The sequence below is a fragment of the Gallinula chloropus genome, assembly GCF_964237585.1.
Source record: "Gallinula chloropus genome assembly, chromosome: 6".
NCBI lineage: Eukaryota > Metazoa > Chordata > Aves > Gruiformes > Rallidae > Gallinula > Gallinula chloropus.
Window position 1 is genome coordinate 27,098,981 of NC_140091.1, and position 72,089 is coordinate 27,171,069.

Consider the following 72,089-nt stretch of genomic DNA (forward strand, 5'->3'; position numbering starts at 1 on the left):
TGAACTGGCAAGAAACAAGAAGAATGAAATCTTATCTCTTTATTTGAGATAAGAAATCTCAAAGAAAAAGATAGATTTCTATCTTCCACTAGCATAGGTGATTAGTAATATGGCTCTTACATGCCTTTACATGCTACAACTTATAAGTGATTCAAAACCAGCAGATCGTTTTTCTCTCCTTGCTGTCCCCAGCGGCTCAGCCTGCCTTAATTAGTTACTGCTTTGAATGCAGCTCCCTCTCCTTTCCATGCACGCTGTCAAAAGACCTCAACTGAAAAAGAGATTGTATAAAATCATCTTCCTCTCTTCAGTGATTCATATCCTCATAACCTTATGTCTTACTCAGATGCTTGTCCTACGTCCCGCTCTGGGTTTTTTTGCATTTTAGTCAAATGCCTCAATCAAATACCCTTTAAGCTCCTGTGTGGCTCCATGCCAAAGATATAAATACATTTCCTCTCTATACCATCCAGCTTGTTTCCACTCCTACTTTTTTCTTATAATGTCTTGTCATCTTCCGTTCTTTGTACCCTGCTGAATTAGAGCTGGTCTACATAAAAAATCTCTCTGGTTTAGTACTAAAGCTCTTCTCTTCTATCCCTAGTGGCACTGGTTTGTGTAACCTCATAAGTCTCCTTGCAAGAGATTAGCTAGACACACCAAGGTTTACGATCTAGCCTCTACCTTTACCTTCTCTATGAAACAGAACTAAAATGAAAGAGCATGGCATATAACCCTCTGGGAGTCTATTCAGAGTTTTCAAACAGGACAGAAAACGAAGCTTTAGTGTAACATCTATACAACCCTGAACTGTTCTTCCTTCACCATGAGATCTGCGTTTACTTTAGAAACTCGTTTCTTCAAAACTTTCCAGACTGATTTTTAATTTCTTCAGTTAACTCTACTCCAGATTTTCCTTAAGGAAGAGAAGGGTCTGAAGGATTAAATTTTCAAGTGGACTCTACCCCTTGTGGGGAGCTCAGAATATGTTCTCCTACATCCTACGTGTACTTAGCCTACATTACTCAGGTGTGGACATGCTGGAGAAGTCAGAAGTACACTTCTAAAAGTCTTTTACAGAATAGAGGCCACCAAAAACATTGGTATATTGGGGTTCCCTGTCATTCAGTAGCTGGCACTGCTTGGCTTGGGATAGATGTCCCATATGGCACTGCTCAGGAGATGACCGGCATGAGGAATGATGGCTCAAGAGCTTTCTGAGGCATAACACCTAGCTTCCAGATATTCTTGTGTGGGTGCAATGTAGACCTGTCTCCAAGGACAAGATCAAAAATTGGTCCTATATGTCTGCGCTATATAGGCTTTGTGTGCAAATAGGACCTTTTGTGAAGTCTGCTGCTACATAAGTAACAGCATGGGCATCCAGGCCCTGACCTGGAATGCCAAATACTCTGCTAGTGAGCACTAAATGAGAGTCTTCAAAGTTCAACTGTTTCCAAATCAGTTCTAAGGCAGGTTTGTGTTTGTACAGTCCTTGGAAATCCTGTATATGAGGAGCCTAGAATATCATAAAAACTTTCAACAAATTGTTCCTGAAATCAAAACATTTTACCTGAAGGACACAGTTTGCTTGGGTGGAAAATAACAGCTCATTTTCTTATGCAAAATAACTCTGTGGCATACTGATGGCACACAGAGTTATTTATATGGAAAAAAAAATATGTATTTGTGAGTTGGCCATGCTGTGCAGTGCTATTGGAAGTCAGGCATTTACATAGTGCTGTGATTAAAATGTATTTGCATCCCACATGACACATGTTTCCATGTTACTAAGGATGCCAGCACTGCTCAGTTCACCTTGGCTTCTCCCAGCGAAAGAAATGCAGTCAGGTCTCTGTTTGCTTCAACTGCTTGGACCAGCAGAACATTAACTTTTTTCTGCCCAGGTTACACTATACAAAACAACACTATGGGAGGAAATCCAGGGATGGGATGGATTTAACAGGGGCCAAATGCTGAAGGGCAATAACGTATTGAACCTGATCCAGGGGAAACACCAGCACATCAAACTGCTCTCGGGGAGCGTGACGTTTTCTCACGTTGCACTCAGGTGAGTACAAGGCAACTCTCTTTAGGAACACACACAAATGAAAGTGATTTCTTAGGTTAATACACCGGTAATTCAAACACAAAGAGTTGTTTTATACTATCTGCTGAGAATAGTATCTCGCCGAGGTGTGGGTCAGAGGAACAAAAAATGACACGCCTTATTATCCACCTAAACAGCCAAGAGCTTTCATAAAGGAATGCAACTTGGTGAAACTAATGCCTAAAGCTGGCTGAAGAATAGAAGATGAGTATTGGTACAAAGTCAGCCAGTAAGCCTGAAGGTTCAGGAGGCAAAACATCTAATAAACCAGTAGTCCTTAGCAAGTAAGCAAGTAATATGTGTGAATGGGGAAGCATTAGATCCACATTCCCTCTCCTACAGCCCTAGCTCTCCTGGGGCCTGTCAAAACCAGGGCACTCAGACCACAAATTCATAGCAGACAGCAGTTACGGAAACATTAAACCAGAGGCCTCACTGATCAAGTTGTTAAAATATGCCGAAATTAGCTGAAGGAACAAGGGCCTGAGCTACTCTGCAAGTCCAGTCTGGGGTGTTAGTGAACTGAAGCTTCTGACACCAGCAGCATCACCTGAATACAAATTTTCACAAAGTTTAGAAATAATTCTATGTGTGATTTCCAGCCAGACTCTACTACATATTAATATTTCTTTTTGTTTCCTTGGTACTGTTAATGAACAGCCGATACATTTGCATGAGCAGCTGATGCATTTGTTTTAATACTAAGAATACTTTTCCTCCTTTTGTATTTTCAGTAAACTATTAGAGTTTCTTTCCAGAAATGTTTATGTTTCGGGAAGAGGAAGTATATGACAATACCACCAGCTATTTTTTATGGGAAGAGGTGACTGTGTTTAACTTTGGTTAGTGCACTTGCAATATTTGTACTGGGATAAGAAAAACAACCACTCTGTTACCTACCTGAAGTACAAACAGCTTACGTGGACTACACAGTCACTGAGCAGTGTGTTACACCATGAAAATCCCTCATCGCTTCTTTACGGTTTTGTGAGTGGTGATTGGTACTCCATAAAACAGAACCAGCAAATTGGATTACATCAATTTAGTTTCTCTACATGCTTGTCAGAACAGTCAGGGGTTTAGCATCCTTCTGTGGCTTCTAAGACTGACTTAAAAATATCTGTCAGCGGTGAAAATCTTCAAGACATGGTCACGTCTGTGTCATTCAGGCATCAGGCAATTAGACAGAATGCAAAATAATGCATCTGTTGCACTGTTTGGAGTTTTTTTTTTTAAACTTGCATTTTAGGTAATTATAAAATAGATATAGGCACAGATCCTGCACCCCTTCCTCTCAGAAAGAGTGTCACAGGAGCTAATGAGACTACTGTAAAACAAGAATTGTATTACCTCTTCCAAAACATAAACCCAGACAATTGATAATCACAGTTCTAGGGTGAGCGAATCATACAATCATTGGTACTAGGCATTGGGTAACCATTGAGAAAGAAATGGAATCATCCAAGAATGACACGGTGCTTATTTTGGTGTCATCTCCATCCTTATCACCACTCTGACTTTACTGCTCTTACACTAAGAAAGCTGGAGGAAACTTGCATCAGGCCCGTAGACTTTTATTACTTGGCTGAAAATTCAGCACCTGTTTTGAACTGCTCCTAAACCTTGGCCATTCTCAGTGACAATTTAGGGTATGTAAAGTCCCTTCCTAAATACACGAAGACATGGTAAAGTGTGTAAATGCCTGTACAGCTTTGCAGAACCTCCTGTTTGCTACCTAAAGAAGTGTAAGCCAGAATCACAAACCAGAACACTAGTACAAAAATGCTCTCTTTCAACAGGAATTGACAGAGACACTCAAAAATTCCAACTCTAGCTCTATACAGTCTGTCAGGCTAGAAACTCCACAAATAAATATTGTTTGGATTTTGTACTACAGTTATCCTCTTTTACCAGAGCTCAAACTGGGACTGAACCAGTCAATGCAGATGCTTTCTCTCCAGCTGTAAGATGCTGAAGTTAGTCTTACTAGCAGCAAGGCATGGAAGGCTTTTGGTCCTGTCTGGCACAGTCTTACAGTTTGCTGCATGCATTCTGCTGGAATAAGAGGAAATAACTGATTAAGAGAAACAAGTAGCACTGCAGACAATCAGGGTGATAATTCACATTTCTCTCCTCCTATTATGATTTTCAGAAGCATGTGGATGCAAAGGTAAGAAACTGCAGAAATGATACGTAATTTGCTGCCCGCAATGTTTTTTTTTAGCATTAACTTGGCCTGAAAGAGGTATCTTGGTTCATAATTTCTAGTTTTCCTATTATCAAAAGGCAACAATTTAAAATAATCTAATTCATAACTATACAAAGCTCTCAGTTGTTGAAGTACAGAGGAATAGAGAGAACAAAAATTCTACTGGGAGATTGCTAAAACCAACACCAAAGCCTCCTTCTGATTTCCATCCTAAATTTCTTCACTGGCTTTTGCAATACAGTCCTTATAATTCTTTTTTTTCTCTCTGGTTCCCCCTCCACATTCAGAGGACAATCACAGCTCCTCTTTGCTTTCATGTTACAGACAAATTGAGGTTTTGTCTTTTTCTCCTGCAAGAGTTTCATTCTCCCAATCATCCCAGTAACCCACCTCTGTATCTGTTCCCATCTGATTTCAACTTTCTGGAGCCCCATTGACCAGATTTGCTGATTTTTGTTCAGTATGAAGTTCAGCAAATAGCTTTGCATGAAACTTGTTTTAGAGTCACAAAAGGTGAGAGTGAGGAATGGCCCCTCACTGGCATGTGATGCTTGGCTTTTTCTTTCTTATCTTAGAAAAGAGACGTAGCTAAAATATGAAAGACTGTGTGTCCTCAGTCTGACAGAAGGCAGCTGTATGTGTGACTGTGCTATATAGGGAAATTAAACAGGGCCTAAACTCTTGAGACTGGTCTACTTGGTGCAAGATATTTCACTGAGAAGACCAAAATCCCTTATTCAGGCAGGTTAGATTCCAGTTCCTGAACCACAGGGAGTTTGTTTAGATCAAGTGGAAATACTGAGAACTGGGAAGCTGGGTAGGGTGAGCAGAGGCTTAGGCAGCAACACAAGATTTGGAGAGATGGAGGAAAGCAGTAAATCTGCTTGCACAGGACAGCAAGGGTCACCAAGCAACACACAGAGAAAGAAAAGATCTGGGGAGGAAAGAATGATGTGATTATCAAGAGCAAAAATTATCTGAAAACAAGGGGGAGAGAGCAATGCTCCTAGAAGATGGCACATAAGATGAAATACCAGTAAGAGTAGAAAAAAAAAAAATCACTGCATTGAAAGTATCAAATAATTCATGATCCTATTATTTGTAAAAGCATCTATGTGCAGGTGATGGCTGCCTCAACACTCTTCACTGCCATCGCAGTACATCTTGTATGAACAACCAAAGAGACAATGGCTCAGGGGCCTCAGGCCTTCAAGATGTATAAGGTGATGGATAAGCTTTGCAGATACAGTATGACAAGAAATAATGATATGGAAAAATTTTCTAGTTATGTGCACTGAACCCGGTTTCCTTTTTACTTCCCCACTGTCAGTAAACCAAATGACCAGTATTTCTCTGTTAAGATGTTGTTCAGAACATATATATGGAGAGATATTAGCATATAAATTGTGTTTAATTTAAATTACTTTTGGTAGATGAAGTTAGAATGGCCCCTGTTAAAAACTAAGCCATGGTTCTGAAAGAGAAATACTTCTAAAAGAAGTGAACAAGAGTTTGTCGATTTGCACTGTATTGTTTGGCTACTCACATGCTAATTTTATCATTCCTGCTGTCACATTACCTTCAGCTTGAAGATCAGTCAGAAACAGAAATACTGCCCTACCTGTGACAGTCAGAGAGTGGAACAAAAAATGCCAGTGAAGTGAGTTGCTCTACATGGCTATTTCAATTGTAGGAGATTTATGAGGTGGGATGCTCAACTTCTCACGATGTGGAAAACCTTTATTCTCCTCCCCCTTTACAGTGGATGTGATTTATTTTGATTCCTGTTGTCAGTTCCGCTTGCTAATGCCATTCAAGCAAAGTCCATGAGGTCAGTGAGATCATTCTCTGAGTGCTAAGTAAATATAAATCCTATAATATGGTCCCCGAGGAAGAGAAGCAGAATTAGGCTCATACTGGCTGTTTTATCTCGATCTTTCATTTTGCTTTTTTTGTTTGACAAGAAAACTAGTTAATATTTACCAAACAACCTGAAAATTTGTTATATAAGTCTATTACAGTTACTAAAACAAATTTGCTGCTTATTATTCTCTGAGCACACAGTATCCCACAAAGCACAAATTAATGCCACATTTAGTTTTCATTTGCCTTTTCAATACAGACTGACTATATTTGCATTTCAGTTTCCCTTATGCATGTGGGCATATATAAATATTAAAATATGCATAATTTAATTCTGTTTAAGTAGAATTTTGTGTACCCCGGACACAAGTAAACTGAGAGGGACCAAAAAAAAAAAAGCTTGCTTGGTAAAGACATCAATGCCACAGTCTATTGTCATAATTATAGCTGTAGTTATGTAATATGGTTACACTACCATCTAATCTTTTGATGAATTTACAATTAGGTAATGACATTACTGGTGATGCTGGCAGACAGCTGTGGAAAACGGCTCTCGGGGTAACCTGTATACTTCAGAATGGGGTTGGACAGTTGATCTCTCAGAGTCCCCTTAGAAATATAAATTAGTTTTTTTAAGAATTCTAGGGTGGGTTTTGTTGTAAATTAAAAAAAAAAAAAAACAACCAAAGCAAAACAGTAATATTTTATATGGAATGAAGTGTTTGGTCCATTTATCAGACTCCAGAGAACTTCAGCTCTGGATAAAATATATATATGATATATAAGAAATATAAGTATATATGTATTTGTGTTATAAAATATACCTATTTTATAAGTTAGCATATACAGTGGCAGGAAGTCAATAGTCAGCATAAATGTCTTTCTGTAGGTGAGATTTCAGCAACCTGCTGGTCAGTGAACTTGACATCAATGGTTACTTTGAAATGCTTTCCTGATGGATGGGCATCTGGTCAGCCTTGAGAATCCATGCACTTACACCACCAGCCTGACAGAACAGTGCAGGCAAGGTGCTGTGTTTTAGCAGAGCCTTTTCCACCCTGTTTTCCACGCACCCAAATTTTCCCACCCCTCGGTACGGTGGACTGTCTGTGTCTTGTGATTCCTTCCTGAGCCAAGGATGACCCACTCTACTTTTAGTTAGGATGAACTAATGTCTTGCCTAAGGGATATGAACATAAGACCTAGGCATGAGGTAGAAAAGAATTACACCCCATGAGTCTAGGTAACTGAAACCAAAAGGACTAACTTGAGAAAAGCCTTGCAGTACAGAACGACTGACCACCATGAAAATGAAATTGTGAGGCAAGGTCTAGTCAGAATGAAATTGTGAAACAAGGTCTAGCCAGAAAATAACATTTCTGTTTCTGTCAAAAATCCTGGAATTTGTTTTAATTTTGCATTGAAACAAACCAAAATCTTCCCAAATTTCGCAATTTCCCCTTTCCTAACACCAAGTGAGAGAGAAGATGCACACGAATCATTCCAGAGCTGCCAAGATGTCAAGTGGCTACTAAATTTGCATAGAATGTAAGTTCAGTTTCAGATCCTCCTGCCTACCCTACCAACTCTACAATACATAACCAGAGGATTAGGAAGTCGTTTTCCTCTCTGTGACTGGTTAATACATTTTTATTTATATAAAATGTAACGGTTTCAACAACAGCAATATAGAATCATAGAATGGTCTGGGTTGGAAGGGACTCCAAGGATCATAGAGCTCCAACCCCCTGCCACAGGCAGGGCCACCAACCTCCAGGCCTGGATCTACACAAGGTTGCCCAGGGCCCCATCCAACCTGGCCTTGAACACCCCCAGGGATGGAGCATCCACCACCTCTCTGGACAGCCCGTTCCAGCACCTCACCACTCTCTCTAGAAAGAACTTCCCCCAATATCCAATTTAAACCTTCCCTCCTTTAGCTTTAATCCATTCCCCCTTGTCCTGCCACTGTCTAACCTTTTAAAAAGTCAAATCCCCTCCTGTTTGTATGTTCCCTTCAGGTACTGAAACGCTGTAAAATGAGGTCCCCCCACAGCCTTCTCTTCTCCAGGCTGAACAAGCCCAGCTCCTTCAGCCTCTCTTCGTAGGGGAGCTGCTCCAGCCCTCTAGTCATCTTTGTGGCCTCCTCTGAACCCTCTCCAACAGTTCTACATTTTTCAGTCTTTCATGAGATACCAATCTATTTAATTATTACCTAAGTCTCCAGATATTCTCGCAGGTATGCTGGAGTTTTCTTGTCTCCTTATAAAAAAAAAAGTGTCTATCCAAATTGGGAAAAAAATAAGCCCTTTATCTGCTCCAGCCTTGCACTCTGAACTGTTGGTTTTATTTCAAGATTGCAAAATGCAAATATAATATTCTTCATTCCCTTTAAACTTTTGTGTTTTTAAAAAAACCAATAATCTTTAATTTTATTAAAATTTAAAATAAGTTGTGACAAATCATTCTACTGAGTCTGTCATGAGTAGATAACATGGTGTCAGCTCAACACTATTTTTCATCTTTTACTACATGTCTTGAGAGGTTACAAGAAGCAGCAATTAGCATTTGGAATTTCTAGGTCAAAAATTTTGACTGAGGACTTTTGTAAGACTAGAATGAAAAAAAAATCCTTAAAAAGCTATTTCAAAAAAATTTCAGTTACAAGCCACTGAACTGAGGTTTACTGAAGCAGTATGCTCCTTATTCTAAAACAAAATAGAAGCTAGATTACCTGCTTATTGCCAGATGAACTGTAAGATGCCTGAGGCTGCAAACTGACAGAGTGCCAAGAAACAGAAAATCAAACTGAAAAACTGGCATGCAGGAAAGCAGATAGGCACATCTTGACATCTCCATATATCTCTCTGATGTTTCTACAGAAGTTTCTGTTCCAAGAAATCACATTTTTCCAAGGTTTTATCACAAAAAGTGCAAGCAATAATAATAATAATGCTACAAAAGGAGGTTCTTCTTTGTTTCTACTGGATGCTCAAGTTAAAATGTCATACAATGGTAAAACGCAATTTTAATGAATAAAAGACAGGTTTCTTATTTATGTATTCCTGGGCTAAATTGAATATGACCATCTTTCCTCCACATGCTTAGTATGCAGTTCCCTTATCTGACATCTTTTTGCCTCTCAGATCATGCAGCTGACCTCTTGTTAGCCTGCACACTAAGCCTTGCTTCTGAACCAGTTTGCACATCTGCAAAGCACCCAGGCTTTGTAAGGTCAAAAGTCTGTTTTGCCCCATGTCTCATTTCTAACAGCAGCCTGCAGCAAGTTACAAAGGAAGAGAGAAAATGATGAATTTATTTATTTGGTTTTAGACCATGAAGAAGCTGAAGTGATGCCCATTTATCCTAGCAGGGTTAGCATGATAACATTTTTGATAATTCTACTCATTCCAAGCAAAATGTGTCATAGAAATTAACGATTAATCCATTTGAACTCAAGAAAAAGTCCAGTTCACGCTCTAGAATGTTAATATCCCTCCTACACTTGTGTTATAGTTCAACAAATTGCCATCGTCCCTGCTGCCTCCTGGATGAATAGCCAAGTTGCCAATGCCAAATAACACTGGACTACATGAGTCTAGATGTAGTTCTCTACACTCTTAAAAAAAGAAAAAAAGCACCACACTTTTTGTTGGCTTTCTCAGTGCACAGGGTAACACGACTGACTCACCCTGCTCCCTCCAGCAGGTCACCAAATAATGCAGCACCTGCCACAGACTGCACAGGTAAAAGATCACAATGCTTTTTTCAAGGACAGATGTTGTTTCCACAGGTCAGACACTGGGGAAACAATGGCCTGGTCTGAGTCCATGGATACATTACTAGCTAATAAAGGTAAGACCTACCTTAATTTCAAATTTTTTAGTTTAATAATTTTTAATTCTTTTTTTTTTTAAAAAAATGTGTCAACCCAGTTCCCAAACACCACTGTCAGGTTTTCATGCTGCTTTCCAGTCCAACTCTCCAAGTGCTTTCAACCAGACCAGTGCTACTGATGGAGGTGTTTGAGCTGCTCTGCAGAAAGGCAGAGGGGGCACGTTTCTCCATACTGCAAACCCAGTATACCTTCTGGCCAATGCTTAAGGGGCAGTTTAGAAAGCAGAAGTGCTCTGAAAGAGAGTTTTGTTTTATGATGAAAATGGTGGCAATGGTTCTGTTTTTTCTACTTTTCTTTAAGTTAAAAAACCCACAGACCTTTTCTTAGGTGTTCCTGTTACAAACAGATATGTGTGCTGTGCGCTGACTACCGGTCACACAAAAATGATTATTCCCAAACCTTGCAAAGTCACTTCTCTAAGAGATCCCATTCCTACTGTTAAGAAGTTCCTTGCAACAACTTCCCACTGGAATTCTGTGGCCTGGACCCTGCGGTGCCTCCACACCGTATCTGTGCAGTGTTAATTTGACTAACATAACTAAATGTGGGTGCTCTCAGCTTTCTTTTCTAAGAAGTTGTGATACAGATTAATTATAAAACATTTTCTTTCAAACAAATGTTTCTTTCATTTTTTCCCCCCTTAAAATTGCAAAATCAGATGAACAAAGAAGTAACAAGTAACAAAGAGTCCTTCTCTTCGCCCAAATCTTAATTGTTACACAAAGGAGGTGCAAGTGCTATTTAGGCAGGCTAAGAAAAGCACTCTACCACAACAAGATATCATTTTCTGCTTGTTGCTTAGACCATGGGTCAGTCTCAAATCCCTAATTTCCTGTTCACTATAAACCCTCTTGAGGACCAGATCTCCAGGACCTCCTTTTGACTCAGAGTTAGAGTCACCAAACCATGGCTGGTTCCTCGATTAGTAACTCTGAAATAATTCCCTTAGTCCCCTTACCACCACTGCAGTTTCATCTTCTAATTATTGTCCCCCACAACAGCCTCTTACAACTAACTTTTGGTTGACAAGCAAAAAAATACGAGATGCACAACTGTCGCTATGTGTTTGTATACAAACATAGGATCTGAAATGGTCTTTCAAGTTTTCCTCCACCCCACCATCTCACACATTTTTCCCCAGATGGCTTGGCAGCTTTTAGGACATTTTTGAAGTCAGAATTCAGTGAGGAGAATGTGGAGTTCTGGCTGGCCTGTGAGGACTTCAAGAAAACCAAGTCCTCCACTAAGATCGCCTCAAAAGCCCAGAAGATTTATTCCGACTTTATAGAAGCTGATGCTCCAAAGGAGGTAAAAAGGTTTTTTATGTGCACACTGGGTACTCACTGAGAATGGGAACCAAGAGGAAAATTCAGATCCAAACTTCCTGAACTGACAAAAAACGCACTTCAGTGTGGCTGCACTTCCATTTTTTTGGTCAATTATTTACCAGGTAGAAAACACCGTGGGGAACTCTGTGATGGAGACAATGAACTCTTCTGGGTAAATACAAGACTTCAAATACATTATTTGTACAGACCATGGTTTATCTGAGATTCTGAAATTTCTAAGCAAATTACAATCAACATATTTTTGCTTTCTCAAACCATTTTTATAATGCAATAAGTACCACTTCCTCCATATCTTAGGTAGCAATTTATTGGAGCATTAATAATTGTATTTGTTCTTTGTACAGGTATTTTTGACATGATAAGTAACAAAATGTAGAACTTGCAAATCCATCACAGCATTCAATTTTATAATTATTTTAAAAATACTTGTTGTGAAGGAACAAATGGATAACTATTTTTCACATTCAATTCCCTACCAAACTACACAGATGGTTTTGTCTTTGATAGCAGGAGAGCTTTAAATATCCTCATGTCTTACATATAATTGAATCCATTTTATTATTATTAGAAAAAAATCTTTACAAAACACATAGGGTCAAGACCTAGTACCATGCTGAGTTCCTTCAATCTCTAATTTACTCTTTGGTAAGGGGTACTTTGTTGGATTTGGTTTGGCAAAAAGCTGAGAGAATCAGAAGCACAAGTTTTTCCCTTGTTCTTTTAGTGATGCTGTCTTTTTAAGAGCCAATAAAATAATGAATTCAGCATAGAAAACAAAAGGATGACCTTCCTGCTTATTTGCATCAGCCAGGGTATTTGGAAAGAAATTCAAATGCTGATCATGAGCAGAGTTTAGCTTTCCAGTCAATCTGATGTTAATTGCATGCTTCCTTTCTTCCTACAGATTAATATTGACTTCCATACCAAAACCCACATCTCTCAGAATATCTCTGAGCCCACCCTCAGCTGCTTTGATGATGCTCAGAGGTTAATCTACAGTCTTATGGCAAAGGACTCTTTTCCCAGGTTTTTAAGGTCAGAAGAGTACAAGGAACTAGTAAAGAAGCAACAAAACGGAAACCAGAAGAGATGGCTCCCATTTTTGTAAGACGATGCCAGAGATCAGAGGGATTATGAATTGTTAAATGTCTCCTATTTCAACTCAGCACAGATAAGATTTTATTAAAGTGATCTAAGAATTACTTTGCCAGCTTGTTTTTAAGTACAATATGAACACGATGGTTTCTAATAAAGTTGGTGGATAAATATTCAAGGAGCAGGATGGGATGTGCTGAGGCGTTTGAGCTGTATTTTTAGCAAAGCCTGTTGGCGCTGATAATTTTTCTAGCGCTCGCTTTATTTGTCAAACTGTTTTCACATTTTTAAGCAGAATGGTTTGGTTTGTGGTTTAGCTGTTGATATTTCTTTAGAAGTATGACCTCAAAAAATCAATTCCTTTCAGGCTCTTGAATAAATTTACCCATTCATTGATCATCTCATTTGTAACTTGTAAAAAAAAAAGTAAAATCTGCTTTTAAATTTTATACCAATTCAAAACAGAAGAAGTAAAAATATGGTCAATAATGTACTATGAAAATATTTAATAAATAGGCAGCTGCTTTCTAACAAATGTTCTTGGCATTCAGAGCAAATTAGTGTTTCATATTACAGCTCTCTTCAATATGACTCTCTTTGATTTTCCTTGCGTTTTTTTAATTTAAATTTTTATTGAAAATCCTCATTAACTGTGTAGGCATTTTGGAAAAAAACTGTGTAAATCATCCCATGTACATTTTTAATTAATAATTCCTTTCCTTTGCTTTTCCAAGCGTAACGGTGATACTGTCCTCATACACTCATGAAGAATTACAGAATGCTTTGGGTTGGAAGGGACCTTAAAGATCATCAAGTTCCAACCCTCTGCCATGGGCAGGGACACCCTCACTAGACCAGGCTGCTCAAGGCCCCATCCAACCTGGCCATTATTTCCATAAGCTGAAACCCAACATTTGCGCAGGGCAGCACAGTGCTGCCGTGTCCCCAGAGGGAGCACTGCGCTCCCAGGATTGCTCCCTGCTACTTCCCCAGCCCTGTCACTGAAGCAATATCAATAATTATTGCCATTCTTTAAATTAAATACAGATAAGCAGAAAAGCTAACATCAGAGAAACAGGTTTAGGCCAGTAAGCAGGTAAATCAGAATTTGGTCATGGTGGTTTTTTCAAACAAGCAAGATGTGATAAGATTCTAGTGCAATCTTCCAGTGTCTCAAAAGCACACTCTTATCTCACAGATTTACAGCATATATTTAGGTGACAAAATGAACTGTGGCATATTACTGAAGAAAAAGTATTTTAAAACATATGGGGCAGAAAAAATCTTCACTATGTAAAATAATTCTAAATATGAGGGACAGCAGTAAGATATTTCTAAAAAAAAAAACCAACCCCAAAACAACCAACTTTCATTTTGTATGAATTTGATCCTTTTGGTTCCTTTCCTTTAGAGCTGCTCTAAATCTCCAGGAGTCTCTCTGTGCTTGGAACTCTGTTCATGCCTTCTACACACTGCCAAACCCTCTATGCAAAAGATCCCCTCTATTTTATCAAACTGAAGTGAGGCTACTAAGTACTCTGAAAGCCCCCTACGCTGCCTTCGTTTACGTACTTGTGTAGGTAGGTAGGGTGGAAAACACCTATTCTTTGAAATCCATCATCGGTGCTATCGCCCAGTTTTTCTTCTTGCCGCCTGCGTTTTTCTTTGCTCCCTTCCCCAGCACCAGTGGTTAACAGAGAAGCGAGCGCAGCCGCTGAGGTTGAGCTGCAAGGAGGATGTGCTTCCTCTTTCTCAACCTCTTCTTTGTCTGCTGCTCTGCAGCTGTCCCACAGCTACCTTTCATTCTGCAATGGCACTTCAGTGGAAACTGGCAGCTTCCGCCCGCAGCGCAGCCCGTATCCTTTCTGCGCCAGGGGATTTCTGCTGGTTGAACTCCCAGTAAAGGCAGCCATCAGGATTGCCAAAATGACATCGTTTACTCAAAAACCTAGCAAGTCATTTTCCCTTCTTACGCATCTTCCCTTCAGTGCTCATCTTCAGAAGAGAAAATTCCCTCATCTTGGAAGAGGTTGGATCACCTCATCTTTCTTAGTAGGGCAAGTAGAAAGCTGAAAAATTCTGCTCTGCCACTTTCTTGGGACCTGAGGATAAAAAAAGCCCCCTGACAATAGATGCGTGATCATGAAATCTCACAGCTTGCTCTGTGCTCCTCTAAAACTTGCCCACTTCTGACTTTGCCCCACCACAAACAGAGCCAGAAAGTGGCAGGAAGATGGCTGCCAGGGATCTCTAATTCCTGACTCAGTAACACAACATAAGGAGAAGTTCAAATACAGATATATATATGAAAGTTAAACTTGATAAAAATAATGTACATTATTATTTTGAGAACTATATAAAAGCAGTAGTAGGAAGCATCATGCCCACATACTGTCTGGTGGATTCTAGATCTAAATCTCCAGTCATTAGAAAAAATACAAGGTATGTTTCCTCCAAACACCCATCCTAGCCAATACTAGATATAGCTGAGATGTCAGACCCAAACAGCAGGTTGATTAGAGCACTAACCAAGCCGAATTAAAAGTAGCAGTATAATTATTATCAAAAGAGTAGATAATTCTTAATGTTTGACTTTAATTTTAATAGTAACATAATAAAGCATTATTCACAGCTTTAACACATTTTAAATTAATTGGGAAGTTTTAAGAGGACTGTACAGTAACTGCACTTTTAGGGGTTATCTCAAGTGTAAAATAACAGCACTAATCCTTTTATAACCCTCTAAAATTATGCTAGTTTTAATTAACTAAATTAAAGTTTCATTTTTGATCAAGCCTTTCAACATTTCTGTTAATTAATCTTTTTCAGATGCTTAAATATGAGCTGAAACTTTGCAAAGTTTAAATAAATGATCACTATAAATTCATATTATATATATATACACACACAGAGAATGATAATTGGATGCACATTCACAATTAAGTTTTAGAACCCTCAGAGCCCCATCTGGCTATATCATGTGCAATTAAAAGAACCAATGGCACAGTGAAGTGGTTTAGAGTTTAGCAATAAAATTTCTGTTAACGCATTATTAAAAGATCCATTTCAAGAAGTACCTGAAAACACCCAGATGTGAAAGCTAGAAGCCAATAGTTGTTATTTCTCTTTATTTTCTAGGTCTAAAGCTGATGCTTTGTACTTCTACAGCACTAAAGGAAAGGTCACAGCGCAGCATCAGAGTTCTGAGAATTTGTCATAGGAAAAGGCCAGGCACTGAGACATGATTTAGAAGATTTAGTCTGAACTTTGCCAAAATCCCAGAGCTTTACCAAGGGCTTCCAGAATGACCTTGGCCAAATTGTATAACCTGACGTGCAGCAGTTATGAAATCAAGACATTGCCTCCACCTCCCACCAAAATGTAATGTATTTATGTCTAAGGAGCATGCAGCAGATACTCCAGGCAGGCAGGTTCAGCACAGCCACTCAGTATCAGAGTAGTACCTCCATTGTCAGAGACACTGAAGTTTTAAAACCCTAAATACAAAACTTGTGGAGAGGAGTTTTGGTTATACGTTTGTACATCACCTATTGGAACCTCAAGCACTGACACATTATCTGAATTATCCATCCTAAGAGCAGCACTGGGTTATGATGGGAAAAGACAACTACAATGGTGTTAATACTGAAGAATTACCTTACAGAAATTATGGTGGAAGTTTTCAGGAGGTTTTATTGTTTTGGTTTTTTTTTTTTTTTTGCTAGCCCGGAATAAAAAGATAAAGAAAACACTATTGTAAGTTAAATAAAAGCACTCATTAAAAGTTGCATTAGAAAATCATGTTCGTACTCCAAGCCTCCCACTTACTTTATTGAAAACTAAAAATTGGCTATTTGGCTTTTTTTACCCTTCTGTTTACAAGTACAACCTGGGCAAATATCTTTATTCTGAGAAGAATTGCTTTTTAAAGGACTGAATATCTTTCAAGCACAAAAAAGTACATTTAGATAAACATCCTACCAAGTAGAAATGGTAGAAATAAATTAAAAGTGGACAACAATTTATTAAAAAAAATTAAAAAAAATGTCTCAGTTTTTGCATTCAATGCCAATCCTAAAGCTCATGGAGCCCATCAGATTCATCATGCTCACACCATGACAGGACTGTCCACGAATTAGTTAAAGGCATAATAATACAATAAAATAACATATGAGATATAAAACTTGGATTTTTTTTCACCAGAAAAACTCCCTAAGGTTTGGGGAAGACTACCTGCTACCCCAACCATTACCACTACATCTAAGAAAGGGAATCCTACCATATATAATTTTGTTCCTAAAAAGAATGGGCAGGTAGATTAAATTAGTGAGTATAACATCTTTATTTCTCAATGAAAATTATACTTGGTTTCGTTGGTGGAACAGCAGTTAAAAGCACATTACAGATCTGAAAACTGAAGCATATTTTCTGCCTTTCAGTATATTGAAAAACAAGGAGGAAAACAAAATGAAGAGGTGTGGTCACGTTTGTTGACCCTGGTTAAAGGTTTGATGGAGCTCAAGAAGCAACAACACCTGTTTGTTATGGAAAAATGAAACTTAATAATGGAAATGAGATCCCCATGCATGTTCACCTTCATTCAGGAACCGCAGCGTGATGTGCTGTCTCTGCCCTGCCTAGGAATTGCAGTTTGAAATAACTTAATTTGGAATGCTCATTTAGTAATAGAAAGTATTTTGAAGAACTGACAAGTAACACTAAAATTATCAGTAAAAGCTCAACTCGAAGTGTTCTTATCTGGTCGCCTTGAGAGAAAACACCTCCCACAAAAGGGTTTATTTTTTTCTTCCCCTTTTTCCCACCTTTTCAACTTCTAATATATGAGGCCTTGAAAATGTATTCTTACACACTTCAGAGGTGGCCTGGGATGCTTTGATCTTTAGTGAGAAAAATGAGGCTATACTAGATCAAATGATTCCCTGCCTTATTTTTTTACGTGGTTGCTATGGTTTCTAGCTGCCATCTCATCATTTTTCTGTCCCAAACGAGCCATTGCCTTGCTGTTTTCTTTTGGGGTTTTGGGTTGGTTTTTTTTTTGTATGCTCTATGGATTTGGTTGTTTGCATATAAATTAAGTAGGGCTAGATTTGTCTCTTAATCCATATCTGTTTCCATTTAGGTTTGCATGTAGGTTATTTTTAATTCTATGAATAGTTTTTCCCTATTATGCATAACAGTCCTGGAAAGGCAAACAAAAACATGGGTGCAGTAAAAACTCTAGGGAAACCATTATTTTTTTTTCCTAATACTGTGGTTATAACTTAAAGGCTCATAAACTAGAAGAGGAAAAAAAAACCCAAACCCCTTAAGTTATATTTTTTGAATATATATAAATGTGCTATGCTGACTTCTAAATATCATGTTTTAACAGAAAGAAGACTCCAGGAAGAGAAGAATTCATAAAAATGTTTGAGTTAGTATTTTGGATAAACCCATTATTCTTATTTGTGTTAGAGCACATGAACTATAGCAAGGCAGGCTACAGAGGTTACCCAACTCAGTCTCCCTAGGTTGAAGCTTCCTCAGTGAGCTGCACTGTACGTATTCACCTTTCCATTCTTCACCAAATCCCAGTGGGAAAAATCCTACTTTTTTATTACCTTTCCTTCCTTTGACATATAAAATAGCTGAGCTGTGTTAACTACAGAGTCTCTAGTCTTTAAACTATCACCACATATAAATAGTGCTATTAATAGTTTTTTTCTGATCTGGTTTTAGATATTTCTGTTGCTAACCTGAGTAAATACTCAACATCCAGGGCTCAAGGGGCACTTGTTTCTAGATAAATAAGAGATAAAGAATGTAAAGAAGTATAAAGACAAGCTCAAGAAAGCTCATTCTTCACATAATGTAATAGGAGAAGCTCCTTTGAAAGGTTAAACTAGTTTGTTATTCAAAACATGGTAGTCAATAGAGGAGATGGATAGGCAAATTCAGGCTGAATGGGCTGACAACAGAAATCCTCTGAAGTGCTTCTGGCTCTGTAAAAATGACATAAACTAGGAGATAAAATACCATGGACTGAGACTATGACACTACTGCTTGTGTTGCTAATATTTTTACTCATTTCTCCATCTTTTACCCAAGCTTGTCCCCAAGAAGGGACCGCTCTTTCTTTGAGTCCTTGTCAAACCTGTGCAGAGCTACGACTTCTCTTCAAGGACCATCAGGAACTCTACAATATGAATAGCTTCAAATTGATTTGAGTTGCATTTCCAGAACAAAAGGGCCGGATTTTGATCTAACTGTGATCATTTTGCCTCTTATAATGGGATAAAATGGCAGCACTGAAAAGCTCTTGCATTTATTGAATTTCTTACCAGAGCTGAGCTTTTTGGGAGGCTACAATGAAAAAACACAGCTTGTTAAATGGCATAACAGGAGGGGTTGTGACATTTCTTTTCATGTCAAATGGTAAGTGCAACACATTCCAGGCTAGACAGAGTCATTAATCCTGGCAACTTTTAGAGTCTCAAATATTTTTCACTGTTGAGAGTGAGTCAGTATTGGAAATTTTATATTCTGAGGCAGGAATTATTAGAATACTTGGGCAATACTTCAGCTTTCTGATATTGATGTGATCTTGCAGCTATCCTCACCCTTTATGTAGCTCTCTCTGCAGTGACAACAACAGACTGCATTGGAGCTGAACTCTGCTGCCAGGAGTCCATTGGTTTTCATAACAAAATTGTGTTTTTGCATACATCTTAAAATAGGGAAATAGGATTTTTAAAAATACATCTGCTGGTTGCAGTCTATTGAATGGCAACCCTCCAAGCTTTTCCTAAGGTTTTTATTAGGCTAACACTTTTTTTGCCACACACAGCATGTAATAATAAGTCTGCATTCCAAACTGAAATTAGAATTGGAGAAATGGGAAAGGGGGGACACAAAGGGAGGATTTATTTTAAAAAAATGTTGTTCTCGTCCTATAAAAATCTCCATGGGTTTCTGTGAAGTGATTTAATAAAAAAGAATGCCTCCCACCTTTAAGTACTTTATCCCCTAATAATGCATTTTTGGTTCAACTATATCCATGGATTTAATAATTATGGAAATAAACCATTTTTGTTTCTTTCTTAACCAAAGGGAAGGTTTGATTTTGTTTCTTCTTAGAAAGGACAGAAATATGAATTAATATATACTTTACTGTCCTCTGTGAAAGCAGGCTTTTATGCATTGCTAATGGAAGTCCATTAGACAATTCCCATGAGCTATTGCTTGCCAGAGCTCTAACAGAAGCATTACAGTCTATGCCACAAAATTATTTGACAATTTTCTTTAAAAAGAAAGCATCTCATGTTATTTTTGTAATAAATTTCAATATTATTTCAGTGTTATTATTCATTTTTATGTTAATTATGTATTTTAAATTATCCCAGGAATTGATCTTTTGTTGGTGGTCTATATGAAAGAAGAGAAATGACAAAAGGAATTACAGCCCATTAGAGATCTCAAGTTCTCAAATTATATAAAAGTGAGGGAAATTCATATGCAAATGAAATCTGCAGGCATTAAAAAGGGAAATAGTACAATGTAATTGCAGAGAAACTGCACAGAGGCAGCAGAATAATGACAGGGAAAAAATGTAATGAGATTCAGCTTCATAACTGCTAATCAAATAAATTTAAGGGAAGACAGCTTGAAGTGCCACCCTTTGGGCCGGTGATATCTAGTGATGTCGCTGAAGGACATTGTGCACTTTGGTGAAAGAGCTTGTTTACTCAGATGTATGCATTAACTCTTTTCAAAAAACCCTGTCAAAGGTCTGAACCAAGAGATAATGTTTATATAGTGCCCATTTAGGGTCTGGCTACAGTGGAGAGTGCCGAAATCGATTTCCAAGAGCATGGCCTTGCGTTAAGCAGAACCCATTCCACTGAGCTTTGATTCAAAGACTGAAAACAGCACCTATGGATCTGAATGCTTACATCCAGATGCATCTCTAGAATTCTATGCATATCTTGGAACGTTACAGTCTGGAACAATTTAGGGCTCACTTCTTTTTGAAAATACTATTGGTATTCACAGGGCAGAGAACTGTTCCTCTCCAAAATTCTCATACATCAGTGGTTTGAAATTGGAAGTGCCTCATTTATCCAAAAGATATTAATAAATCAGCAGGAGTTCAGTGACAATGAAATTAAGGCAACAGAACTTTGATTTATGATGAGCATAAATACAGTGTCTCAGTCAAGGGGATGTGTACCGTATGTGTTAAAGCAGCGTAAAAGCCAGGAGACCTGGAATACAATTCAGGGAGCCAGAGTGATGAATACACAGCTACACGATGCAGATTAAGGATTTATTAGGAACTTTTCCTTGCCTATCCTGAGGAAAAGGACAGAATTCCCAAGAGATGGGATACTCAGTGGAATACTGAGAGCAAAGCAATCCTTACAGCAGATGGGTACCATCACTGCATGGTACTTTTTTGCCTGCATTTCCCTTCAGCTGGATGCTGACTCCACCACCACAGTAGACACTGAACACAAAGCTGATGCTCAGTTCCCATACAGCAGAACTGCTCAGGCTTCTTGTTCCCTTCACTCCTAAATATCCCGGCATTTTCATGGAAACGTCTTTACAATTCAGGCACAACTGTCCCACCAAAGAACCCGAAAATGTCACAGAGGCCAACATATGGGAGAAGGAAGGTGAAAAAAATCAAGACAGGTATCAAGATTAATTTGCTTATTTAGGCAATTACTTAGGAAAATCGTTAATCTGCTTAATTTTTAACACCTAAACAATCTACCTTGAATAATTACGACAGGAAAGCGCACTGCAAGCATTGGGGTCCTGTTGTATCAGCGTTGGCAGAAAGACCTAACAGCTAACGCATTCATAGGAGCAATTCAAAGTCCTGGAGGGGTACCTCTGCAGCACTGAGGGGCATTATCTTAAAAGAACGGCATGGATTGTATCCACATCTATTTTGCATTACACTTCTATTAAGAAAATAGTTGTTTTGATACGGTAATTTCACCGTTTAACAAAATGCTGTGGTACCACCTTGTGGCAGCGTTTTAGATGGCACTGTTGGCAGTAAGAATGAATGACTTAAAAATGAAATTAAAACAACTAGCATTTGCTCTGGTCAGAGTTTCGAGCTACATTCAGAACCATCTGCACCTGCCTAGCAGTTAGAATGCTTTGTGGGTCTCTGTGCTAGAGAATATTTGAAGTAAATTTAAAATGCGTTTCAGTGGAAGCTGAATATTAGCTACTGGGAAAACCACTTTATACATACACCTAAGAGCTCACCTGTTGAGTCTCCTCAATCTGGAGTTATGCATGTACTCAAATACCATCCAAGTTGAGAAGCAAAAAGACACAAATGAGAATTTCCTGCCCACATTGAGGCTGTGTGAGTGCATTTCCAACTCTGGGCTCCAGAAGTAAAACCAAACCTTGCTTGTGGCACAGCAATGGGAGAAGCCACCAGGTAGGTCTGTCAGGTAGGACTGACTGACAGCTCTTCTAATTGCATCCCTCTCTGTGCAAGCTGAGGAAATGGCTGAAAGCACCAGTATCAGCAATGCAAGAGGGGATTAAGAGACATGGAGGAGCCCAGGTTGTACTGGCTGTCTCACAGATCTGCAAAGAGAAGGAAGGCACTGAGAGGTACAGAGAAGTGACGCAGGGAAAACAGCAGCTTCTGCTCTCATGAGGTTAAGATTAGAACAAGGTATGGAGTGCTCCAAAAGGCAAACAGGAGTGTAACTGAGCTGCCATGGTAAAGGTGAGATTTTGGAAAGAAAAACACAAAAATCTGGATACTGTTAAGCGGACTGGAGACATCAGACTGGAAAAGCCCTGGCTGGGCCAGTAGCTAATTAGCCCCTCTGTACACTTCTGGCTTTGAATCGTTTTAGGGACACCAAAGTATAACAAACAGTACTGTTTCAAAGACCTTTTGGTCCGCTTCTCCCACAGCCATCTTCATCCTCCTTTCCACATCGCTGCAGGAAATGAGGTTTCTGCTCTTAAACAAGACGTACCATCTGTTTAGACTTTGTGCTTTGGTTTAGGTCCATCTCAGGGTATTGAAGTTTAGGTATAAATTTATCTCTTACAGCTTTGACTGATTTGGAAACACAGAGCAGGAAGGAGAACTTCTCTTGTTTGAAAATGGTAGTTAACAGGTTGTTTATTGTGTGTACAAGGAAGCTCTGGGTTTCTTCAAATTAATGGTTCAAATTTGAAGCAGCTTGCCACATCCCAGCTCGAACTCATATGCGCTCCTGTTTTGTTCACTAACTGCAGGCATTGGTTTGGTGAAAAAATAAAAAAGAAAAAGATAAAAAGCTGGCACAGAAATTGGGCATGAATGAGCCAATTTGAACCAAGGGCTTTTGGCTCTGTGAGGTCTAGTTCTCCTCCAGCATCCTGCTTTCTAGTTTCCAGATGAATTTGAAAGAGAAAAGCAGCAGGATTCTTTATTACACCTACTATTTAAGGTTGGCAAAGAAATATTAAAGTGCCAAATATCAGAAGTTTGGGTTGAGCTGAACAGACAGCATAAGGCTAAAATGTAAAGCAAGAGGAAAAAGTAAACCAAGGCTCTTCCAACCTCTCAAGAATGGTCTCTGTTTAGATACCTTCCTGTCACACTAGCTAAACTCTCCACCCAAATGCCTACATTAGCTCTCTATCTCAGACTCAGCTTTTAAAAAAAGATCACAAAAGAGTGCCAGCCTGTGATTAGAGAAGTAAAAGCACTTTCTCCTGAAGCTGTCTGATGGATACTGGTATCCAATAGAATAACCAGGTAGGTACTTTTTCCTGTTTCCTTAATTTTTAAAAGCTGCCTTTTAAAAGCGCGCAGCACTGCATTACCAGCCCGTGTCACAGCCTGTTACTACAGTAAAACATTTTTCCACTAAGTAGGCACTTATCAACCTGGGACATTTGTTTTCCAAATTTTCTCATGCATACTTTATAAGGCAATGTTGATTGTAACCTGTCAAATAAACTCTGCAAATATCCATCATTTATGGTAGCTATAAGCCCGCACCTTGCTGTTACATTAAATAAGTCGTAAGTCATTATGAGAGAAGTGGCAGAAAGGGAAGATATATCAGGCTAATTAAAGGAAGGTTTCTTAAACAGTTTCTTTAACCTTAACACATGAGGCTCCCATTTATCATATTATGCTGTATACTTGCAATAGACCACGTCACATGCCATCTCCTCAAGAGGGGCAGCCAGCTCACCAAGTATTTAAATACCTGCTCACCTCGCAGCGGGTCAGCAGATAGCTCAGTGCCTTGCTGTGCAGAAGTCTGAGGGAGAGAGGGGACATGAGGAGAGAGCGCAGGCACAGGCGCCTAAGGAGAACAGCGGCACAATGAAGTGCAACAGAAGTACAGGTTTCATCTGAAACCAGCTTAGAAATCAGTTTAGCTTTATGTAAGATGATAGGTGAAAATACCCTTTTCCTTCATTGCTGCTCCTGCAGTTACAGGATTGCTCGTAACGGTACGAGCACAAAGTTGTATGTATTCACTTGCACAGAACTGGGATTGAAAACTATGAAGGCTGGGTAGGAGCCTTCAAACTCTGATACACCCCTGGTCTACTTCCTTGTGCCTTTTTTCTTTCTTTTTTTCCTCTACAGTGCAGGCTGAATAATGCTCCAGGGCACTGGATAAGGAATCTATAAACTGCCATACACAAACCCTCTGCAAAATGAAGCACAGGAAGGTGGCAGAGACACAAAGCTTTCATCAGATGTACCTCTAACAGTGAACATTCTTGGTTTCAACTTATCTGTACCTCATCCCTCAGCTTTGTATGCAGGAGCATTTCAAGTTCAGATTTTGCAGTCAATATACAAGTGAATAACCTGCTAATCTGTCCAAGATTTTTCAACAAAAGCTTTTTGATGGAAAAATTGTGAATGAAACCCCAGATTTTCTAAAGAAAAACAATTTTCAAGGGGGTTGTCAAGAAATTTTCTCAGGACAAGGCTGGAGAGGGAAAGAAGAAAAGAAAATATCAGTTTAAGAGAATATATTTTCTTCATCACAATATTTTCTCCCTGTCTTGAAAACAGCCAAAGGTTTGCAAGCTGAGCTGGGATGTATCCAGGCACATGCAGAGCACAGGACACGTCTCAAGTCTCCCTCATTCCAGATGTTGCTTATCTTATGACTAAGGGGTGTCTGTCTGTCTGGTGTGGGTTCCTCTGCAAAAGCAGCAGTTTCAGTTCTTCTATAGTGAAGCTGTCACTGATTTCATTTTTTTTTTAAAGCCAGACCCTTTGTCCCCACTTCCTTGCCTTTTTGTTGCGTTGGGGTATTTTGGTTTTTGAGGTCCTGCTGATGTCACCCCCTGCTTGTCTCTCTACCCACAGATGGCTAAATGCTACTCAGCCTGTGGGTGGACTTGATAGCCTTCTGTGCTTTTTTTGGTTCGTCTTGACTTGTGGGAGGAGGAAGGCGAAAACACTCTGGTTTTATATATAGCACTCTGTCTTTGTATAGATGTGATATTTCTGCAACTGCAGGTTTCAAGGGTCATCTCAAACCCAGAAAGGTGGTGGCCTGTGTGGAAAGTATCTGCCAACATGCCCACCTACTAATGCATGCCTGAGTCAGCCTGCTGCATCCTCCTCCTTGCCACCCCTGAATTGCACCTGATCAAGTCTGGTACACAATTCCCTTTCCCACTCAAAGACGTCTCCTCCTTAGACTGAGAAGTAAAAATGCAGCTATAGCATTTGTGACTGCTTCTTTTTAAGAAGTTGTGGTGAGAACACATGACCCAGTGAAGTCTCTTTTCCCTATGGAAACCTGTGTCTTTGACTCTCAGTATCAGAAAATCTCACCCTGCTGTCACCTGCCACCTCACCCTTACATAAGGCTCCATTTCTTACACCAACGACCCTTATGGTTCATGTCTCCTGGCTCCTGCCACCTGTAGATCTTGGCAAGGCAAGAAGCAGAAGCGGCACAGAGATGCCGTGTGCTGTCTGTCAGCGGCGTATCAAACCCAACCACAGCTACCCAGTCATAAAGCCAGAAGGACCATACATGCACCCCTCTGTTAAGTACAGTTACAAAAAGCTTAAAGAGTTCCCTGGAAAGTGGCAAGGCAGACAGAAAACACAGTAAGGAGGCTTCATTGCCTTGGGAAACAAGTTTGATAATTCATTACTGTCAGTCTTTATGAAGAACACACCAACTAGCAATAGATCCTAGTTTCCTACTTGGTTTCAGCAGTAGGCACTGGGGTGAGGCCTGAGTGACCTAAATCCCTTAAGGACAAGTAGAAAAATAAAGAACCCAACATTTTATCGAGGTTTAAAGAGACAAAAGAACAGTTGGTTCAGGAAGGTGGGCAGACAACACTGTGAACCGTGTTTCTAAAATGTAAAGCTGACATTAGTTACCAGCAGGGGACAGCAAGGCTTTATACGTACACAGAGATTTATCCACTATTCTGCTCCACAAAAGACTGTTCACTCTTCAGATATCATTGGTTAAAGGCTTCCAAAAAGGAAGAGTCATGAGTGCTGGAATTCAGCCAGAGCTGTAAGGATAACAACTGTAGAACCTGATCTCAAGGCTCAATCTTTGATTAAGAATACAATGACCATCACCTTATCTTACTTACCAAAATATCCAAGGAGAGACTTAAAGTTTCATTTAAGGATATTTAGTGCTATTTTACACGTTGAAAGGGAATCCTTCTTGCCCTTAGTCGCTATTTCAGAAGGGCAGAGATCTGCAGGTTCAATGTCATGGCTGACAGCCCTATAGCTTCAATGTCTTGGCGTATCTACAGTGACAGTATATACCTAGACTTGGCAGTTGGCTCACGTTCCCAGGTTCTTTGGATGACAAAATGTTTTGAAATGCACGCAATTGTTTCTGATCATAGCTGTCCTTCCATGATTTCATATTCCACAAGATGCAATGACACTGTCATCACCAAGAAATGACAGCATTTATGTGGTTCCCCATTGCAAATTGAAAAGCCTGCACTGACTATGTCTTAGAAATCAGGACAAGGGATTTCTTATTTAAAGGACTAGGGAAAATTGAGAAGTCTTCTTTTCAACATATGAAAATAAGGGTCCTTTTTTTAAAAAAAACAAAAAAGGTCAGTAAGACATTATCAGTTTGTTAAAAATGTTTTTAAAAAACATGTGTTAAAGCTCCAAATACTGAAAAATTGATGGGACCATCTCCAAATAGCTACCAATGTATACACATGCTGTGGATAATTAAACTGCAGCTTCCTTTGAAAAGAAGTCCAGAGACTTAAGAAAGAAAACTTCCAGTTCTTCACATACAAAACCTTATTCCTTCTAATTCAGGAGCTGTTGACACATTACCCATAGTGAGTGGATACCAAACCAACAGACTATAACTCAAAAACCTATGTTATATCTAATATATATTATATATACACACATATTTCCTGCATTCCAAATGGGATTAGGAAGATAAATTTTTGTATTTTGATTAATCGTACAGAGAGGTAGTCATGTCCTTGCATACAAAGTAGGCCATAATACCATCCCACTCCTAATTCTGACTTCCATCTTTTTAAAATACCATTTCTACATGTAAAGGGTTTATAGAAAGAACTAAGCTCAAGGTTCAGCAATCTCCTTACCAGTAAAAGAAAAAAAGAAATTAAATCTGTTTAATTTATCATAGAATCCCAGACTGGTTTGGGCTGGAAGGGACCTTAAAGACCATCTAGTCCCAACCTCCCTGCCATGGGAAGTGATACCCTCCACTGTGCCTAAAGCCCCATCCAACCTGGCCTTGAACCTTCCAGCAACAGGACAAATCAACAAATGACTTAATCACTATAATCAGAATAAAAGTACAAGAGCAAGTCAAGTTTGAAATAGAATGACACACACTTTTTAATGCCGACACCATGTTAAGACATGAGACTTTATATCTGAATTGGACAGCATTCTCCAAAATGTTTTACTCACATGCAATTGTAAAGCCCTTATTTTGCAGCAGGTCAAACTAAGCCATCAAGGTCTTTTGGGGCTTTAAAATTTCTGAATTTATTGCACAAATTTCTTCTGCAAGTATTTTTTAAGCCCTTTATGATCTTATCATTACTTCTGTGAGCTGACTTTTTAAATGCAAGCTGAGCGTACTAACATTAATCAAATAACACCAAGAGAAAACCCAGAACACCCTGGCTTTTGGAACTTTATTCTGTGATGTGCACTGGTTGCTATTAACAGCTAGAAACAGTCTCAAGCTTCTGGCAGTTGTATTGTTTCATTGTCAACAGGATTTGCAATAACTTGAAAATCATACCAATGATTCATGAGGTTGATTAAAGAGCATTCCTAGAGTTACATTTTTAGCAGATCCCAGCGAAGGCAGTTCTAAGAGCCAAACAACTATAGGAACATAACTAAGTAGTAACATCAAGTGATTTTATTTGTTAGAGACTTTATCTATCCCTTATCACCTGAGGCGAGAAGTTACATGATGCATTTAAAATAAAACTACGTAAGCTTGACCAGGTTATGGTGCACTTGATAAAGAAATGAGTGTATCTGAATGCACACACGTACTTTTAAGTCCACCTACACATGGAGTCAGCAGACTTGTCCCCATCATGTGTAGTTAAAAAAACCCTATCAATAAGGACTGCTTGACATTCCCTTTAAGCCTATATGTAGTCTTGCCCAAGACTAAAGTTGGTAAGCTTAACATTGTCCATAGACAGATCAGGAAGATTAAAATCCTTATCAGTTTAGTGCACTGACCTTCTCTTTTCGCAGCTCCTTGTGTTATCAGAGACAAGTGCTCACAGGCTGCGTGCGCAACTGTGTGCGTAGGAAACCCTTTATACCCCTCCCTAGGCAGCACAGAGGTTTGGTACACAACAAATATTATAGACACAGAAAGGAGAGAAAAATCCAAGGCCCTGGTGCCCTGGCGAAAGTCTGGTTGCTAACCTTTTCATACTTCTGTGGGGAGGGAGCCGGGAGACACTGAGGAGGGAAGGATTAACTTCCAAATCCAAGAACTGATAACTGCAGTGTATTTTAGAGTCTTATTTTTCTTTTTCTTGAAATTATTGATTTGAATGAAGACTCAAAATGTATCCATCAGTCTAAAATGATTCCTTTTATATTATTGTATAAGCACTCCCCCAAAAGATCTCACCTTTTCCAGAAAACAGTGTAGATGGAAGTATATGGAGCTGCGGAGATGGAAAGCTTGACCAGGCACTAGCAAACATTTGTTTCAATTTGTGATAGGAGTATAATCCCCTTTATTCTTTGTCTTCAGATTTTCTTTGCTTTTCGTTAACTATTTTTATCAAAAAAATTTTGATTAAAACATATCTTTTAACAAAACCATTTTGCCCACACTGAAGCAGTGTTAGGGTGACTTAATGGATTTTTGCAAATTTTATTCTGGTAAAAAACCCAAACCTTCTGACTCTCCCCATGGTCTAAAGAGACACAGTTTACATCTCACTGCACAACTAAGTGTCACAGAGAAATAATTTCAAATCCTAATTATAAAAGTTTAAACTAAAAATCAATCAGTTATGTTTTCTTCTTTCCTTTAGTAGTATATTCATAGAATCATAGAATTGTAGGGGTTGGAAGGGACCTCGAGAGATCATTGGGTCCAACCCCCCTGCCAAAGCAGCTCCCTAGGACATATCACTCAGATAGGTGTCCAGACGGGTCTTGAATATCTCCAGAGAAGGAGACTCCACCACCTCCCTGGGCAGCCTGTCCCAGGGCTCTGTCACCCTCACTGTGAAAAAGTTCTTCCCCATGTTGGTGCGGTTCCTAGTATATATATTGTTCATGAATCACAGTTACCTGATTGAGCTTGGGCTTGTAATAATGAAAACAGAACAGATGCATTTTAAAGAAATAACTATTTAAATATATGTAAAATGTTTCTTTCAATCTCAGGGTTAAAATCTATTTCATCTTTATATCCAAACGCTAGAATAACTGAACTAAAAATTAATTTGACCTGGTCTTTAACATATGTGAGAACATTTTGTTCTCAGGATTAACTGTTGTCAGCCAGGGGATAGTAGTTTCATTTAAAAATGAATTACATACACTGAAAATACATATTCTGCTTGTTTTACTACCTAGCATGAGGTACAACCCATCAGACTGTAAACAAACAGAAGAATATCCTGTTCTTTTTAGAAAATGACATATAGTGCCAATTGAAAAAAAAAAAAAGAAAAAGATACCAAAAGATGTACTGAAGGTCTCCTAAGTATGTCAATCTATTCACATGAGGAGCCAGTGCGTAAGACCAGAGTGGGGTCTGTTAGTCGAGGACGTGTGGTTATGTGGGACGTACGTCTCGAACGCAGATTCTTCAGACAGCTTGTCCTCAATTTCCTTTTTTATGTTTGGTGTCCTCTGTAGCGTGGCTCTGGGTGGAAGCCTTCTGCTTCCGTTTTAAAAGATTGACTAATCAGTCGGGACCCGTGTTAGTCATTTCACTCAGTATTTGTAATCTCATGGTGAGATTAAAAAAAAGCCACGTAGGCAGAAGACATTCAGGACCTATCTGATATTTTATTTTAATGATGGGACATTGTGAGAGCACGGAGGAAGACCGGTCTCCCTATATTCACCTTTTAAGTGAAACAGCAGAGTGTAAAATAAGGGGGAAAAATTTATATATAAAAGATGTAGAAAAGGAAATAAGGAAGAAAAAAACCCCCACTTTTCTGGTTTTAATCATCTAAGGAGCAAAAAAGCAAAGGGAGAAAACACATTTTAAAAGGTGTCCTCCAAATGAAAGGCAAACTAATCTGCTGTTAACTATGATGCAGGGTCAGTCTGTCTGAAGTGGCCAAAAATGTGCGTGCTTTGGCCCTCTGTGCTCCAAGCAAGCCACTTAGAAAAATCCAGTAAACTCAGGCCAAGTATCTTTGACAGTTTCATAAATTTATCAATTAACTTCAGATCAGCATTAGGTTGGAGTAATAACCTGTTGAGTTGAGCTTTCCTGTCTCAGGCTGGACATAACTAAACTGAACAGAACTCCCCTGGAAACACTAGCTCTTAGCTCAGGGCTCACTATGCCCTAGACTGAAGGTGGGAAGAAAGATTTCTCTGTGGTTCACAGAAGAGGTGTTCCATACTTGGAAAAGACAGAGCATAGCACTGAAACCTTTCAGTGTCTAAAGCAGATGGAAACAGGACAGAACCTCTCACCATACTGCCCTAGGATGGCAAATTGTGACTTTCTAGGTTGAAGGGGAAAAAAGGAATTTCTTTTTATGCTACTGGTTAAGCCTTAATTGATAATGACTAAAGAACTTGAGGGGAAAAAAAATAATCTTCCCTTTAAGTGAATAAAGTGAGAGCCCACATTCACACCCTGCTACTCTAAAATTTATTTGTTCTTTAATATGATGTTACTTTTCTGTATGTCAGACCTCTCTTACTAACAATAAGGTTGATGGCTTTGGCTTTTTCCTCTCTGCTGTTACTTAAATGACTTTTGTTTTTGTGAATGCTCAAGAAAACAGTTCTAGAGTGTTATGGCCACACAGCCTCTTGGTATCATGTACAGCCTCTGGAAAGCTTATTTTACAATCTCAGTAGGAGATTGTAAGAAATTAAATGGAGCAATAAGCGACTACTCCTCCCCTCATATTACAGGTGTCAGAGGTGGCTGATTCAATTCCGTTGCCCACACAGTGAAATAATGCCATCTGACATCCCCTCATGTGTCACCCTATCGCCAGTCATCAGCTCAGACTACCACAGGACTCCCACAGGTCCTGTGCCACGCTGGCCAGCACGGCACAGACTTTCCAGATGCCCTACTACATCTCATATGGGAAGCGACACCTATGCCAGGGTGACGGATGTGAACCCAGAAAGACGAAGTATTGCTCTAACTCACACAGGAAATCCATGGCAGACCCAGCAGTCAGACCCAGTTTGCTGAAGTGTCACCCCATAACCACAAGACCCCGATATTGCTGGCACTGAACTTATTTGAACAGATCACCACTTTACGGTGGTGGGAAACAGCCTTCTTTTTATAAATCCTTCAACACGAAAAAAAACCCCACACTCTATCTTCCAATCACTCTAACATGACTTCTCAGCTATTTTTGTCCCTAACATTTCATCTACTTCCTTCTCCTGTTCTTTGTCGTGCACTGTTCTCACTGCTGTAGCAGCAAATACTGCTGATATGTGACCAACCTACAGATTAAGATCCATTGAAGCACTAAGCTGCATATCAGCCCATCTAATAACCTAGTAACATACATGCAGTGTGCTCTTCGGAAATGAAATTGTGTTTAGCTGATATAATGAAACTTTATCTACAGAACAGTAGATATGAACCAAATAAAACGAGATCACATGTATTTGAATTCAACATATACAAGCGTGAATTCCTCTAGTTCTTTTGAGGGGGAAAGCTGATCTACATTCCTCTTTCATGTGGCCACAAGGCTGTATTTTCACCAATTCTAAATGTCTTTAATCTGCTTTGATGTTTAGTCAGGTGCATCGCTGCATCTAGTGAACTGACAGGAGAGTAAACTCAGCTCAACATGTTGCCAAATACTACTGGTTGATGTCTTCTATAAGTCAAAGGAAGAGCAAGAGGAACAGCAGACAACTCTGTGACAAAGCAAAGGAAAAAAAGCAGAAAGTATAAAGGAGGAATAAAATTAAAATGTAGGGTGAGAGCACATTACCAGATTTCACAGCCTATTCCATACTAAAAAGTGCCACTTAGAATCAAAACTCCATCTTACAAAAGGAAAGTTACATTCTTCAACACTTCTGCTCAAAACTGGAACTATAGAAAGTCAAATATCATATGATCGTGTTTGTAAAGGTTGGGAAGGCATCTCTCTGTAGATTTCCATAAATAGGTTGAAGTAATTTTCCTTTAATTATGCTTATGTTTAGTTAAAATAATTTCCAAGAAGTGAATAAAGTTTAGGGCTACACAAAGAATAGGACAAAAAAATCTCTTTGAAAACGGTTGGATTTGGGATGATATTGCAGCCTCAAGTGTAACAACAACCCACAAAGGCTAGCCAATTTAAGACTGCTACTGTATGTGCAATCTATGGCCCTGTTTGTGCAAGGACCTCCACTTTTGGATACTTGTTTCTTCACAAAACTTCAAAGATATTACAGTTTAGGGAGAAACTAAAACAAAAAGCAGCGGAGTTCAAGTTCTGCAGGTAAAGACCCACAGAATACAGCATCATCAAGCTTTTTAGTTGTAAACCTGTAGCAGTCACACTAGGAGTGTCCCTTGCTACCACGTCAACAGATGTTCCAGGAATTTACAAGCTACATTTTTGCATTGCAAATGTAGACTGGTGTATGTTGGGACTTGAGATCAACATGCCCCAGAACATAATGTCTTAACCTCCTTTGCTATGACCCCCTTAATGTTTCACTTAAGTACTACTCGGGAATAAAAATAATAATACGCTTTTCTTCTTTCTTTCCACTATGCAAATTACAAATCTATAAACTCCTACTCAAGAGGAACTCCAGAACTCCATACTAAATAAATTAAACAAATTGTTTATGGCTACCCAGCACTTCCTGCCCCTCCACCAACTCTCTACTGTTGAAACTAACTCCTGTTATTCCCAGACCTTGAGGACCCAGGAATGCCCACAAGCAATGCCTTGGAACAGAGAAAGAGATCATGAAAGGCTTGTACATCCACCTTTACTAACTTAAGTGTGCTAACAGTAGTAGCTACCACTATGTCTGATAGTAGCGGACCAAAGCCTGTCCCCCAGGGTTTATGGCAATAGATGCAGCCAAACAGCAAATCTACCTCTTCTCTCACAGATGTTTTACAACTTCCTCATTCCATTTGAGCTAAAACAACATGACTACATTGGTGTAGCAAAGAGCTTAACAAAAAAAGCCTCTCCTCTCTACAGCCACACTGGCTTTTGAAATTGCTTGCTGTCTAAAAGTACTTAATGAACTTATCCTCTGTAGTCAGGAAAGCTGATTAATGTAGTGGGGCTGAGAAGGAACCATTCTGCCTTTTTATCTGAAAAATAATTTCCAAATACTTTCCATTCTACTCAAGGACAAATGCAATGTTATTTGACGTGCCTTGTGGGTGTGTTTTTATAGCCCACACTTGGGTAAGGGTCTGGACAGCAAGTTAAAATAAGAATGTTTGCAATGTATTTGTTCAAAATTGATCATGTAGATAAACAATCATCTGTTGGGTTCAACAGTGGGAAGAAAAACCATATAAATTTGTCACTGGGAGAAAAGAAACCTGTTAGTGTAATCAGCAGCAGTCAAAACATGATTGACACTGACATCACCCCACAGACACCGTGACCTCGGCCAAGGAAGAGCATCCGCCCTGTTGACATCACAAGCAGTCTGCACCCAGATACAGCAGTGACAGCACAGGGTGCAGCAGCAGGGACCGACATCTTAGTGGTTTTCTCACCAGTATGTGGATTATCTGGCACAGGGTGGAGCAGATGGGTATGTAAAGCGCAGATTCCCACAGCTTTAATGTGTGTGCAAATAGGGACACCCACCCCAAAGAACGGGGGGAGGTGCGCTTGTAATGCACATGTCTGCATTGGTAAGGAAATTTAAAAGTAATAATAAAAAACTAATCCAAAAGACTACAAGAGATACTTTTCCCAGAACAACTGATAGGAAACACAGCTAGCAAATTCAAAGCAGAGCAGGGGGATGAGAGTGAACCCTGCAGAGATCTGTGGTGAGTGTGAAGTGACAGGCCACTGACCGAGCTGGATCTTTGATAATGAACCAGGAAAATATATTTCCTTCAAAACAATGTTGAGAGTTTTCTCATTGATATAGGTGCAGTTCTATGAAGTATTGTTTTTTAATTACAATTTTCTAATGAAAATACACACTGGAAAACTCCAAGCCTGTCTACTCAGAATGATGAATAAGCTTCCTAATGCTACTCGAGCAGTACCACCGATTTCTTAGAGCCTATGGCCAAGTGACTTCCTTTCATCTGCTTTTGAAATAAGATCAGTGTGCTTCACTGTCAGGGCGAGCTGATTTGTGTTTCTAGACTATCCCACAGTTCTGCTAATGGTGCATAAAACCTTCTCACCCACCCTCCCCTTAAAATATTCTGCAACATGCTGGTTGCTCAGCAGACATCCCAACAAAGGCAGAAGGGGTTATTTATGCAGAATGAAGTAGAGAAAGGGAATGGGAGTCAGCTATGAAGCTGCACTGTTTAACTGACAGATTTCTAAGTTGATTCTGCAGAATCAGGGCTATGGGTTTGTCCTAAATCTCAGGTATGTCCTATCACATCTCGTTGGTTATTGTAACAGGGAAAACAATCAGTTACCTTTTGAAAAAGGCTGATAAACATTGCACAGACAAGGGAAACCCACTCATTCTGAAGTGGTTTCCTTTTGCCAACCCCTAGGGATAGCAGCTGCAGACGCTCTAGTGGCCACAACTGCTTCAGGTACTTGAGAGTCAAGCAGCATGCCTCAGATCACAGGGGAAAAAAAAAAGAGACAGGCATTCGCTACAGCTTTGGTATTAACTCTAGAGCAAATAGGTTTGTGTAGGCTGGGGTTTCTGTATCACTCCTGGAGACAATGTATAGTGACAAGTAGATCTTAACTACCACCCTCAAAAGACTGAGAAGTTTAAAATGACAAGTAATTTGTTTCTAAAACCTCATTTTACTTATCTGTGGCAAGTTTTGGGCTTTGCTATTTTAATTAAAGGTTTCTGCAAATGTGGAGGAATTTCAAGGTGAACTCTGCTGTCAGGTTCAGGGAGAAAATGCATGTAACAGCTTCTTCTTCATCTCCCTCACGTCTGTTGACCTTGGAAAGGTCTGTGATTTGGACTTTCATTCCAGAGCACAGCTGCAGCTTGTATGGGAAAAGCGCCTCTCACTCTTTTTCCTTTATTTTTTTCTTTCTTACCAGCTCCTTTGTTGCAGTCCCCTGTTACCATTACCTCACTCACAGTCCTTCTGCACATTTCCATCTCCTTGAAGTTCAAAAGCAGCAATAACATGATGGAAAGGCTGAATAGAACAGTCACTTTAGCTCTGGCAGAGATGCTTCACAGAACAAAGAATATGAGAAGGAGGAGTTGATGATCATAAGGGGAAAAAAATGCAGATAAACTACAGGTCCAGGGTGATACAAACACTTCTTAAGCAATTAGGTTATTTGCTTCTTTGTCTTAGCATTAGCCCTTTCAACTTCTTGAAAATGTAAGCAACACATACAGTGCTGAATTATGTCTTGTGGTTGTCTGCCTTCAGAGAAGAAATCCCTGAAGAGATTCTCTCAGATTGCATATGTTCTTACTTCTTCATGAGTTCAAGGTATAACAAAAGTCAGGCTGAAAGGAAACAGGTGTGAGTATGAGCTGGTGAAAGCAAGAAAGTAAAATTCACAGAAATGACATTTGCAGAAATAGCAGAATAGTCTGAAAACACGTCTGGTCTTGATCTGAGCCTGTCAACTGACAGAACAGGTAAACGTCACCCTCATTCACTAGCACCACCATGTGCTACGTATCCCGTGCGTGCCGATGTTTTGAGGTCTGTGATAGTCTCTTGGGTTCTGAGATTATATTTTCCCAATTGTTTTGCTCTGTGACTAGAAACCACATGGAGCCTTGGGCTCTGTTATACCACAGCTCCCTAATATTTGGAATGTTCCATAGCAACACACAGTGAGATTAAACCAGATGACAAGTGAAAGTGGTGCTTTCAATGAATGTAAGAGGAATCAAAAAGAAAGAGGTTGCCTTGTAAAAGAAAAACCCCCAACAAAACAAATCTCACTACAATAGAAAAGCAAGTTAAAAAAAGAACAATATGCAAACAGTATTCTGAATTTCAAATGACGCAAGTAAATGTTGTTAGGTGTCCTTTTTATTATGACCTGACTTTAGAGCTTGATTTGCATGACATATGAGAACAGAGTAGGGATATATTAAATATTCATCAACGTTTCTTGAGGCTTTCTGTTTAGTGTATTCTGCTTATATCATCCTTGAAGGCCAAAATTAGAGTGGCCACATCAAGCAGAATGTCAGGTTACACTTTTGTCCCCAGCAACAAGACATCCTTCTTCCATCATTCTCAGAGCAGCAATGCTTGTTCGTTTGAGGGGAAATCTGCCACATTCAAGTTCCTAAGCAAAATCTAAACAAGCGTAATCACTACAATAGGAAAAAGATTCCAAGGGGAAAGAATCCATGAAAAAAAATATTTAACCAATAATAATCTGAAAAATACACGGCATGACATGGCAATTCACTAGAGGAAGACAACCATAAAGTAGGAAAAATCCTGCCATTTTCCACTGGTAGAAGAAATTTTATCTTTTAAAACTTCCACTGTTTATCTGTGCCTTCTGGTGCAGGTGAAGACTGTTATTTAGGTTTCTTATTTACTGACTTCTCATCTTTACTTTTTTTAGTCCTTAGGTCCCCACCTTTACAGTAAGAAGCCCAGACACCTTTGCTCCAGACTCTTTTAACAGAGAAAAACACCCCACTAAGTTTGTTATTGAGTTTCTTCCTTCTGGGTAACAATAATGAGAGGAAAGCTTTTCTTTCCTTTCAACTTAAAGGAACTTTCAAATTAAAGGAAAGAAAAGCTTCCAAGGTGAAGGAAACATCTCCTACCATTACAATTAAGGGAGAGATTTTTGGCATTGATCAGTTTAGATCCACCGACTTTAAGTCAAACTGCATTATCACCTGGCTTGATATTTTTCATTAAGAGTGAACTGGGGGGGCTGTTCCACAGCTTTCAGAAAAATGAATCACAGTGTGAAGATTTCAAGGGCATTAACGAGCTTAAAAAAAACACAAATGAGAAAGTCATACCTGAAAAGTTCCACTTACTGTGGATATTCCTCCATTAACTGCATTTATGGTAAAATTCAAGGGTGTGACCAGATCCTAAACAATTCTAAAAACCAGACCTGTGCTTCTGTACAGAATAATAATCTATTGTGCTGCTCTTATTTCCAAGTTGTAATCAACACTGGTCCAGTGCCTCCATGTCTCGGTGGCTAAGAGAGCCAATGGGATCCTGGGGTGCATCCGGAGGAGTGTAGCCAGCAGGTCAAAGGAGGTGATCCTCCCCCTCTACTCTGCCCTGGTCAGGCCCCACCTGGAGTATTGTGTCCAGTTCTGGGCTCCTTGGTATAAAAAGGACAGGGATCTCCTGGAGAGAGTCCAGAGAAGGGCTACGAAGATGATTAAGGGCCTGGAGCATCTCCCCTGTGAGGAAAGGCTGAGTGAGCTGGGACTGTTCAGTCTTGAGAAGAGAAGACTAAGGTGGGACCTAATTAAAGTCTATAATTATCTGAAGCAGGGGATGCAGGGGGAATCAGCCAGCCCCTTTTCAGTGCTCTGTGGAGACAGGACAAGGGGCAATGGCTGCAAGTTGGAGCACAGGAAGTTCCGCACCAACATGCAGAAAAACAGTGAGGGTGACAGAGCCCTGGGACAGGCTGCCCAGGGAGGTGGTGGAGTCTCCTTCTCTGGAGATATTCAAGACCCGTCTGGACACCTATCTGAGTGATAGGTCCTAGGGAGCTGCTTTGGCAGGGGGGTTGGACCCAATGATCTCTTGAGGTCCCTTCCAACCCCTACAATTCTATGATTCTATGTCACCCAACACAGCATGTTCCAATACATTGCTAGAGGGTTAAAGGTAACAGCCAAGGTTTGAAAGAAATCCAAGAGTAAATAGTTTGAGTGGACTTGCAAGTTGCAAAGCTACTTTTAAGTACCACTAATAATAAATCACAGGTAAAGATCAACAAATATTTCCTAACTCCTATGTTTTCATCAGATCTGCAGCAAACATTCTCTTGTTACATATCATGTATGGAAAGAAGAGAGCCATTCTACTATTACAGTTAAAGGGATATTAGAGGTAAAGTTACATAGGCAGGTACGTGTCCACATGTTTTTACAAGTATCTTGCACTCTTCAGACAGAAAGATTTAAAATCAGGTCTTTTTTTGCTTCTTCTTATACTGCCTTGGCAGTGCCAACCAACAAAGAAGCTGTTATCCTGTGGTTTCCAGGCCCCAGTTCTCAGGCCGAGGTTAGAACAACATATATCAAAGCTTTGATGACTGCTTTCGGAGTAACTCAGAGCAGCACAAAAAAGCTCAACAGTTAATAGCAAAACTATTATTGTCATGAAACTCAGCGGGTTCTGTTTCCTGCTGCTCATATGAAACCTTCCCTCCAGATTTGGTTATCTTCATTTGCACATTGAATTTTCCTCCATTCATCTTCAAATTCATTTCAAAATTAAAGGGAAATGGCCACAAATATTAAAACTCACCTGGTTTACAGCACTGCCATACTGACATGTACAGCATGCAGCCGAGGGGGAATTCCAGATCTGCCAGTGTACAGCCCACACTGAAGAAACGGCAGTTTTAATCATCTATGGAAGTCACAGAAACAAGGCTGAAATAATTAGTCTTCACCACAGGTGGGGAACTGGTAGGACATGGTAGTTACCATGTGTTTTAAGAATGACACGTATGAGGAAAACCCATTCTGAGGGTATGACAACTCCGGTTTTGAACAAAGATTATCTTCAGTGCTCATACCAGCCAAGGCCTGTAGACTTCCAGATAATTAGTCAGGAACTGTACAGTGGATTTGAGTGACAAAGGCCCATCTTTCTATGTCCTCTAATTTAGATGCGAATTAGAGTAATTTCCTACTCTCTTTAGAGAAGAGCCAGATGCTCAGGGACCCAGAGAGACATTTTAATAAAACCATGGGCAGACACCTACGTGAGCTCTGTCCTTAACTCTGCAAGGAGGGGAGATGTGAAGGTTTAGGCTGGTCTTAAACTCGTGCACCAAAGACTTTGGAGCATCCAGACTGGCATCCTGAATGATGCAAGCCTGTAAACCGGTGCTGAGCATAGGCGCAGGTAACATGAGGGATCACATTCGGGCATGAGTGTCTTGCCAGATGTAAACCCACTTTGTCACAAATAACTTGTTTTAACTAAAAAGCATAATGATGGAAGTAGAACTCAGGTGTCAAAGAAACATAGCAGAATTGCCTTTGCTCACATTCTTCCCAGAAAAGACACACCAACTGCTGGTAGCAGGATTTCCCCAAATGCAGAGGTGCCAGCACTTCCCAAGTACCAGCCACTCTAGCAAAGACATTTCATAGAATCATAGAAAGGTTTGGGTTGGAAAGGACCTTTAAAGGTTATCTAGTCTAACTGTCCTGTGCACTGAGCAGAGACATCTTCAACTAGATAGGTTGCTCAGAGCTTCATGCAGCCTGACCTTAATGTTTCCAGGGATAGGGCATCTACTACCTCCCTGGGAAATCCCTTCCAGTGCCTCACCACACTCATAAGTTTTTTTTCTCTTTATATCTAGTCTGAATCCACCCTGTTTCAGTTTAAAACCATTAGCCCTCATCCTATTGCTAAAGGCCCTACTTAAAAAAAAAAAAAATAAAATATATATATATATCTGCCCCCATCTCTTTTATAAGCTCCCTTTAACTGTTAAAAGGCCACAACAAGGTCTCCTTGGAGCCTCCTCTCCTTCAGGCTGAACAAGCTCAGCTCTCTCAGCCTGCCTTCATCGAAGCAGTGGTCCAGTCCTTTTTGTGGCCCTCCTCTGGACCTGCTCCAACAGATCCATGTGTTTCCTGAAGTGAGGACCCTGCAGCTGGGTGCAGTACCCCAGGTAGGGTCTCACCAAAGCAGAGGCAGAATCACCTCTCTGGACCTGCTGTTATGCTTCTTTTGATGTGGCACAGGATATGAGTAATTTTCTGGTCTATGAGTGCACATTGCCAGATTTTGATCTACCAGTACCCCCAAGTCCTCCTCCTCTGCAGGATCTCTCAATTCCTCCATCCCTCAGACTGTGATGATACAGAGGGTTGCCCTGGCCTTATTGACCCTTTTGAGATTCACATGGAACTACTTCTTGTGCTTATCAAGATCCATCTGGATGGCATCTCATCCCTCAGGTCTGTCAACAGTACCACTCAGCTTGGGTGCATCTGCAAGCTGGCTGAGGCTGCACTATATCATTGATGAAGATACTAAACAATACTGGTCCCAACACAGACGCCTGAGGGACATTTGTCACTGATCTCCATCTGGACATCTAGGCACCAATCATCTGGATACCATTTCTTACAGGGCTATTCCTCATTAAGTTAAACTGACATTAGTGGTCCCACTTGGAAATCAAAATCCTTCCCCAGATTAAATTACGATTTCCTAGCATTTCATTGTCCAGGTTAGCTTCATCTTCCTGAAGCATCTGGCAATTCTCTGAATCCTCAGATCCCTCTCTCCTTCTTCATGTTTCCTCCTCTCTCTTTTCAGTGCTCTCCCTCCTACGCATGCAGAAGCCTCTACTGAAATACCATTAGGTTATCAATCTTTTCCCAGCCAGCCCAAGCTTTGCAGAGATGAGCGTGCAAACTCATAAACCACTGCAGCAGTTTTTGTTTCACTGGGATCAGCAGAAGGCTCTGCCCTAGAGGACAGACAGACTGAGGGACTCAGCAGGCTTGGAAGGAAACAACCTTCCTGAGCATCAGGGAAATCAGATACAGCTGTGCTATCAGGATGTCTCAGATCCAGGGAATATGGAAAGGCAGGGATGTAGGCTAATAGGATGGATGAGGTCTGGCCCTGTGGAACAGCTTGTGAAGATCCCACGTAAAACAGCAGGTATGACAAGTACGAGGAAATTCAAGTCTTTCTGTTGTACACATTCTAATACCTGATAGTTCAAAGTAGAGAGCACATTCAAAGTAAATGACAGGAAGCTGAACTAAACTCTCTTCCTTCCCTTGTTCATCAGAGCTGGTTCTAGGAGGACACAGAAAACACCTAGCTTTGAAATCTTTATGTATTTAAACTGAGTCTGTGGAGCTATCTTCAATTTTCCCATTTTTGGAAGTAATTTTCTGCTGCTTCATCTATACACTAGGCAAGTATTTTCACAGGGGGACAGAGGAAATGGTAATTTGAATGATGCACTTTCGATATGCAGTTCTCATTCAAGAAAGTCAAGCTAGAAACCAGCCTTATTTTCTACAATTACTGTTCTTTCCTAAGCATGACTAACTGGTTTACACTTCCATAGTGTGGCATTCATTCATTAGTTATAGATAGGATCTCAGGATAAATCAGGTTTCCTGTGAAAGGAACTCTGCAGGCCTCTAGTCCAACCCCCTGTCCCTAAGCATCATGAGCTTAGATGTGGCTGTTCCACACTCTCTCTAGTCAGGTCTGGAAAATCTTCAGGGACAGAGATGGCCCAACTCCCACAAGCAGCCTGCTCCACTACTCAGCTCTCCTTAAGGGGGAAAAAGTTCTTCTGTATAACCATAATCTGCTTTTATGCCAACTCACCCCCATTGTCTCTCATCCTCCTACCACATACCATTGCAAGAGCCTGGTTTCATCTTCTTGAGACCCCTCCCCAGCCCCCAGCCCCACTAGGATGCTTTCCAACAGCCATCCCCGTACACTGGATGTTTCTAGTTTCCTCTGTTGTGGCCTGTCCATACTTCCACATCTTACACACTGGTTTTTTTGGATCTTGGCTCTGCCATGAGTTGCCTGCTTAGCCAAGCCTGTGATATACCTGCTTGCTTTCTGGGTGTCAGGACAGACCCTAGTCTTGAGTGGCCTTCAGTAACAAGGCAACCTTCTGATGAGACCATTCCTGTGAGGATTTTTTTGGTCAGAGAGAAAGCTGCATTTGAGCCTGCACTGAAGTGATAATTCAGCTACAGAGTTCCTGTGTGATTCAGCCTAGGTGATCCTGCTCTGGCAGGGGGTTGGACTAGATGATCTTTTGAGGTCCCTTCCAACTCCTAATGTTCTGTGATTCTGTGATGTATAAAGCAGACACTTGAAACTGTTTGTAATTCTACAGAAGTAGTTTTAGCAAAATAGCTCTACTTAATTCTTTGGTAATATTTTTCCTGTTTAGAAGTGCCTAAAAGCATTTTCAAAATCGAAACGAATAGTTGCAGCCTGCTGTCTGCATTCAATCAAGCCATTTGTTATTTCAAAAGTGAAGGGTACAGAATTTTACCATCTATTAGAATGGTAAAAAAGAAAAAAAGAAGAGCATCTGATTTTTCCCCACTAAGATTCAGGTGAAACTGAAGCCTGCAGATTTCAAAAGCTGAGCTTGTATTGTGCTCACATATCACGTTTCCATGTTCACAGTGAAAACGTTCAGCAAACGCTGCCTCACACCCCACTCTCCCAGACTCTGTTCTCACATTTTTTGCTTAATAACACAGAAGCAGCAAGGCCCTGGTTCAGTGCATCCGTGTGTGACTGCATGAAAGTGTGAGCGGGTAATCAGAAATATGTGCATTTCCCAGATGGTGCGTGATGAACACATTTCCTGCGCTACCAAGCATTAGACACAGGAAGCACCATCAGCAGCACCCAAAAGTCAGTGTACTGCAATTTTTAAATTTTTTTCTTTTTTTTTTTTTTTCTTCTTCAATCCAGGTGTCAGTCAGTATGGCTGAGAAGCAAAAGTCCCCTGATTTCACAGAAATAATACAGTTAATTTATTTTAGATGGAAAGTCCCTGAATGAAAAGGATCTTATTTCTGATAAACTGTGTAAGCTTATTACATTCTAATTAAGAAATGGTCATAAGGAAGAGTTAATGACTATGCATGTCTGGAATGGTGTGCTTCAGTATGATGAAGAAACATATATGTACAATTCCTTGCATTGACTCTATAGTATAGAGTAAGAATAACTTATACTCAGCAATGATCTTATTGGAAACTTGTAATGCCTACTGGTGACCCTCAACAGCCACAGGAGGTAGCCAGAGAAGCCAGTAACACGAGTGAAGTCACACAATGAGCTGGGAGCTCAGTGCCCATAGAAATATTTAGGGGCTGAGGTAAAGGAAAACCTGTTTTAATCTCTTTATGGAGCTAGTAGGCACACGAGAAGGGATACAGGGAATGGACTATATTTTAACCTCCATGTGATCCACAAAAACTGGCTCCATAGTGATTTTTCAACTCCTGCCAGGTCTCCCCTTCACTGACACGGTAAAAAACCAAACCAAAAAATCCCAGGCAAAACCCAACAAACTCAGAGTCCTCTACAGAATCAAGGGGAACCCCTAAAAAATTCCCCTAAGAGTATTCTGCAGATACTTCAGACATAGGGCAATTTTGGACAAAGTTTGCAGGAGTGTTTCTGTGAAGCCATTTTATTCTGAGGAAGTGAGAGAGTCATGTGTCCCCCAGAATCAGGGCTCTGGCTCTGTCCATGCAGGAGCAGAAACACTGAGCTAAGTGTGTCCTTTACTCATTTGATGCTGCCCACAGAACAAATGCGACAAGACATTTTTCAAGTGGAAGACTGTTACCCAAAGTTTAGCTTCTGGCATTCCTTGCTCTAGGCTGGCATTAGATTTCCAGACATTTTTTCAATTACAACAGTTCACTTGCATTTTGAGAAGTCTGATGCCACTCAGCCCTGGTTATGCCTGGTTGCAAAAATAAAACTACAATTGAATTAATTAGAAATAAAAGCTAACATTGGGAACATCTGAAAGCTCAAACCCAAGAAATCTCTCTCACAAAAATCCCAGTTCTCAAATCACATCAGTCTAACATCAAGAATGAGACCACTAAAACCAGTAGTAATATTTTAATCTCAGTGGCTCCATGATTTAATTCCAGAAAACATGTCCTTGTAGCAAAAATTAGATCTAAAAGTAAATTCATGGACACCATGACTCTGTTACAGTCTGACAATGTGGTATTAGAGAGGTTTTTTTAAATGTTCCAAAATATTGTCTCTGACACTCAAAAGTGCCCCCTCCCCCCTTTTTTTGTAAAACAAACAGTTTCCTCTCATATAAAAACTAGTTTCTATTTCCTTTAACCGTGCCTTTTACTTAAGAGATGGATTATCAGTAGTTCATTCTTTAGGTCATGCAAGACAGGAGCATTTAAAAGAAATCACTTGATTTCAACAACAGCTACACACCTGGCAAGTGGATGTTCTGCAACAGGGTAGCATTGCTTGACTGAGCACTTGAGCAGCCCTCCAGCCCAGCACAGGTTTGCCTGGCTAACTCCAGAGATGTGGACAGTGAACAGCAAGAGCACAGTGAACTGAAAAATTGCCCACACATGGAAGCTAACATCTTGCCTAAATCAAAATGCAGCATTTAGAAAGAAAGCTGGGATGGAATGGAGAATGGATGAGGGCAAGGCCAGTCAAGAGCGACCAAAGAGAACCTTAAAGACAGCAGCCAGAAGCAGAAGCTTGAACTTGTTTACACCAGCAAGTGGGTCATAGAGTTCATGGGATTAAACTTGTCCAGCATTGTAACCCTAGAAATTCTCTTACCCTTTTCTTCTCTTGGACTCTGCCAAGTGGTCAGCAGAAAAAGCAGAAAATGACACACAGAAGCAGGTTGAGTACTAGCAAGTATTTCCAAGTTTCTTCTGTGCACATTAAGTAGTTAGATTAATTACTCATCACAAAAAAAACCAGTAAAAAACAGCCAGTGATAATTGGCTGTGCTACTCTTGCTGCAAAAATGCTACTTCATCCTCTACTGGACAGAAACAAATGAGTTGATGCCAGTCTCTGGACAAAGAGGGTTCTGTATCAAATGATGGGTTATTCTAATAAGCCCTAAAACTGTAAGGCATAAAAAAATACTTCTTAAGATTTCCTGTAATAATAGAAGACAAGGAGATCAATTATTAAACAAGAAACCATTTCAAGCAGCAATTAACCACCATGCTCTGCGTGGATACAGAGCGAAGTGTTATAAAAGTAGGTGAAGGTGGTAGGAGATGAGACAGGCCTCTTACCAATCATCTCATGATCAAGCTGAAAAAAATAAATATTACAAAACCCCAGCAAATTAAGAGGACAGAAATTATGGAAAAGTTTTCCACTGGGTCAGGATGTAACTATTCCTTACGGTATCACTTTAAATCCCACCAGAGCCTGGACTACACCTCTGTCTACAGGAAACAAGGATAGTGAACCTGAATATGGATGAACACAGGAGATTTTGAAGTACTGTATTTTATATAAGTTATGTTAAGGATAAGTAGCACTTTGGCACTACAAATATCAGGTCAGAGTTTTGAGAACAATAGAATCATGCAAGCTGGAGGGGCCCAACATCCAGTCATTCTGTGGGATCTAGTGCAACTCATGCTCAAAGCAGGATCCTCTACAATAACTGTGTTCACACTTAGCAAATATTTTTAATTTAGGAAAGCACCATGCAGGTGCTTTCCTGGTTTCCTGTGGTCTATGTAAGCAGACATAAGTAATTTTTTTTTTTCAGCCTTGTTAATCTTTCTCTTTTTTCCTCTCATTTCAATTGCACACATACCTAAGTCTTATAGACACTTTTCCCATTCTTGAAATCAGGTAACTTGCATAGGGCTCAACAAATAAAATCTTAAAGATGAGTAGGCTTAGAGAAAGAGTGAATCAGAGTCAGCGAAATATTCCATCAAGAGAAAAAAGATGCCTTGAAGATGCGAGTTACTCAAAGGAAGAAAGTAATCATCCACAGTGGAAAAAAAAGTGAATAATGATTAAACTCCCACATTGAGGTATCTGCTACTGAATGCATTAGGCTTTGGTTTTGTAGAGTTTGAGGAAGGCTTACAGGACATTGTTGCCTTGTCTTTATACTTCCTATGTACCTAATCTCATAGTCTAGGTGCCACACTCCTTCTCAAATACACATTGTTCGCCCCATCTCCAGATCAGAATCTCCTGACTACCAGTCATCTTTCTGCTTTTGCCAGTCTTACATGACTCTTTACACAAGTTGGCAAACAGACCCGGCTTAGAGGGGCAGTGGTGATTGTCTATGCACAGGGGTATAGGCAGTGGTGATTGTCTATGCACAGGGGTATAGGCAGTGGTGATTGTCTATGCACAGGGGTATAGGCAGTGGTGATTGTCTATGCACAGGGGTAGAGAGCAGCAATAGCAGCAGTTCAGAGGCACGAGCATATCAATTTGGAAGACTGGAGAGGACTCTCAGGTGATAGATTAGAGGGTCAGGACATACCATTAGTGTATTAAGAGCATTATAAATCCAGAATATGAGAACAGCAGAATGTAAGAACATCAGCTAAAACCAGGTAGCCTGCTTGGAAACCATTGCTTTATTCCTCCTTTAGAGTACAATACTCCACCTATACTTCCATCCCTTTTGACTGCCTTTCAAGTCCGGTAGTACCAGGATCTTGAAAACACAGACTACTCCCTACCCCAGAGTCTAGTGGTATAGTATCTTTCAAGGGGCTACATACAATCTTCTTGGTGTCACCATCAAAACACTGAGTGCATTCAATGCAACATTGTCAAGAGAAGTAACATCATCTCCTAGTAATCTTCCAACAAGAACGTAAAAAGTTGAATAGGCTATATTCTCCTTTTCTTCTCTGTAAATGAAGCTGTAGAAGACTTCAGACTCACAGAAGTCTGTGAGACAGAAGCCAGGTTATATGCTACAACTTAGCAGAAACAAACTTGTGGCTTTTGCAGAGGCCTTGTTTCAGAGTCCTTTAGGATGCAAGGCCAAAGCTCACAGTGAAATGAATTTATTTCATTCTACATACTATGCTGTTGTCTAGTTCTAAAATAACTGATCTCCTCTACCAAATTAAGTACTTGGAAAACAATTCAAATATTGTGTGACAGCAGTATTGCCTGCATGTAGGTGACAAGGATACTGTATTGATTCAGGAGAATATTTATTGCAAGAGGGCGAAGCACAAAGTCCATACAGTAACATGGACTTCTAGAGGAAGGTCTGAAAGAACACCTGCAACGTGCATTGATATGTTTAACAAATCCTGGAGGTAAGGATAGCCATTTTATTTTAAATGGAGAACAGACATTACTTGTCTGGTAAACAGCTGCCAACAGTCCCACACTGTCCACAGGCACAAACAAGCAAATGTCCTGTTCTTCAGGGGAGCAATTCTAGCCCCTCTCAGACTCACAGAACCTAATGGGTGGCTTACTTATACCTGCTTGCAATTATAAGTACAACACGTCATACCCCCACCTTTTAGTCTGAGGCTCGAGAGAGATGTAGTAGGGAATAGGGACTTTCCCTTGCTGTAATTCATGGCTGTTGCCTTTAATGCTTTTATTACAGCCTTCTGAGAAAGGTTTGGATGCAGAATCCCTATAATCCTGGCAGTAATTCACTGAGAACAGCTAATGATTGAAGAAATACAGAGAGACACAGAGGGGGGAGAACATAACCCCCATCAAACTAGGTATGAGAACAAGTATGGCGCTGATAACATCTCTTCCTTCCTTTTTAGCCTCACTCAGGTGATAGTAAATACTTGTGCTTTACAAAGGCCAGTGTTTACCTGATAGTGTAGAGATAAATGTTTCCTGCAGTACAGCCTATGCAGACACACTGATGTCACCTCTAATATTCAGGGGACATCAGTAAACTCCTGTGGTTAAAACCACCCTCACCTTAATGCAGACTGTCTGACTTTACACGCACATCTGTCTGCAGGCACCTTTGGGCTCCTTGAATCCTTTGTATCACAGTCCATCATGAAACATGAACAAATTCTTAGTTACCATAATCATATGCAGCCCTGTACAAATAATTCATGAGCTATTTATAAGTAATCAATGCTGTAAATATCACTCAATAAGACAAAATCTTAAGAACTTCCCAGAAAATAAATCCAACAAACAAGTAGAAATTGGGATGCCTGGGGACCAGATTAAATACTTAAACCTCCAGATCATCAATTTAGACAGATAAATAATTAATTCTTCATCGTGCTTTGCATCCATGGTTTCTTTTCGCAGTGGAACTCAAGTGTATACAAAGAATGCAAACCTCCCTCAAACAAACTGTAATTTTCACATTGTCTTTACAAATAACAGCTCTAACTAAAAATCAATCTTGATTCATGCCAAATCATTTAAAATTAGAGGCATTCCTGAAACACACAACAGTGTCCAAGTGATTTGGATTGGAAAAAATTAAAGCAAATTAAATACATTTTTGCTGCTTAAAGCCACTTTCCTATAAATATAACTTTTAAACAATTTTGCAACACGTGTCTAAACAAATAAGATTCCTCTGCCATAATTTTCTAGTTTGAAGAGCAACTGGTGACTTGCAAATAGCTTGTTGCATATGGAGCTTTAACACTGGAATATATTAAAAGTTCTTTTTTCTGATATTCCCCTGAACCCACCTAACCAACTGTGAAGCATGAGACTTGAGCACAGAGGCAATGCAGCAGGTGAATTTTGTCATGTATTTACAGGCCACTTGATAAAGCCAAGAAATGCTTCTGATTTGAACGTACCAATCAGAAAGGGACAAGAATTCAAAGTTCTAGAGGGTATTTTTTTTTTAAGGTTTTTTTTTTTAAAAAAAAACAACACAACAGAAAACAAACGCGAGGCGATTCAGTCTCATCCGGTTTAGCCTCAACCACGAGACGGCCTGTCTGTTTTCTTTCTCAAAAGACTCACGTCACTGTGCATTGAAAAAAGGGGAACTTCCAGAGTTTGTGGTGAGGAGACATGATAAACAGATCTGTTCACACCAACCAGCAGGGCTGCCTGCGTCAATAAAAGGCGGTAGCAGAGCCAGCGAACTGACATTTGGCGCTTGGAGGATTATCGTTGCAGAGCCGCTTCACGATAGACTAAAATGCCAGGACTGTTTTTTTCCCACAACATGACTGAATTAAATAGAAAAGAAGACTGCAAGCTTGCAGAAGAGAAAATCCATAAAAAGAAGCAAAAGACTTTGTAAGTATATACAACTTAGTATAAACACTAATATTTTAGAAGTGAAAATAATGCTAGAATCTCGGGGCTTAAGAATTAGCACCGTGTTTCAGGCTAAATACAGTGCATGCTCAAAGCCCAGGACTATAGCATCATTTAAAATGGCTTGAGCTGATGCATACTGATGAATTGATTCCCTTAAGTAATCATCAGTAGAATTTGGATTCACCGGGAGCATCTTAGTCTTTTCAAAATATTACTTGGATATGTAACCTCACAGACTTCAGATGTAGGATGGAACTGTCTGCCTTGGTTTAAAAGTTTTAAGAAATTTAAGTGGAATTGCAAAGGAACTGCGATTTTAATGGATTACAAAAATGTCTGTTAATTGATTTCAGTGGTGCAGATCTCAAAAACTATTTGAAGTGCATGGTACCACATCTTGAATCTGGGATCAAGACTTCAAACTCCAGAAATGTCATGTAAGTACTGAGATACACTGTTATAATAAAATACACTGTAGCTAGCTAATATAAACTAATAATTTCCAAACCACTTCCAGAACAATAAATATTATAATAATGCCCAGAATTTCCAAAATACAAGAGAGGTGAACATTAGAACATAGAAATTATTCCCAGAGTCAATAATTTTTACTTAGTGATGAGTATATGTTTGCACCAAACGGTGATGGAGAAGATACTCCAGTTAAATATCTCTTCTTCAGAGGGACATTGTAAACCTTCTGTAAAGATTTGCAAGAAGTGATGTGAAGCATCATCCTCACACTTGAGTGAAGAGTGGGGATACTACCATTCTTACTTCAGGAATATGGAAATAGAAGTACAAATAGAAAACTATTTGGTTATAGCTACAGTGAAAACTCATCTCTCTGAGAGCAGAATTCAGGACAACATCATAGTTTCTTGTTTTTCCATCTCTGATTATTTTTCTTGGTGTGGGTTTGTCTCCGGGATCTCAAATTATGAGAAAGACCTACATTTGCCAAGTACCTGGTACATGTTCCTAGAATTGATTAATAAAGTATAAAACTTGTCTCCTATAAACATGTGAGCAAAACCATGTGGTTTCTTGCCTAAAGTCTTTTCTCTCTCCTGTTATCTTAGGCTTTCTGCAGAGGAAGTAATACAGTGGTCCCAGTCTTTGGAAAAGCTCTTGGCCAGCCAAAGTAAGTCTGTTACTTCACTATGGCTTCACTCTTAGTCTGAGGACAAAATTTTGTCTAATCTTCCTAGACAGGCAAAGCCATTGCACCCTGCAAACACTGTCAGAGAGAATGGCTTGCAAGTTGCCTCTCAGTTATTTACAGGTCTAGTGTAACACAGCTACTGTATTCAGTTTTACTTCCAAGTTGGGGGGTTATTTTCCTTCCATTTCCTATTCCCAGCACAGCAAATTAATCCCAAATAGCTCAATTTAGTGCTTTATGATCAATCTTCTGTCCCTGCATAACACATCAGTTGAACTTGGAATTATCTCTCCACTTGTACCCTAAGACAATCAATTTAGGGAAGACTAGAATATACTCACACACTTTGGTACCCAGGATCTAGATCTAGAAACACCAATCATAGGAAGGCTCACTTCACCCTTAATATCAGAGTACCTGTAGTATTTTGAAGGGGGGAATAACTGTATTTTGGCAAGATTTTATAACAGATTTTATACAACTCCTGCTATTTATTTTATCCTCCCTGGTGACAAATATCATGTTATATATGATGATGTATTTGTGTTGGCTTTAGGTGGTCAAGGCGTCTTTCGGGAGTTCCTGAAGTCAGAATTCAGTGAGGAAAACATTGAGTTCTGGTTGGCTTGTGAGGATTACAAGAAAACCAAGTCTGATCACTTACATGGCAAAGCAGAGAGGATTTATGAGGAGTTTGTTCAGTCAGATGCTATTAAACAGGTATGTACAAAAGTTAATCTCCATAGTGTTAAAGTACAAGGATTCTGGAAAATCAGAAGATAGAAGTCTAGCTCCACTGAGATGCTCATATGTTCATTCAGTTAAAGGAAGATGACATGTTTTTATGAGTGTACTTGCATCATTGCTGTCTTCAGTCATGAGGTTATCAGATCTCACAAGTAGAGTCACACGTTACGGCCAGTACTTGGGAGCTCTGCTAGCAGAAGCTCAGCAGAGGCACCAGCAGCTCAGCACATGCTGCTGTTCTCTGAGGGAGCCCAGTTTGAATTACTGCTGGTGTTTGGACTTGGATACTTAGAAAACCCTCCTAGCAGGAGGGCTGTGGAATATTTCTTGTCTTTTAAAATATGTGGACATTCCAGAGAATTAAGTATGTTGATCTTATTTCAAACTGAAGACTCTCATTCTATGCAAGATTTCTTCTATTGTTTTAATTGGATGCTTAATTGGAGGTTGTTCCTCTGCTTACTTCATTGTTGAGTTGCATTACTTCTGGCTCCATAAGAAATTGCATTTCTACTATGAGTAGCAATTTTTACTCATGACTGGGATATAAGCATTAAAGTTTCCTCATCTTGCAGTTCTGACATTGAACTATCACATTGACCTCTAAGGTTGCAAATTTATTGACAAAAAGCCATGTCGTTATAGAGAGCACATTTTTAAAGATGTCAATGGCATTTGTTTGTCACTTTCCAGATCAATATTGACTATCAGATGAGGGAAGCAACAGCGAAAAGGGCTCAAGACCCAACTCTCACAAGTTTTGATGAAGCCCAGAAAAGTGTGTACATTCTCATGGAAAGAGATTCATACCCCAGATTTTTGAAATCCAAAGCCTACCTGAACCTTCTGAACCAGCTGCAAATCAACAGTTCCAAATGAGGTGTTTCAGGCAGTGAAGAGCTAAGTAGACTGTCAAATGTCCTGTGAAGAGATCCTTCAGGGTGGTTGGATCTCAGCAAGGAGAACCCCTGCCTTGGGAGGGGTAGTACAAGGGAGATGCAAACACCTCCACAGCCAAGAGAACACAGGATAAAACCTGGCAAGACTGTTACGGGGTGAGAGCAGCACAGGGAGAAAATCCTCCCCTTCCAGATGCTATGGAGTCAAGACAGGATATGGATACTACTTGTTGTTTGAACTACACTGTGAACATTGAACCAGCTCTTAGAGCCCAAAGAACTGCTATTAAGAAGTACAAGAGTAGGAGACTGAGTGCTGGGAAAAGATTATCAAGTTCAGAAGAAAACCAAGGATGACTGACAATTTTGTGCATACCAGGAAAATGCCCAGACAAGACTGATTCATCTGTGAAATGTTAATAAGTGTGAGTGCAGCTCCATGATGCTATGTAAATATATTCTAAATTGTCATGTCTTAAAATGTATATATTTTAAATTATGTAAGAATTGTATAAGCTGTTCTTTTACTGTTTGTATTCAACAGCCAGGTATGTAGCAAATTCTGTTTAATTTATTACAAAATAATTAGCAACTCCTCAATTAAATCTACTTAAAAATAAAGTTTTATGGTCATTTTACATATTATAAGTGATCTTTCTGTCATAATTGCTGAAGTATTGAAACACAATTCCCTTCTGTCCTGATATGTCACTGCTTCCCATCTCCTTAATCCAAGTACTAATTTTCTATGCACCACTTTTTCCTCTCTTTTTATCCATTTTGCACAACAGTTATCTGGAGTAGGTGATCCTGACCTATATAGAACCATCCTCATGACCCCTCAAAAAGAAATCAAAGGTCTAAATTTCCTTCCTGTTTTTCAGAGTCCTCTGAGCTACCGGCACCTGAATCAAATGTCGAAAATAGAAAGCATTTAATCACTGACCCCACAGTTCAATCCACTTCAATGCTGGTGATCTGTTGAGCACTGCACATCTCCCATGTTTGCTTATGTAGAGAGGCAGTAACTGGTGAGACTCACTAGCAGTCACATTCCTTGCAATATTAGTACTACTCAACCTAATTTGGGGAATACACAGACTCCTATTTACAATACCAATACTAGCATCAAAGGTAATTTCATTTCATGGCAAGTGTTATACTGAATTTACTCTGAAATATGCAGTATGAGTAGCTGATATCACGGTGGGGAGTGATGAGAACTAAAGAAAAAGGATATTTGTAATTACACTTGAACTACATAACTATGAACATGGGTTCAAATCTGAAGTGTTTAAGACCTTGTGACACTAGAGCTCATATGAAAATAAATCAAAGTGTGGCCTGGTCTTAATGAGTTACCATCATGAGATGCAGATATCACATGGGTGGTGATGAAAGATTCTGCTCTCAGCCTAGCAGATTTTCCATTTTAGAAAATAACGAGATTAGTCAGGCACACTCCTTTATTCCGTACCCAATGGAGAAGCTGTAAACCCACTGACGTCACCTGCTGGGGAGACCAGACTGTGTTCACAGTGCCACCCTTTGGGGACCTTGGGACCTTCAAGGGAGGACCAAAGCTTCAGCTCTGCTAGAAGGAACATAGTTAAGTGGCAGCTGCTGCCAACTTCACCATCACCTACTGTTGTGGCTGAAAGCCACTGCAAATCCCATCTTCTTACTTTCAGGGCCAGCAACTGCAGAACAAAAGAATCTGGTCTTGCAGTATTATTTTCCTTTTGTTAATCACGTATACTTGAGGCACTCTGACTGCAAAACACGAACACTCCTCAACCAGTGTCAACTACTCTCAATTTGGGTCTCTCACATGAATGAATCTTCCAGGATCAGTAGAACTAAGTCTAACTCATGTAAAGTAGGGACAACTGGATCTCCCACACGACGGGCATCCTCATGCTTGTTCTGATACAGTTAACATGGAGCAAGTGTCACTGTCTGCGTAGCTTCAGCCTCAACAGAGGGTGGAAGATAAGTACAAAATATCAGGTACCCTCTAAACAGACAATGACTTTAAGTAATATTAGTCTTCTGACTGTAAATCCCTTAAATTAGTATGAGCCCAGCCTTCATTTACTCCCTCTGCAGTTTCGGAACTGTACAGTGATTTAGTCAAACACCTGTATGAAATTTCTGACTAAAATCACATTGCAGGGTATGGTTAGCTGATGAGAAGTGGTTTCATGTAGTCTTGGGGAGACTGTTGGGTGGGGTAACAGGCGGATGTGTGTTTCCAACTCAACACAGACCTCAGAGGCAGGTAGAAAGAAAAGGAGAAGACAGACTGGAGTTGTGCCATGGTTTTGGGTGCTGCAGCTGCCACTGCTCACTTTAGGAGCTAGCCAGTGTCACTGCCTGTCCCCCACACCCTGTGACTGCGCCAGGCAGAGTAAATCTTTTCACTAAAGGCTGAGTGCAACCACCACAGCTGCTCAGGTGCTCACAGACACTGTCAGGCAGCCTGCATCCCCCGCAAAGAGTCACTGCATCCACCCTAACAGGGAAGGGTGACAAAGTGACACTACAACACACTGATTGGGACTTTCTGAAAATCGGCTATACTTACCTATAGAAGAGACTAACACAGCTCTCGGAGCACACCAACCACTTGTGTTATGCAGAACCACTAAAACCCAGATCTGAGGAGCAAAGACAAAGGGACTTTCACTCTTTTCCACAACCACTTCTACCTGGTTCATGATTTGGTACAGCATAAGAAGGGAAAGTTGCTGGGGTTTTTTGGTTTGTTTTCAAAAAGAAACTATTCCACTCCTTACAAGCCAACTGCAGTACTTCCCCAAGCCTTTTGCTGAAGGAACCTGAAAGCCACTACAAAGGTCAACCACCCAGACTGTTAATTCCAGAGATATTCTAGCCCACTCCGGTGTCCCTGGCAACATGACCCTGTTTCACCAAGCATTAAACAGCGTAGCAGAAGTTCAGAGCTGTCTCTTGGATGCTGTCATAAGCCCAGCATTGTATATCTGTTGCTACAGCAGATCTATACAAAGCTGGTTGTTTAAATAAGGTCTAGAAGATCTGGAACTATTTTATAGCAATTTATAGTGCAGTCCATACTAATCTACTTTATAAAAGGAAGAAACTATAAGTAATAGTTCAATGGTACAACTGAAACAACTTTTACAGTATTTTAAGACACTTAGGAGCATTTACGTGCTTTAAAACACTCCAGAGAGGGGTATTTTTATTATTTCTTCAAAATTTGTTTTTCAAAATGCAGTATACAGCACTTAATTTGCAGCAAATTACTTTGATGAAATATTGCCTAAATGTAAGTTCATTGGACTCAGGAAAAACAGAACACACAGATCAGGGAGATTGAGGACTCAATATTTTCTGCGACCTTTGGTTCATTTTTAAGGCACATGCACCACATCAAGTGCAATTGAGACTTCCTATTCACCTCCTCCTGCCCTCACCCCTGCACACAAATAGCCTTGGTACTGCAGACTGGTTTCACAGCTGTGGGTTGTGCCCTGCCCAGCATGGCAGCCTCTACACATCAAGTATGGAAACTGTGCCTCCCTGGAAACTTCCCATACTCAAAGAAGAAATGTGTGAATTCAAGCTCTATTTACTATCTTGTGAATAAATTAGTGGGCAACTGGGGAAAACTCTCCTTTCTCAACATATGCTAGACTGAGTTACTTATCAGATAATTGGCAAAACTTTCCAGAACAATCAGGCTCTGACCGTCAAGCAACACCTACTCAAATATTTATGTGTATCAAAGGCTTTTTTTTCCCTTCTGAGGAAAACAGTTGAATCAGATTGACCATCAGCTACAGATCAATATAGGAAAACAGGATGCAGTGCATGGAGAAACTTTAAGATTTGACAGTAGTGACTCAGACTTAAGTGTTATGCCCCACCCCTGAAGGAAACACTTTGATTGTTTGTCGGTGTTTCAGGATGAAAATCAACCATGGCACCACCTTCAGGTGTACTTTTGAAGTGAGTTACCTTCTCAATGCTGCAGAGAGAAGTTTACAGGACGACTCAAGAGTCCAGCAGTCCCTGAATGTGAATGAAGACAACTAACCTCTCCATTTTGTAAAACATTCTCTAAATGTACCCCCTGAAATAGATCTTTTTAATATTATCCCCAAAAGAACTAGAAGTATATATAGCATAGTATCATTCTCTCACATATATTGAAAAGGACATTTATGAAAGCCTGTCATGAGAAACATCCTGACATTATGTGCTGTGAAGCAGGAAGGAAATTAAAGCTGAAGTGGTGATGATTAGTACAAATTCATCACCTTAGACCCCTAAGTGTCACCCGTCCCTGCCCACATTCTGAGTGACAGGCTTTCCGGATGCAATCTTTATCATTGTGAAATAAGTTTGAAAAGCAAAAGTAGATGACAATAGGTGGAAAAATTAGATGTTCTCATCTTCCATTCAGAGGCATGGGTTGATTGTATCAGAGAGCATAATGTCGATAAATGAGGCTTTCTGAAATTAAGTCTTTAGTCATTAAATATGGCCAGAAATTGCAAAACAAATCATTGCTTAAATATTCATTGGATGATTTAAATTTTTCTGGTGTGCTCAGAAAAAGTCAGAGAGGAGTTAAGGTTATCCCCTGGCTTTGTTTGGATAAATACCACCTCAAAAGGTTTTAGTCGCGAAAAGGAGATTTACATCAACCAGAACTGATGTTAGGTTGGAAATAAACTCATTGCCCCTCATTTCTCAGAACAGCCCAAAGATGAAAGACCCCACAGATAATCAACATTAAAATTCTCTTAAGCACTTCCCTTCAATTTCTTTGAACAGCCTAAGCAGCACACAACTTTAAAGCACTTGTCTAAGTTACTTTGGTGACCAGCTTTCACTTGGTCCCTTCTACTACTAAAATAAAAAACAGCCTGTGTAAAAAATGTAATGTAAAAGTGTAAACTTTTCAGGATTCACTCTAGACTTGTGCATAGAGAGAAACAGAGCAGACTAGCAATGCTTCTCTTCAGAGTTTGTTATACAGCCAAAGTACTAAAATGACAATACAACTGCCTACACACTTGACATCATTAGAGAAACACGGGGTTGTGCATGGGGTTTTTATTTTCTTCAAGTTACAGTGGTCAGAGGAATTCTGCTATTAGAGGACAAGCTTTAAAAAGAAAAGACAATAAACACTCTTTGCATAATAGCAGTAACCCATGAATGGGTTATGGAAAATGTCAGTACCGCTTATGGAAAAAGTCAGTACTCTGTCTACCGTAGCAAGTGGTTTGTCAGCCATGACAGTCAAGAAGGCAGCTTTAGAGATAGAGAAGGCCCTTGCTATTGAACAGCATTTAAACAGACACAAGTTTGAGCAAGACAACATACTTGTTCTTGCCAGTCTGAGGAAATAATGAACACGCTCAGGGTGTTCAAACAAAACCCAAAGTCCAACCAGTACTTAGTTGTTCATGTGCAGAAACAAACACCTGGATGGGGAGGCTGGACTAACACAGTCAAATATTCCAATCGACTTGGACCAAACTGTAACCAGTCACTTTACATTAAAACAACTTCAAGATGGACAACTGACATCTTCACAATGAGTACACTGGCAGGAGGCATAAGCACATAGTCCTCTTTATTGCTGTGCTTTTATACAAGTGTGTATGCAGAGTCTGACAGAGAGCTAAGGGCACATGGTGCTTTGTACCCAAACCACAGTACCCAACTCTTTGAAGCCTCCTTGAACGAGAGGGTTGAAAGTTCATGTAAAAACTAGTCCAAGCTTCCAGTCACATGATTTCCTTTTCTACTTCAATGGTTACAGACTAATGAGGCTCACACAGTGACATCACAGCTTTTGGAAAATGAAAAGGGGAAGAGAAAGGTCATGGTATACAACTGAGTTAGGGTTTTCAGAAGTGCTATCTAGACTTCAGCCTGTTTCACTCATCAGATGATTATTAACAAAATTTGCAGAGGCCATGTAAGATTTGTCCAGCCTTGATAAAACCTGAAACCATGAGTATAGAGATCATTCAAATTAATGAAGTTAGTAACTACAATTAGATCATGCCTACTTCTACCCAGAAACAGAAACTACTTCATCATCTGTATAGCTGCAGACAGTTTCTTCGTTGTTGTGGACTACAGTAAGGAGCTGAACCTCTGGACACTGCTCCCTGTTGCCTTGGGAGCAGATCATCACTGAATACGCAAAAGCATTAAGAAAAGTTAAAATCAAGAAAGATCCCAACAGAACCTGATCAAAGCCACTGAGTAAGATGTAGCCAGATAAACAGGACTGTCCTCCAGAAACCTCAATAGCTGTAATAAGTACACTATGCTCACTCATACAGCAATGAGGATGAGTAGCAACTAGATCAGAGTATCCACTTTGTGCTCTCCTGAAGGTTAACAAAGGCCTCAATGTTTTACTGCTTTTCCTGTGCTTGGCCCTAGATGTTTGTGCACATCCTCAGTGCTCCTATTTACATGTCTTTTGTAAGACATAGCATCAGAAATGTGAGTAACAGGCAAGCCCCAGCAAGCAGCGTTCCCACATTCACGAATGCCAATGCGTGGGTGTGCTGCAGGAGAAAGGGTAGCACTGTGCAAGCAATGGAGTATGTGGGTAGGTGGAAAGAATGGGTACAACACAGAGAATGAGACAGACAGTACTTCCATGTTCACTAGTGTGAAAGAGATGTAGGTGGGTGAGAAGTTTATTGAGCACAAGAGCATTAAAATAGAAACACAAGTAGGAAAGAATGAATATAAGGGCAAGAGAAAAGAATAAAGAGAAGGCATGAGAATTAACAAAGATGCTATGAGGTGAGTGAACACAAGAAAACAGAAAAGGAAATATGAGACTAAAAATTCACCTGGAACCGTTATCCTGTTGCAATCAAGATGGCCAACATATATGGTCTAAACTACCTTAAAGTAAACTTATTAATTCCTAGAACAGGCCAGAACTATTGAAGTGTTCAGCAGCTCTGATATGATGTAATTATTTCACCCATTTTGATACTTCAGCTTTTTAACTTTTCTCATTATTATCTTTCTGAAAAGCATGTTCAGCTCAACCACTGAATGAACCAAGCAAAAATTGGCTCCTATATAGTACACACCCTCAACCCCAATGTTGTTCTGCACCCATATATGTAGAAGAAATTCAAAGGAACAAGAACATTATCAAAAGCCACATTAATGATCCTGTTCAGCATTTACTCAGCACCTCACATTTCTGAAGGACACTCCTTGCCCAGATTAGATGAAACCATTCCTTCAGACTAATTGCAGAGGGTTTCCCCAGAGCCTGCACCCACATCCACCTTCATAAGACCACAGTTTGAACTCATGTACACAAAAGTCTTCTTCCTGGTGATGCTAGATGCCATCTAGTGGAATATCTGTGTAACGAGAGGAACGATTTAGGTTCAATCACAATTTTTCAGTGAAGCAGCACACCTGGTTAACAACTACACCTTCTTCTGTGGCCTCTAAATATTCTGGAAAGGGCAGTAGAAAGGTAACATTCTGCGCATCAAGCTATAAAAGAATGGTAGTAGAAAGGAGCTGACTCATAGAAACAAGTTGCAAAGTCATATCTGCAACAAATTTAATAAAGTAGCAACACATTTGGATAGTAGCAGTCCCATTGAGAGTGGGGAGATATGAGTGGCTGGGATGCACAAAGAGTGCAGGCAGGAACACATCCATAGCCTCCCTCAGTCTTTGAGGGCTTCCCAGCCAGCCAGGTTCTCTGGTTTTACAGTTCCTCTTCACTGATCCAGGGACAGATTTGCTAGCCAGTCACCTACCCACTGTGAAGGCACTCAGGAAATTCTAAATCCCTGCGGATACACATTGAATTTCAAATGGCACCTAAAAGCACGGGCAAGGAAACAACAAAACTACAGACAAAGCAACAAGTCCTGCACCTAAATATCCTTACAAGTCAAGAGGATGTTTGGAGAAATGTTTTCTTCAGCTTAATAGTAAAAAGAAGCTTAGGGAGGGCAAACAGAACCAAACAAGTTTATTCCAAGTTTAAGCAACATTGCACAGTTTTTAATGTATGTAATGGGTAAAAGAAGGTGTATGAACAGAGTCACAGAAGGTATATGAACTGTGCAGTCATTGCACAGTTTAAGTTTACAGAGAGATGATCTCATATGCAGTGTCCTGATAGAAAACAAAGCAAAAAAGCCCTTAATAGCTTCAATACTCAGATTTTAGATGATCTATCCTTTAATGCCAATAAAGTATTGTAAAAATAAGATATATTTAAGCCATTGCAAAAGAACTTCCATACGTACATAGGTATGCACACAAGGTTCTTACAAGAATATATGTAAATCAAATGGTTAAACATTGGTTCAAGTCACTAGTGGAGACCATTCACATAATCAGGATTCTTATTATGCAGCTTTTCCCGAGTCACATTTATTCTCTTGTTTGGGGGTCGTTAAATAGGACTGATAGAAAATAGATCAAGTAGTGATTTGTTCCTTCCTTTCTATAAGCACAGGACAGGTCCCATGGGGAGTTCCTTACGGGCAGGCTCTCACCCTGCCCTGCTCAGGCACCCGGTTGTGGTGTAGGTGTGCACATACCACATGCATTTCCTGCCCAGCAGAATCATGACTGCTGGAAAGTGGATGTGCATCCTTCTACACTAGGTCTGTACACCAGTAGGGTGAGCTGCAATAAAATAAATGTGTACTATGTTATTGTAGGCTCAAACATCAATTTAAGTTCAAATACTATGCAGTTCATGCTTTGCCTAGGAGGCATTGTAAGGGACAAAGATAGATGAGTCAAACCAGAGAGATAAGGTTGAAAGAAACATTGCACACCATACATAGCTGGGTTGTCAGGCGGAACAGAGAGAAGACCAACCCCTCCCTCCTGACAATGTCACTCTGTACCTTGTAGACACTGGCAAATCCCCAGAGATCATGACTACCCCTGAAAATAGCAGAAAGCCCTGTAGAAATGTATTGGTTTTCTCCCCATCTCCAACTAATCTACCTCATTTTGAGCTAGTCTGTACTCCCAAAGCCACAGTATCACTATAAACACATTGACCACTTGCATGGAGAGAGCAACTTCAGTGTTAGTGCACTGCATGGCTGCTTAGAAACACTTAGCTAGTGAAGGGTAAGTGAAACGTAGACAGCTTGAGTCCCAATTTAAAATGAGGCCATAACCTGGGCAACAGCTATGACAAAAGTGACAGAGGTCCTCATACAAGTTTAAAGAAAGTGCTGCTCTGACATCACTCAGGTGGTCTGCGATGCCAAGTCACCCAGTTTGAAGCATATGAAAACGTCACGCTAATTGGTCAGAGCAGGAATTAAAGACTCTGCCACAGCAGTCTGAAGCACTTATTTCATAATGCTGCCTGTAAGAGGATGAAACCCAAGGTTAGTGCAATGGTACTTCCGCCTTTTGTCCCATCTCAACGTAGACTTTAGACTTAATATGAAAAACTTCGATAAAGGGATGGAAAATATTAGTCACAAAGCTTGGACAATACATGCAAGACTTCAATGAAGTAAAACACTGCTTCATTTTGTTACAGTTGATCAGTGGAGATGTCAAGATAATTTCAGAGCAAACAGATTCTATCAGTGGTGCATCAGTCCTGAACTTTTTCTGACAGAAACCACAGCCACTGTTTGCCCATGGTATGTATAAGAAAGGAGTCAGGCACTAATATGAGCAGCACAGATGCAGCCAAAGGATGTTAAGAGCATCTACACTAAAAGAAAATAATGAAGAAAAAAAACAGGTAAAGAAATTGCAGAAGTTATCCCTACAACTGCAACTACTAAGTGAAACTTTTTAACTGAGGGAAACAATGCAAGAAGAGTTTCTGTAAGTATGAGGTTTTGTACTTAGAGATAATAACAGAAGAGAATAGCACAGGCAGGGAAACACCTCTCTTTCTCTTGGCATGTGAAGTTATCTCAGAATAGCAAAGGTATTTATTTTAGAAATGTTTCTGATGTATGAACAACATTACCCCTACTTACATATAAATATTTTGTGTAATACTCTTAGTACAAACTAAGCTGAATGACATTGCAGAAAGCAATTAATTAGAACTTTTATGTAGCTTTTTGTCACCGAAAGCTCTGCTGAAACCTATGCTGTCTACTTAAAAACTAGGAGATTGTCATTTACAGATTTCACTGGTACAGCATAAGAATGCTGAAAAATCTAAGTGTACGTTGCGTGATTTTCCTGGTATTTTTCCAACATGAAATATAACAACAGTTAAACAACCATTTCTGGATCACATTTTACAGACGTGAATAACTTCAGGACTTCAGATTCATGTATTATCAGACAAGCAATTCCTTATCTGAAAATGTTGTAACCATTTGACTTTCTTTTTTGACTGCAAGACCTGCAGGAAGCACAGATCTTACAGGTTAAAGAACTTGTGGCCTGGTTGCAATAAAACCTTATCATGAGTAAAACAAAAAACAGGATACCACCTGTTATTTAAATGTATCAGGTGAAAACAGCTCCCATGAGCCAAACCTAGTTAGCTGTGTTAATTAGTTAATATGTCAGTGGCCTATCGTTTACAACAGAAGACAGGACACTGATAGGGGCATTTGTGAAGATTAGCCAATTCAAACCTGACACCAATTGCTCAAGGGCCTGATGTAGCTTTGTGTATTATTCTGGTCTCATTTTAAGACTCAGACTATTGTCAGGAGAACCAAGCAGCATCAGTCTAATTAAGCTTAGACCACACTTCAGTTGAAAGATGACATTCCAAAGCAGCACTGAAAAAGATAAAAATCAGCATGCTCTGTTCCTTGGTCTAGTAGGAAATGTTTCTAACACAAAGAAGAGAACCACAAAGCCCTGGATGTATGCTTGGCAAATGTGCATACTCAACAAGCCCTGAGGAACAATATTTGCTTAAAGCCTCTAACTCAGATTTAAAAGGTTCCTCAGAACAATAACATTTCCTTATACAAATGTTATTTCATGCAGCAACCACCTGAAGAAAAAAAAAATATTACCAATTGACATTTTGGATATAGATGGAAGTAGCTGAACTGGAATACTTAATATTACTTCATGCAATGCTTCTTGAGCCTTTCTGTGTAGCAGGCATTGTACATAAGCTTCTTCAAGGTTTCAAAAAAGCCACAAAGGCTGTATTTTGTTTATATTTCAGTGAATTACTGGCAATTGCAACATGAAAACACACAAAATAGAGGGCATTGTGTAAAACAGTCTAAAATAAGGTAATAAGGTAATAAGCTACAAGCATGGGCCAGAATTTAAATGCATAACTTTATGTTAAATATGGAATCTTGTGTAGTTTTAAAAGACTAGTTTTAGGCAGAGGGTGGGATGAGTAGATACTAATGAAATGAATAGGCAAGGAGACAGTCGACAAGAGGTAGTCACATGGCAACCAAGCAGAGAGCGCAGTTCAGAGAAAGTGAGACCTGGGCAATGGACACCAACAATCCATCAGGGCAGCAGGACCTGCAGCATCTCAGTTGGGAAGTTAGGAAGTTCAGTATCCTGCAGGAAATCCACTGGGTAAGACTCCTGTGCAATGTCAAAATAGACAGAGATGTCATGAAGCAAGGAAAATACAACTAAAGGTAAGTGTGGTAACTTCATGGGTTCAGAAGGCTGCACAAGGAAATACAGCCTGGGTCTGTGTTTTATTATATATTTTGGTCTGAAGGAAAAACTGGTTGTATGAGGAGCGTGTGCCAGTCAAACCAAACCGGAACGAAAGGGAGTTTAGGTAAATAATGTATAAGGCTATTGTTTTGATTTCAGGCAGGTCTATACAAACTTGCCCACTGTCCCACGTAAACTTTGCAAGGAATTTGGCATCCCTAAAAAGCCAAAAGAGAAGGAACAAACATACTTCAGGTCACAAGATTTTTGGGAAGGGAGTGGGGGAGGCGGGTATTGGGGTTTTTTTAAGCCAGACTGCCTCATTCCTAATAAATATCATATCTTTATCATATCTACACAAAAGCAAGCTTAATACCAATTTTTATTTACTTTAACCCTGATATTTGCCCAGGAAGTACCTTAATCTCAGACACTCAAATTACTCAGTGTTGTCCAGTTTACATTTAGCTCTGATCCCTGATCCAGGTCACGTTGAACTTTGAGGGAAAAGATTCCTGTTTTCCTTCTGCTTTGGGTCAGGCTCAAACGCCTTTTCACAATTGGAGAAGCAAAGAAGAATTAACAACACTTCTATTTTTCCCCTCAAGCAAGATTCATTTGACAGCTTGATTTATTTTATTTTTTTAAAGTTCTCGTATGTTACAAAAATATGTTTTGGTCTAATGCTTCAGCCATGATTCACAGATCAAGACTAGATGCCTAAAATAAGAATGCCACTAGAAGTGGTATCCCTGCTGTATGGAGACTGAATATAAGTGCAATTGAAGATAGCCAGAACTGAGCACAGCAGGTTTAAAACTCACATATTTTCCATGTTTAGGAGAATGGGTCCAAATACTTGGTGGCTTTGCAAGATATTCAGAGCAGAACAACGTGGGACCAGTTTTAAGTAAGTAATGATAAAATTCTGATGTTCTGTAGCACATGTAGCTCTCTGAGTAGGAGACACAAAAATCTTCAAATTCCCAGTGGAGGTTTAGTTTGCAAGCTTCAGCTCACCCCCCAAAAAAGTGCAACAAATGGCAGAAATCCAGACAGCATTTACCAGAACTGCCTCCTGGTCAAGGACTTCTCTCCCACAGCTGTGGCCAGGGTACCCCATCATGCTGGAGATGGTTCAGTGAGTGAATGATAGCTCCCAAAAGACACTAGCACAGCATCTTCCAGTTAAAACTCTGGAGTCCCAGATATAAGTCCTTAGTTATTTTTGGAGAAAATTACACTGAAAAAAATTGAATAATGTTCTTCAGCAAATTTAATCATACTGCAAATCAGTGCAGCAAGAAATTTACTGTCACCAGAGCAGCTACGAAAGTGGCATTAATGCAGACCCTAAAATAACTCAGTGTTTGGGGTTTTTTGTTGTTGTTGTTTTGTTAAATAGAATGGTTAGGTTGGAAGGGACCTTAAAGAGCATCTAGTCCCAACACCCTGCCATGGGCAAGGACATCCTCCACTAGCCCAGGCTGCCCAAAGCCCCATCCAACCTGGCCTTGAACACTGTCAGGGATCCAGGAGCAGCCACAGTTTCTCTGGGCAACCTCTGCCATGGCCTCACCATCTTCACAGTAAAGAGTTTCTTCCTAATATCTAATCTCAACCTCCCCTCCTTCAGTTTAAAGCCATTACCCCTTGCCCTTCATGCTCTTGTAAACATCCCCTTGCCAGCTTTCCTGGAGCCCCTTTAGGTACTGGAAGGCTAACTTAAGGTCCTACCACAGCCTTCTCTTCTCCAGGCTGAAGAAGCCCAACTCTCTCAGCCTGTCTTCACAGAAGAGGTGCTCCAGCCCTCTGATTGTTTTCATGGCCTCCTTTGGACTTGCTCCTACAGGTCCATGTCTGTCATGTACTGGGGACCCCAGAGCTAGATGCAGTACTCCAGGTGGGTTCTCACCAGGGTGAAGTAGAGGCAGAATCACCTCCCTCAGTCCACCACTCACGTTGCTTTTCACACAGCCCAGGATGCTTTTCCCTTACTGCCTTTCTTATTTCCCTGATTTTTTTTAAAGGAAAGTAAAAAGGTAAAAAGGTTTTACTTTGTGCCAGCTGCCCCACCAAGCAGCATTCTTTCTGCCTCAGAGATTAATCCTAAAGACAAATTATCAGAAATGGAAGTATGATGGCCCTACTGATGATGCTCAGTGAGACAGGATTGTCACTTGTTCTATACACAAGTGCTGTTGCTGACAAAGGTGAAAAGTTATCTGCGTCAGTAACAATGAATATGACTCACAAGCAACGTTTAAGGGAAAAAAGCTTCCAGAGGACAAGAGATTCTGACTCCCCATAACCACATGATTCCTAAGTTTATACAGAGAGGAGGATAGTAGCTCATGAGAACGAAAAAAGAATTACTGGCAATAGTTACTAATACCACAATTTCATAGTGGTAAAGTTTCTGTTTGTATATATTTCTCCTGGTAAGGTCAGACAGATCAGGAAAGTCTGATGTAGTAGTTGGTGAAAGAGAAAAATATATCAAGTTAAAAATTGGTGATCACCAATTAAAAAAGCTACAAAGCTACTAATGGCTGTTGTGCAACAGAAGTCGTGCTGCTTCAGGCAGCACACATATCAAAACCAGCTTTCCTTTTAATTTAAATAAATACTCCCCCCCACCCGTGCTACTAAATAGCTGTTGTCAAAAATGGTAACTCATATGAAAACAAAATACTGAAAGAGAAGGGAAGTCCTCCCAAGATTGGCTGACGCATAGTGGAAAGCACCCACTGGAATACATCCCTTGTGTTTTCTTCTACTAATATAAGCATAAGCATTTTTTCCAAGTTACCAGCATTGATGTCCTGTAACAGCAATGCTTAAAAATCGGTTGGTATAAATGGAGCTACGTGCACTGAAATGGAGCGATTTGCCCTCAATTTGTTTTTCCTTAAGTTGTTTAGTCTCTCACCTCACTACTTCCATACCCTTTCCCGGAATCAGGCCAGAGACTCCTACTAGCCACTGAAATTATTGCTTAAGAATAGCAAACGTGAAAGAAAGAATTCAGATTTTAATCACCTTCAAGGACTGTCTAGATTAGTAATAATGTGTCATACCACATTGTAAACAACTAGAGAGAGATGGAAGTCCCTTACAACTAAGACTGTATTAACCTTTCACAATTTGTCTTCTGTTCAGGGCTTACATTCAACTCTCAGCTGGGAAGTCAGTTTAGCTAGTAAAGGGCTTTAAACATTACAATAAGATCTTGAGACCCTAAAGACTTCACTACTAAATATAAATATCAACACTTCATAAACAAACTACTCAGCATTATTACATATCATTGAATCAATTCCTGTGCTAAAGAAATCACTATCTGGAAAGCTGGAGTTTTCCTTGTGTTTCTCCTACGCACAATTTAAATAAGCAATTATTATTTCCAAATGAATTACATGGGAGTGCCCTGAGATGGAACTGTATTTGTCACAGCAAGAAGAATGCTGGCCTCAGCACAATAAGCACAAGATCCAGGACACATCAAAAAAAAAGTTTTTTCCTGTGGAAGTTTCATGTAGATCTTATTTAAATTAGGAGACAGGTTTTCAATATTGTAATTTCAATTTTTACACGTTGAACTACTGCTAATCCTTCAACAATCTCCCCTTTTTTCAAAGGGTGTCTTTAGAGGAAGTGTTACAATGGTCCCAGTCTTTTGAAAAGCTGATAACAAGTAAACGTAACTAACTGTGTGCTTGTATCCCAGATGGTTTACTGGAAAACGCTCCCTTGAAGCAAAATCAGGAAGTAACACAGTACAACATATGCTGGTTTACATGCAACTCATGAAGGACAGCTGTGTCTTTGCATGCATCACACTGAAAGTAAGTGTAGCATGTTCTAAGCATTTTTCCAAACTCGCCATTCCTGCACTCACACGTCATTCTTTAGAGAAAGGTGCTAAGGGTGGGTTTCTTTGCCACTTCCCCTATACAGCGCTTTGAGCACTGCAGAGCAATATATATTAGAAGAAAGTAAAGGAAAAGCTGACTTGGGAATTCCTGTGTGTGGCAAAGACATCACAGCCAATGGTACATCCACACAGCGTAATGCCATGGAAGGTAACTCAGACTCCCAACATACAGAAAAAACCGTAGCTGCAGTAGCACATCTCAATCGTCCCACTCCCACTTCCCCCACCCCATTCAGGGCTCAGAGCTGTCCCACATTTCACACATGTGCAATTTGGAACATCACTGCTGAATTACTTTTTTGTAAAATTATTGACAAGAAAGTTGTGTACAGGGTTACAACTCTGCACAAACCTCTCAAAATTATTCCTAAAGACTGACATTATTTTCAAACTACAAACATACTACAAAGAGCAAGAAGACTGACAGAATCTGTAGCAACTATAAAGCTAAATGTTTTTCTTTAAACTCTAACAGCAAACCACCTAATACGTTACAGTTTGCAGGGAAAGCAGAGGGAGAAAATGCACAACAGGAAACATTCACGAGAAAGTTATAGCACAAGTCGCAGGCATGCCATCTCCCTTGCTGCCGGAGGACAGGCAGTGCTCAGTCTCTTTAGAACACTAAAAGCCTGCTGCACCAGTAGGAAAGCTTACTTTAAATAAATTGTCTGTAGCTTCCAGCAGTATTCGTGTGCTGCCCTTCCTAAAACACGCCACTCACTGCCCTTAGATGGCACTATTCCTTGATTTTCAATTCATTTAAATGCCTAGTGTGGGGGGAAAATGCAAAGGTGCACTCACCTGAACAGCCAGAAACTCCAAACTGATGGATTTGCAGCTGCTCGAAGGGCAGGCAAAGTGTGTCCCTATCTCAGCTTTTACTCGGAAAGCACATGTTACAGCTGCGAGCACCATTCCTGCTCCAGTGCTTGGAGCCTCGTAAATGTTCTCCTGGCTAGAGGCATTTTATCAACTCTGTCACCTACTCCTGTACAAAGCAAGCCTGATGGCATGACAAAAGGTAGCCTCAGGAATTTAATCTTTGCCAAAAACCCACTGACTGCTGCTGTCAAACTCCATTGCCCGGTGTTTGAAAGACATCCTCAAGTACAGAACCACTTAGTTCCTGAGCAGAGCATTCTAACTGCTTCATTTCACTCATTTACAGCAGAAAGAAAAGCAAAATAAAAGGGGGGGGGGGCGGGATTTTTATAATTGCTTTTTCCAAAAATCTTTATTTTTTACTTAGATATCTTCTGTACAAAACTAGAAATTTTAGAATACTTGTCAGTCCTCAGATGTGTTTGACAGTGACCATAGAGATCAGGAAGAACAGTTTGTGGTGCCCTGCCCCTGCGTAGTGAAATGCCACCGAGGTTAAAAAGGGAGCTCTGCTTGTCCAGGAAGATGTGATGTTAGTTATTGCATTTGATCCCCCACTTTGAGATCATCTAATAAAAACATTTCTAGGTGCACAGTCAAGAATTACACTGCCTTGTAAACATCCCTATTGTCTTCAAAGGCCTCTAAAGTTAAGGCATGGCATACGTGGTATATAAATTTGGTTTCTGAAATATTTACAGATGGGCCTATGATCTACAATACCTACCTGAAGACAGAGCACAGTGATGAAAACATAGAATTCTGGCTTGTTTGTGAAGACTACAAGAAGACAACATCACAGAGGAAAAGGATTTCTATGGCTGGGATGCTTTTTACAAGTTACATTCAACCCCAAGGAGGTGACACGTGAGCTCTTTATTTCCCTAAGAGAAAAATGCCTGACCTGTACTGTAGCTGACAACAGATACTTAGCATCTCCTATATTAAAGGGAGTGAAAACTGGTGCTATTCATCCTCCTCAAACTCTTTGCACCCAGAATTTTAATACCTGCCTTCAAATCTTGTCTAAAGGCAAATGATTTAACTATCTGCTGAGGACACGAGCAAAAAGCATAAGTAGGTTAAGAACAGAGTTCTTGGAATCTGTTCTATTCCTTTTAGGATCTGACCCAGGGGCCACTGATATCACTTCAACAGATTTTAGATTACACCATTGCTACACGTATATATCACTCTGGTCTTTCTGAGTAGACATAATGAACAAGTAAAAACTCTATCCGGTGCTGCCCCCCTTTGTAAAACGGGCTAAAAGGAAGGTTCCAACACAGATTTATTACTTTCTGCTTCTAGCAGCAGAAGGTTTAGGGCAAACAGCATATTTCTATATAAAATGTAGAAGAGTGTTTGGTTTTTTTTTTCCCCCCCGACAAGTGGCTATACAATAAAAAAGTCATTCCTTCTCAGCCAGTCTGACCTTTAGCTATCCCTGTTTGTTACTTTCCTGGCTTTTACTGCGGCTGCCTCTGGGAGACTGACATGACTAAGAAATCAGGCTAGATTATTTTCTGCTTTACACATAACAATAAAACTATTATAGAGTCTCAAAACGCAGCCTCCCTGTTGACACCAAAAGACAAGCCAAAACCCAGCTCAGCTAGACTCCCAAATGTAGGCCAAGAGCAGTTGATGCTTCAAATGACTAATCCACTCTCACTAATCCAAAACTTGAGGAAATTTGAAAGTTCCCTCAGTTGGATTTAAATGCCAATTGGAAAGACAATGCATTTTTATGTCTTTTTCTGATGTATTTTTAGCATGTGCATCTATAGGAAACTCAGCAAGACATTTGCATTTCCAAAAGAGAAATGTCAGTATTGCCAGCCACAAACTCATTAATCAAAAGTAAGGGCTTAAATCAGGACAGTTAAAAATAAGCTATGTTTTTTGTCTTTTTTTCCCTAAAATAGTAAGTATTTGCGTCTTGACATTGGCTTTATGGTTTCTAGGTCCTCAGGACACATTGATCTCATGTTTTCTTGATATTCACTATTAACTAGTGAGAACTTGATATTCACTAGAACTAGGTAGCACTCCAAAAAAGGTAGAGGTTCAGGAGGATTTTAAGCACAGTTTGCATTCAAATTTCATGAGCATTTAAAAAGGTGCAACTCAACTCATCTGGAAGAGCAAGATCCCAACCCATGAGAGACATCTGCACTAACTTCCCATCTTTAGAGCTCTTCTCTCAGGCCTAACAAAATAGGCTGAAAAAGCAAAAATAATTTAAAAAAGCAGTGTAATTTATCATGAGCTGATGCATAACCAAAAGTTTCCATTTTATTTGGTATATTTTGCTATCACTAGACCTTTTAACTCTTAGACACCTTGCATAGCTTCAATTTATCTGTTACAAACCCTGGATTTCAGAAGAGTTCTAGGAATCAAAACTTTTCTTAAGCAAGGTTGATATACGGAGTTCGTTATATCTCAGACCATAATAATTTCAGCAATTTGTTTTCACTGGTACTGTGGACCTCTAGCTACTTGGACTCATTAGAAATCAAAACCCAGGCTTCCCTTTTGGGGACCTAACCCCAGCTCCAGGAATGACTCTTAGCAAAAGGAAAGGGGGCGAGGTGTCAGCACCTTTCAGTTAGCACATCCTCTTCTACAACTCCAAGCAAACCATGTCCTCAGGACTTCATTGGCCCAAATCTTATATAGAAGTTCTTATTCTTTCTAGAAGTAGTGAGCAAACCAAACACATACACAACTTCACCTCCCCAAGGTTTGAAATTTTGGGCCCATATTCTACATATGGGCCCAGCAGTAGTGACTTTACCACTGTTCTTGACCTCCACTGATCACAGTACTCAGGATCAGACTGGCTTTTCCATTAAGGATGTGGGGCAGAGTGGGAAATTCAGCTGCCTCCCAGGCTTGTCTCCAAAAGACCAGGCTCCCCGCTCAGTTACTAACATACCTCATACTAAATCAAACACCAGAAGAGGAGCAAGCAGTCAACTAATGATGGAGTTCTCTCCTAAGGAGACATCTACTCTGCTACAATCAATGTTTTTGGTTGGGTGCTGATTTTAGATTAGAGGGTATCTAAAGAGACCTACAGTACAGTTCCCTTTAAATTTAATCTTCCTTACCCTTTCTCTGCATATATTCAGTGATTCTTTAGTAATGTCATTTTCTCTTTCAGATTAACACTGACAGTTCTGCAAGGAAAATGATTATAAGGAATATTCAAAAGCCACCACAGTCCTGTTTTGATGAAACACAGAGAATAATTTACATGCACATGGAAAGAGATTCTTATCCCAGATTTCTTAAATCAAAGTTCTTGATAGA

At 39.9% G+C, this 72,089-nt stretch overlaps 3 protein-coding genes across 4 annotated transcripts in view; all 3 read left to right on the forward strand.

The window, feature by feature from the left end:
* Positions 1–9,901: 9,901 nt before the first annotated feature.
* On the forward strand, positions 9,902–12,537 carry RGS21 (regulator of G protein signaling 21; the record flags this gene model as incomplete). The annotated part of the gene is made up of 3 exons (XM_084266306.1): positions 9,902–10,037; positions 11,222–11,388; positions 12,334–12,537. The coding sequence occupies 3 exons, from the start codon at positions 9,902–9,904 to the stop codon at positions 12,535–12,537; spliced, it is 507 nt and encodes a 168-aa protein (XP_084122432.1).
* Positions 12,538–49,300: 36,763 nt separating this feature from the next.
* On the forward strand, positions 49,301–52,911 carry RGS1 (regulator of G protein signaling 1). 2 transcript variants are annotated; one of them, XM_084266187.1, is made up of 5 exons: positions 49,301–49,438; positions 49,816–49,899; positions 50,545–50,606; positions 51,184–51,347; positions 52,068–52,911. In XM_084266187.1, the coding sequence occupies exons 1-5, from the start codon at positions 49,338–49,340 to the stop codon at positions 52,251–52,253; spliced, it is 597 nt and encodes a 198-aa protein (XP_084122313.1). In that variant the 5' UTR covers positions 49,301–49,337; the 3' UTR covers positions 52,254–52,911. The 2 variants fall into 2 exon arrangements, with proteins under 2 accessions (XP_084122313.1, XP_084122314.1); XM_084266188.1 differs by lacking the exon at positions 49,816–49,899 and having other exon boundaries at positions 49,308–49,438.
* Positions 52,912–58,898: 5,987 nt separating this feature from the next.
* RGS13 (regulator of G protein signaling 13) overlaps positions 58,899–72,089 on the forward strand; it is a gene marked incomplete at both ends in the record, with an annotated part of 13,240 nt that continues 49 nt past the window's right edge. The window contains 6 exon segments of the mRNA XM_084266307.1: positions 58,899–58,978; positions 64,788–64,856; positions 67,588–67,649; positions 69,470–69,628; positions 69,631–69,635; positions 71,941–72,089. The exon segment at positions 71,941–72,089 is cut by the window's right edge and continues 49 nt beyond it. Coding sequence (XP_084122433.1) covers positions 58,899–58,978; positions 64,788–64,856; positions 67,588–67,649; positions 69,470–69,628; positions 69,631–69,635; positions 71,941–72,089 — 524 coding nt within the window.

Coding starts and splice junctions, on each gene's coding strand:
- RGS1 (XM_084266187.1), top strand. CDS start 49,338: ATGCCAGGACTGTTTTTTTCCCACAACATGACTGAATTAAATAGAAAA. Junction 49,439..49,815: donor AAAAAGAAGCAAAAGACTTT/GTAAGTATATAC, acceptor AATTGATTTCAG/TGGTGCAGATCTCAAAAACT. Junction 51,348..52,067: donor AGTCAGATGCTATTAAACAG/GTATGTACAAAA, acceptor GTCACTTTCCAG/ATCAATATTGACTATCAGAT.